The sequence below is a fragment of the Chrysemys picta genome, chromosome 4 (assembly GCF_011386835.1).
Source record: "Chrysemys picta bellii isolate R12L10 chromosome 4, ASM1138683v2, whole genome shotgun sequence".
Lineage (NCBI taxonomy): Eukaryota > Metazoa > Chordata > Testudines > Emydidae > Chrysemys > Chrysemys picta.
In genome coordinates, this window is record NC_088794.1 from 48,858,341 (window position 1) to 48,930,429 (window position 72,089).

Genomic DNA, 72,089 nt, shown 5'->3' on the forward strand with positions numbered 1-72,089 from the left:
TCTAGCTATCCAAAGGGCATACTTGGCAACTGCATGACCCAGATATCTTCCAAGCTTCATTTTCCAAGTGTAGCATCTGCATTTTGGCTGCTCGGTGAAAAATAGTAACATTTTCTGTTGCCTGAATTTTAATTGAACTGTTGTCTGGAGGCTTATAATTATCATCATCTGATGTTTTGCTTGTGGGGCATATACAGCCACAGATTGTTATGTTAAGAAGGGATAAAACTCTACATTATTTTGAACATTTTACAATGATAAAATGCATAATATCATCAATATAAAATGTAATATTCAGCAGAAGGATTTTCCTGTTTTGGGCAAAATGTATAAAGGGATAGCACAACTTGATGCCAACTATATATTTTAAATGGCCTTTGACAACAATGATGAAGATTCTACTGGTGTGCAATGTACTGAAACTGACTGGTATCCTGGCATGAGCACTGCTGATAGCCTGGATGGCATTTATGAGCCCCTAAACGCTGAGATTATAATACATGGATCCTTAGATTAATCTGATCCATTGCTTAAGTCCACATCCTGAAACTTTAATATCTTTCTTGCCAGGCTGTAGTAGCCAGACACAATTGGGAAAAATTTCTCCCTTGATATATATGTAAACAAATAACAGTGGTTACCATTGGCATGGATTACTTGCTCTGGCAAACCTAGCAATTTAAAGCTGTGTAGTGTGCTAGCTCTTTACGAGCAGGTCTCATGTGGCTATGCAAAAAAGTGCCTGGGTTTTGACTGTAGTTTGTTTTTGCTTTGTTTTTGTTTTTAAACAAACACATTGATTGTGTAAACAGTAATTTTCTAAAGTCTGACACGTCTTGTACCTTTGTAGTTCATCAGAATTTAATATGAATTACTGTGTGAATTGAAGCCACTGAAGTGTGCATTGCCTTTCATGTAGCCTGAGCAGGTAATTAAGGAAACATGCGAATCTTCCTGTATCTTGCAGAAAACTCCGTGTTTTTGTTCTTAAATAACAGTAGGTAGTTTCAGAAAAGCAAATTCTTCTAATTCTAGGAAATTTGAGATATTGTTATTCATCAACTCATTTGATCCGCTTTCAGCTCACATTACTCACTTTTACTAAATAAAAGACATTTTGAACATTCTTGTTAAGAAAAATACCATTATCATATATTCTTGATGTTACCGACATGTTAAAAATGCATACAACAGATATAAAAGCTCATTTACTATTGTTAACGCTGGCTAAACAAACCTGTTATGATGGTATGGAGGAATCCAATGGAACCACACAGTCTGCATGGTTTACTATGATCACAATAAACAGTGTCATGGAGCAAGTCTGAGCAAAGGCAACACAGAATTCAGAGCAGTGCAAAAGAAATGGTGATGCAACAGTTAACTATTTCACACTAAAGATGTAAAATCACCCCAATCTTATACTCTGAACCCATGTGATTTTTACATATACTGCATCACATAGGTTTAAATCTGGTAATAAAAATGAAATTGTGTTAATGCATATTTTGGTAAATTTAAATTTTAAAAAAGCTTGGAAGAAAAAATATCAGATCAAATGCTGGAAGAGTGAACTGAAAAATTTTCTTTTCAGTGTAGATTCATCATCTTGTTTAAAGCCAGATGTGACTTGCTACATGCCTGCACAGGAAAGTAAGGGTCTTCTTGATCTTAAAAATCAGAAAACTATTATTTACATGGAGCTATTAGAGCTATAACAACAATAATATCCGATCACATAGCGATATAAAACCATTTAGTCCTGGAACCGAGCATTCAAAAGCTAAAACCAGATAACTCTGTAGGAGAATTATTAGCTTGATAATCAGTAGAGGAGCACAGAGTTGTACAAAATATGGAGACCATCAGCTTCAGTTAACAGACTGAGCTGCCAAGGAACCTTGAAATTTTCAGAAATGGAGAGGGGAAATGGCTGGATAAGGATAGGGACAAAAGTGTATGGCTCACCTCCACCTCTGACAGAAAATCTCTGAGCCTGATAATGAACTTGACTGTTTCTAGGACACTGAGACAGAATGAAATTGTTGCAGAAGTTCTGAGCAGAGAAAAGACCAAAAGCTTTTTAACCAACTTCAAAAAACTGGATAGGCTATAATAACACCAGAATCCACTGTCTCTTATAACCCCCAAATGCAATACCCTTCTAACTGAGACTTTAAATCTGGAGATTTTAGAAAATTCCTCTGCAGTGACCCTTATAGAGAGAAAAGTCAGACCTATAGTACCTTTATAAAACAGAAATATTGAAGGAGGATTTACCCTGTGGCAGTTTGATTTAAAACTGCAATATCCAGTGAGAAAGAATATAGAAATTAGAGACAGAAAAGACCTACTGGGTCATCTGCTCTGTCCTCTAAATATAGATCAAATAATGGACGTTACTAGACAGCGCTGCAGAGCACCGTGTTTTCTGTCATACGCAGATCTTGTTGGTACCATGAGTTTAGTTTCCTAGGGTGCTCTGGTGGCACAAAGCAGCTTAATTGATTACTTCCTTGATCAAGAAATCCTATATAGGGGAATCCTTGAATGGCATAGAACTGCCATATCAGCTCCTACACCCTCCTCCAACCTTGTGAGTCCCCAATGCAAGGGGCAGGACCAGGAGAAAGGCGGCATGGTAGTGTTCAGGGAGCTCTAACTTGTACCTGAAAGTGGACTGGTGCCATGACTGGGGCAATGAAATCAATGGGAGTGACGTGCCTGGGTCTTCGTCTCCTATAGGCACCACTTTTGCACACACTTTCTCTCCCCACCACTCCCCCGAGCTGTACCTTCTGCATTTCATCTTTCAGGAGAAAGCGCATAATCTACCGATGGCCCACAAGAGAACCATTGACCTTTACTCTCTTGGAAATGTACAGCTATGATCAACTACAGAGAGTGAGTGACTTGCAAAGAAAAACTCTATTATATATTTTTGTATTGGTAGTAACATATCTCCTACTATCACATCCTTACTCTCCTACTTGTTAATAGTGGGGCATCTCTGGTGTTAGGCATGGGCAGTATGTAATTTCCTTCTTAGAAACATTATACTTTGCTTACTAAAGTTACAGAAAGAGAGAGAAATCCATATAGCAGTTCGCGATTTGGGCAAGTCTAAATTCCACTCACTTGCTAGTGTAAGTCCATGAAAGGGAGGTTTTTTCCCCCCTTTAAAAGGCTATGGAAAAACTTCCCTCTATTCCTGCATGGAAATGGTTGGTCCATCTACTAAGCAAATTTTATGAGCCAGGCCCTAATATTTCTTGTTAAACAAATTTGTATAATCAGGATTTTAGGCTTGATGAATGTTCAGATTTGTAGATTTACTATTATAAGGTATTTTTTTGATTTTGAGCATTTTTTAAATGTTCTTAATTTGTTTTTAAATAAAATGGAAATTACTAAAGTAATTTTGGACTGAAAAACACCACTTTGTTTCGAAAATATCAAAACGGAACCTGTTGACTACCTCAGAATTTTTTTGGGGGAGGGGGCAGCTTAACATCAACAACTCCGTATAACTAAGGGTACGTCTACGCTACCTGCCGGATCGGCGGGTAGTGATCGATCTATCGGGGATCAATTTATCATGTCTAGTGTAGACGCGGATAAATCGATCCCCGATCACTTTGCTGTTGACTCTGGAACTCCACCACGGTGAGAGGCGGGAGCAGAGTTGACGGGGGGTGGCGGCCATCAATCCCGTGCCGCGAGGACGCGAAGTAAGTGATTCTAGGTCGATCTAAGATATGTGGACTTCAGCTACGCTATTCTCATAACTGAAGTTGTGTATCTTAAATCAATCCCCCCCAGTGTAGACCAGGCCTGAGACAAATTCGTGAAATGCTTTGTTGTCACTGAATCTGCCTTTTTTGCACTTCAGCTGAAATATTTCACCCAGCTCTGCCAAGCACCAACCAATGTTCAGTTATCACAGGCACAAATCATTCTAAACTGTCTTGTGTGATTTAAGGTAGTATTAATAGTACATTTGTAGCTCTTGGATAATTGCTCAAATTGCTGTGCTCAAAGGATAATTTTACTTTGCTAATTCATTCGTTTATTTGTGCTCCTACAGGCATTATTTTATAGCACTCAAAAGTATGCTAGATACTTCATAGATTTATCTAAGATTAAATTATGATGATTCAATAATCCTAACTCCCATGGCACGTGAGAGATTAAACCATCAAGCTGTATAAGCATAAAGTTCAAACACTGTACATGACCAGTAGAGATTAGGGGAAAAACTGGAATGTTTTCTATGAGAAATCATGCACCATTTCATTCTGGACACCTTTGCACACCCCAAATGGTACTTTCCTGAAAAACTTGGTGAAATGGCTGCTTTTTGCTTCAAAAATATCACCCTTCATATTTCAAAGCTATCTTTTGCTCAGAATGTGCTTGATTTCACTCAGAAATAGATGTATTTAAGTGGGGAAATGGGCAGTTTTTGAGTAGAAATTGAACAGTGAATCCATTTTTGAGTTCACGATAACATGTAAGAACTAGACTGTCAATGTGAACATTACTCAGCTGTAATAGCCAGTCTGCGACACAATGGAAAGCCAAAGAGGTAAGTGGTAAAATTTCATCTTCTTTTGTACAGTTTATTACAGACCTTCTGTACAATTAGAATTTGAACTTGTGCACTGTTTTATAGGATCCTGTTCTGTGAGTACTGTAATGTACCTGAGCTCATTTCCATTGACAAGCACCTGCACAAAGACTACACGATAGTATAAAAATATCAATGTATGTATGGTTTGTGATGTAATATGGGTGTATACACTTACAAATATATAGAAGAAAAAGATGATTGGTTTATAATTCTGTTTGACCTTTCAGTACATAAAAAAGAACCAAAGCAAGACTGCTTGGTCTAATACCATCAAAATCATATGCTTGCCTTCACTTTTTGGTACCCACAAAAGGATTAATCAGATGTTAGAAAAAAGTTTCAATGTAACTGTATCACATTCTCAGGTTACATTCAGCCAGTTGGGGAGTTCTGCTTCCATCCTTGGCTGAGTGTGTTTTCACCAGTGGCGGAGCCAGCTTTTGCAACCAGTGGGGGCAATGGGTCATTGCCAGAGAACGAGCCCACCCACACTCACCCAAGAGCAGTTGGTCCTGCCCCTGAGGTTAGGCCCAGCTCCCCGCTCCGAGAGTTGCGACCTGGTGCATGGAGTTGCAGCACCATTCAGGCTTGGCTCAGCCCCCCACCCCTCCATCATGAGTCAATGGCTTTGCAACATGGCCCACATGATCCAGTGCCCAGAGCAGGAAGCTGGGCTGAGTTCTGCTCTGCAGGACAGGAGCTGCCACTGCCAGGTGAGTGTGGGGCGGGCTCATTCTCCAGCCCCGTGTGAAAAGTCACATTATACACCTCCTTTTGTCAATGGTATCATATGCTTGAAAAGGCACCACACATACACTTAAAGACCCGGAAGAGGGGGCCAGACCCCCTCCTTCCCATTAGCTCCACCATTGGTTGTCACTCAGTAGCCCTGGGACAATTGTGTGGGTGGAGATCTGGAGTTAACCAGAAGATTCCAGCTCCTTCATTTATGTTATTGAATTTATTGCCTGATAAACAGAGCTGTTTGTAATTTGCCTCTGGACTCTCTAGTTCCAAACACAATGACTGATTATACTGGTCTTCCAACATGTTAGACTAAATGAGCTAAATACACAGAGCATGGCTAGAAGATGACTGATTACAAAACCCCCAAAATGTGAAGGACTAATATCCAGGAATTAGTTTGTGTATGTGGGGGGAGGTATTCAGAAGAGAAATTATTGACCTTCAGAAGTAAAACCAAAATCTAATGGCAAGGTAGTTTGTCTTTCACTGGGGTATACAGTGAAACTCTGCGTGACAGGCACTCACAAACACAAACACACACACACACACACACACACTCCTGGTGCTCTGATGGAAGAGGAACACATTTTTGATAATCTGGTTAGAATGAGTGATTTGAAACTGTAAAATGTTAATTATATTTTACAGGATGTTGTAGTAATGTTGGAAGATTCAGAAAAATATCACAAATAAATCCATGTGATAGGGAATCAAACCTGAATGAAGGAACTGATTAAAATTTTCAGAATGATTACACAGAGAATTACAGCTATTTATTCTGGACATAAAGCCCTGAAAATGACAAGGGTCACTATGAGAGGGAATTCTGTTGCTAAGTAACTAACTTCAAGGTAGCCTATAGAGTTTAATATATCCTCTTTTATTAGAAATGAAAAAATGTTGATTAATGAATATACTTAATAGATAGCAAACAAAGATGTCAAGGCATCTATGTTATCTCAAAGGCTGGATGAAATATTTAATGTTTATCTTGAAATCCATTGTGAAATGAAAATCTTCACGATGAACCCAGCCATAAGGAACCAAATGCCTGCAGAGGCTTAGAAGTACACAGGCAAGTGTTCCCAGCTTATAAATGATGATGGAATCAAAGAATAATATACAGGTACTGACAGAGAGATTAAAGATTTCTATAGCTGTTGTATAAGACTGGTGGTGAAACCAGCTAAAACTGTCAGGAAACGGATGACTCGGGCAACCTCATATTGATTAAATAATCTGGTTAATAAAATAGGAATTATCATATTGAATCAGACTAGCAATCCATCTAGTCCAGTATCCTGTCTCTGAGAGTAGAGAGCAGCAGACACTTTTGAAGAAGGTGCAAGAAATCCTCCAGCAGGTGATTACAGAATAACCTGTCCCCAGGAAATGTTTTTTACCTAACCTCCGTTGGTTAGAGGATGTATTATTATTCTATCCCTTCCAAAACTGTTATCTTTTTTTTTAAACTTACTTTTATAACTCTGAGTATCTAATTTATAATGAGTTTGCATGAAGACCAGAAAACTTAAAAATGGCCTTTACAAAGAAGAGATATGGCAGTGTCAAAAGGAACTGTTTCTTTGAACAGCAGAAGACCGTTTCCTTGCTTGTTCCAAGTCTCTTTCATCTAGTACTCTACCCACCCCCATCCTTCTTCCAAAAAACCTCCCTGTAGGCTTTTTTCAAGGCCTCACTCCCAGTGCTTGTTCAGGCTATGTCCTTGACTTTCTCTTCCTTCTGTATCTGTATCTGTGGTGCTTCTTGCTGCCCTACTAAAACAATACTCAGTGAAACTCTTGTGCCCATATGTGCCTTTGTTTTGGGCCATGACATGTGACTGCCTTTTGGGTGGAGGCTCCTATTGTTTGAATGACCTTGTTCCATAAAGAAGCGTAGAGGCTTCTTACAACTATCTTAAATGAAGGGTGGCAGTTACATCCAAGTCATAACAAAACAGTTCCTTGTCAGCAACCGAGTTACCCCACCTGGAGCTGTGGTGGTCATGGAAGTGACCAGTGAATACTACAGGGAGCTGGAAATCGAAATAGGAGCATTAGAAAAAGAAACTTGCTGCTGCTTGTTGTGATGAGACATGTACTTGGGTGAAAGGGACAAAGTTTTGTTTTGTCTATTAATATTATGTAAAATGTATATTAAAATAAATTGGAGTAAAAAAAAAAGATTGCTTGAAATAGGGGAAAAAACTGTAATCAAGATTTTTGGACTTAATCCAAAGTCTACCAAAGTAAATGGAAAGACTCCCAACTGACTTTAAAGGGCTTTGGATGAGATGTGATGACTTTGGAATCTGTTGTACAATTTATGAATTCTGCGTGAGATTATGAGATCTAGGTAACTTTACCAGGCTGCAAACTCCATTCTGAATGTGCAACCTTTTTCCTTCTCTGTTGTCCGTTTGCCTCCACATAGAGCTGAAATTCCACAGGCTGTTGGCAAAAGAATAACAAAACAGGGCTGTTGAAGTGTTCTTCCATTGAAAGGGAGTAGCTCTAAACAATTGCCTTCCATGATGAGATAATTGGCTCTGTGGATGGGGAAAGCGGTGGATGTGATATACCTTGACTTTAGCAAAGCTTTTGATATGGTCTCCCACAGTATTCTTGCCAGCAAATTAAAGAAGTATGGATTGGATGAATGGACAATAAGGTGGATAGAAAGCTGGCTCAACAGGTAGTGATCAATGGCTCAATGTTGAGCTGGCAGCCGGTATCAAGTGGAGTACCCAGGGTTCAGTCCTGGGACTGGTTTTGTTCAACATCTTCATTAATGATCTGGAGGATGGGATGGATTGCACCCTCAGCAAATTCGCGGATGACACTAAACTGGGGGTGGGGAGGGGGGAGTAGATTCTCTGGATGGTAGGGATAGGGTCCAGAGTGACCTAGACAAATCGGAGGATTGGGCCAAAAGAAATCTGATGGATTCAACAAAGGCAAGTGCTTTTAGGACGGAAGAATCTCATGCACTGCTACAGGCTGAGGACCAACTGGCTAAGTGGCAGTTCTGCAGAAAAGGACCTGAGGATTACAGTTGATGAGAAGCTAGATATGAGTCAACAGTGTGCCTTTGTTGCCAAGAAGGCTAATGGCATATTGGGCTGCATTAGTAGGAGCATTGCCAGCAGATCGAGGAAAGTGATTATTCCCCTCTATTCGGCACTGGAAAGGCTACATCTGGAGTATTGCATCCAATTTTGCTCCATTCCTCCTCCCCCTTCCCCCCCCCCCACTACAGAAAGGATGTGGACAAATTGGAGAGAGTCCAGCGGAGGACAACAAAAATGATTAGTGGGCTGGGACACATATCTTATGAGAAGTTGAGGGAACTGGATTTATTTAATTTGCAGAAGAGAATAGCGAGGGGGGATTTGATAGCAGTCTTCAACTACCTGAAAGGGGATTCCAAAGAGGATGGAGCTAGGCTGTTCTCAGTGGTGGCAGATGACAGAACAAGGAGCAATGGTCTTAAGTTGCAGTGGGGGAGGTCTAGGTTGGTGTAACAGGGTGCTAGCCAGGAGAGCCTGGCCAGGTCCCTGTTAGCCCCTCTCCAATTAAGGGTCTGGCATGGGAGACCACGCCCTGATTACTTGAGCATCAGCACCTGCAGGCCTAATCAGCCGGCCGGCCATATAATAAAGCTGGCGGGAGGGGGACACAGGAAAGGTAGGAGCGTACGGCTCTAGGTCCTTGTTGGTAGGGAAAGCTAGCAGTCCCCCAGGGTGTTGGCCTGAAGAAAGTGTAAATAGTGGTGGTGGGAACTAGAAGAAAGGAATAAAAGAGCACTGGTACATACACTTGAGGTGGTCTCCGACTGAGTTTTGTGGAGGAGCCAGGAGGGCGCCATTACAGTTGGATATTAGGAAAAACTATTTCACAAGGAGGGTGGTGAAGCACTGGAATGGGTTACCTAGGGAGGTGGTGGAATCTCCATCCTTAGAGGTTTTTAAGGCCCAGTTTGACAAAGCCTGGCTGGGATGATTTAGTTGGGGTTGGTCCTGCTTTGAGCAGGGGGTTGTACTAGATGACCTGCTGAGGTCTCTTCCAACCCTAATCTTCTAAGATTGGCACCTAAGAGCAGGTGAGAAGAGGAAACAAAGTCACCTGGCTGGGTTTTTTGGGCACCTGGAGAGGCTGAGCAGGACGCCATCTGAGAAAGGGGGTTAGAAGTTATAATAAGGGAGGAGCTTATCTCTCCTTACCTGTCGCCATTTTTCTCCAATTGTGGAGGGAAGAGAGAATTAACTCAGTATGTAGAGGCTCCTGCTTGCCTTCTTCAGCTCAGAGTCCTGAAGGATTCCCAAGGAAAGGGTGAGATAGGAAGGGGCATTGCAGTTAGGATATTGGTTCTGTGTGATCTGTGCTCTGCTTCATATGATTTAAGCAAAAGAGCATTAGCAAAAGAATCTGTGCTGCTCTGTGTATGCTCACAGTTAACACACTGCAACCTGTGAGTTAAACTGTAACTCAGAAGGCTCATATCTTTGGGTGGGATTCTGGAAGACAAACAGATGATGGGTTTAAGTATGAGGATGAAAAGTCACCTGGACTGTGGATTCCAGAAGGGAGTGTTAGGCTTGCAGGTCTGTGCCCCAAGAGTGCATCCTGGGGACCCCAAGACTGGGGCAGTGGCGAGGCTCTGTTCTGGCTCTGGAGCCTTAAAACATCCAAGGACCCAGAGGCTTGGCTTCCCCTCACAGCAGTCCAGTGGGTGGCCAGCAACAGAGCACCTGACGGGAGCTATCACATGAGGTTACAGCATTGTTACCGCAACAGATCTGACACTATCAGAATGAGACAAGTGTCCATAAACAAAACCACCAGACTGCCAATGAAATGCATTCAAATTGAAAATGATCTTCCCATATTGGCACCAAAACCACCTCCCAGCATAGTATAGAATTAGATAGGCTTGTCATTGATTAATAAGACTTGATTAAGAAAACAATTTTTAACAAGTCTGAAGTCTATACTTTCGCTTAAGCATCCTGAAATGTAACAAATTAATGTGAAACCTGGTATAGATAACATATTGGTAATTTTGTTATGCTGTATCTACCTCGTGACTAAATATGTAAACATCTTAGGGGGAAAGCTCCAGTGAAGTATTATCTCTAGTAATAAGAAGTAGAAGTAAACAAACAATGGATTTTTCAGTTCACTGGCAATTCCAGAAAAGAAAAATACTTTGGGTTGAACTCTTTTTAATTTTTGGTGAATCAAAAAGGGGGGGATTATTTGGAGTCAAACTATTTTGTTTTGATTTAAAGCATTTTTAATGTATTCAGAAATTTCCTTTATTTTTTTTTAATTAAACAAGTTCATTTCTATGATGGAATATTTGGAGGATTTTTTTGACTAAAATAATTCAGCAAAATCTATATGAATTTGCAAAATGTTCCAGTGTCACAGAATCTTCATTTTTCATCACAAAATTTTTGCTCAAAAATATTTTGCCAGCTTTAAGGAGTTTTAATGAGGAATCATAGGATAAAATTAAAAAAGGAAAAAACTTAAATTTAAATATTAGGACTGATCACTGACATCTATTAAGCTGTAAAATAGTATCTTTAGGGAAGTAGTGGGGACTCCATTACTTTGGATTTTTAAAATTAGATGGAACAAAATACTAGGAAATAAACTGTAGAGAACAACTCTGCATTGGCAATGGGATGAACTAATGATGGACCTTTTCCATTCCTCACTTCTATGATTCCGTGATGAAAGCTTTAGTTTTCTGTGATATTGTAATGTAACATTAGTCTTCACCCCATTAAACTACTCTTCATAAGTATAAAATAAATGGTCACTGTGTTTCTAATAGCCTCTCATAAACGATCTCGCTGTAAAAAGCTGCCGGTTAGTGTCCAGCCTAAGAGAGGCATATGTGGCTAATAATGAATCTTGCCAATATTTTTTAAAAGAAAACATTGTTCCTTTTGAAAGTTGAAGGATACAAACCATAATCTTTTCAGAAGCTGTGAGTCTTTAGCAGAAGCTGAGATAATTTATCCTTATTACAGATGTAAAAACTACAGAACTACATTTATCTAGAGAGAACTCATTTTTTCCCTTCCTTTCTTGTGCGAGCCTGGAAACAACTATATTTCATACCTTTGTATGAGGTAGCAAGGTTACATGACATGGCTTTTCAGTCAAGGTAGGGTATTTTGCTTATGCTTAAGGTTATGATTCTGTCACGGAGGTCACAGATTCTTCTGGGGCAGGGCTGTAGCAGCTGTCAACCTTGGGACTGCTGGAGCAGCAACCACTGGAACAGCTGACTGGCGGCCAGCCATGGGGCTACTGGAACAGCTGACCGGCAGCCAGTCCCGGGGCCGCTGGTCCACCAGAGCAGTGGTCTCCAGCCTGCTGGAGTAGCAGCAGGGGTTGGATCAGTAGCAGTCAGCCCCTGCCATAGGAGCAGAGAGGAGGCTGGAGCAGCTGCAAGCTCCGGCAGCACTCTGTTTGTCTCTCCCACGATATTTTTAGTAAAAATCGCATGCTTCTGTGAATTTTTGTTAATTGCCCACGATCCGTCCGTGACTTTTACTAAAAATACCCACAACAAAATCTTAGCCTTACTTATGCTGTATTTGGAATATATGTGGGCCAGATTCATCCGTTGCATGGTGTAAATCCAGAGTAATTTGATTGAATTCAGTGACTGACAGAATAATTTGGCCTATGATGCAGAATGCTCCTTGTTTCTACACTGAAAGGAGCTATTTTTCTTTTCCTTTTTGAATACAGGCTAAGGTCATGGTATTAATAAGGTTACTGTGTTTGGTATCATTAATCCAGCTGCATCATTGCTGTTAACTAGATATCATTCACACACACACACACAAGATAATACATTATTAGTTGGGCCAATTCATTAAGCATGCCAATTTGTTTATAATTAACTCAAGAAATTTATGGATTTAGAAAAACAATTACAGTAGCTGAAATAAACACATTAGATAATGATCACAATGCCAAGTTTAATTGCTTCCAAGAAGAATTACTGATATTAATACCACAATCATCACTAGTCATGTTTGACAGCATTATGTAAATATACCAATTATTAGTTTTCTGCTCTAACATTGAAGTCTACTTTAAATATCAACTTACATACTTTTAATTTATTTTCAAAAATCTTGTCGCAAACCATTTCCTGGCTTCCACTCACAGGACTTTGCAGCATACAAAATACAAGTACAAAATAAAGACAATCTCTCTCATATTCCCACCACAGTCAAATTAAAGAGGAAATGCTTGAATTTATCTTGCTTAAGCACATTTTGACATTATGCATATAGAGATGGGGCGGGGAATTATTCTTATGAAATAATTCATCCTATTAAATGTAGAAAGCTAAGAGAGTAGATCTTGGTTTAAAAAGTATGAAAATATCTGTATGAATCTGAATCTATAGATTGGAATATCTTGTTGCAATTTGCTCATTAAACAAAAACGTTTTTTGGGGGTAGGGCTGTGTGTGATTTATGTGTGTGTTATCTCAAAGCTAGTATGTATGTGACCTTTTCTTGTTGCAATGTATGAAAATAGACATTTCAGAAAAGTGTGGTGGTTTTACTTATACCTTATTTTTACCAAATGAAAATACTTTCCCCATTAGTCTCAACTTACTAACTTGGCTCAGTTTTGTCATTTTCCCTACTTAGACAATTTAAAGCCACTCTTTGTCATCATTATTTTGATTCACCTTTTCCAAAGGCCACTACCTAGATGATACTCAAGAATCTGGCACCATTTTAGATCTCAAGATACTAAGAACTTTTAAACATTAGAGAGAAAGCAGCATTAATAAACAAAATGGCTACTGATGGCAAAATTATCCTGAATAGTAAAAGAGACAAATGAATAAATAAATAACCAGTATATAATTTATCAAGCATTCAGCTCCCTCCTTGGTCTATATAGACGTGAATTTCATGACACAGCAGTGTTGAGGTGTATGCTGATATGCAACCTAGCTTAAAACTTATTTGTCTACTCTCTGATTTATGGGCACATGCCAATACAGCTTATAAATTTTCATGTATTTAATTTCCCTTCATCTGATTTTTCTCAACGGTACTGTGTGCCTGCTGTTCCCATTGATTTCAATGGGATATGCGGGTGATCAGCACATTTGAAATCAGGCCAGAAGCATCAGAGAGTCAGGGGGCCATACCCACTAGGGTGACCAGATGTCCCGATTTTATAGGGACAGTCCCGATTTTTGGGTCTTTTTCTTATATAGGCTCCTATTACCCCCCACCCCCGTCCTGTTTTTTCACATTTGCTGACTGGTCACCCTAATGCCCATACACTTTTAAACAAAGGCATAGTTTGGGGGACAGGGGCCCTGTTGCCCCACCCCCCAAAACTGCAAGCCTCAAGCAGGCACAAAGTGGCACAGACAAGGGCTGTGCTTGGCGGTGGGGGAGCTGATAAGGTGATCAACTCCCCCACTACGAAGCACTGCCCTTGCTGGCAGTGCCAGCCTCTTTCCAGTAGGGGGGCTGAGGTGGGCCTTTGCTCCCTCTCATCATCAGGCCTGGTTCCTCTTAGTGGCCCCCACCCCTGCACCTCTTCCCTCCCCCAGGCCCCGCCCCCTGGCCAGGCCAGAAGTCAAGCTGGGCCATTGTAAGAGCCACCCAGGGAGCCTGGGCTACTGGTGATCCCCGAACCCTCCACCTGCCCTGGCCGGGGGGCTTGGGTGCCCAAGAGCAGCTCTCGGCCTGTGTCCCTGCCCCTGGGGCACACCACCCAGAGCAGATGGAGGGTCTGGGGCTCCCCACAGCAGCCTGAGATCCCTGGGTGGCTCTTACCATGGCCCAGCTCCGGCTTCCATCCTGGCTAGGGGACGGGGCTGTTGGGAGAGGAGGAGGAGGAGCAGGCGGCAAGCCCACAAAGGGGGAAGGGGCAGGGCATTGTGTCCCCTTCCCCCCCCCCCCTCGAGGTTCTGGCACTCCTGAATCTGGCTACTTGAATATAAGACAAATATGATTAATTAGGACTGGAGGAAAGGTTTGTGCTATCTTAATGCACTAATAACAATTTACATACCACTTATACTGAACAAATGACAGAACTTGCAAAAAAGCATCTGGTTAACCATTTTCAAACATGAGTGCCTAAAGTCAGGCACCTAAATCCATACTGGGCACCTAACTTAGTGGCTTGATTTTTTTCAGGGTTGCTGAGCACCTGCAGCTCCCATTGAAGGAAATGGCACTCAGAACTTTTGAAAATCAAGCCACTTACTTGAGTGATTAAATATGAATTTAGGCCCAGATCCACAAAGGGACTTAGGTGTCACAATACTGAGGGTCATGGCACCTAAATTTTAGGTGCCTAGAAAATCCAGGAATACTGTGATCCACAGGGTTAGGCTGTGAGTTAGGCTCCTTGGCTCCCTATAAAATCCATGGGGAGAGAGAGGCACCGTAGAAGGTTGTCCACAAAGCTACTGGGCAGGGTGGCTTACCCCCTTAGCTTGCCACCAGGAGCTGTTGAGAGTGGAGTGTCTTAAGCCCCACCCTCTCCCAGAGATAGGTGCCTCCTGCAGCCTGGATTTAAACACCTCTCTTTGCTAGCAATCTGTGAACCAGAGGATGATAGGCAGTCCTCTGCCTAACTCATGTTCAGGGCCCACTCAGCTAAATATGCTCAGAGTCTGCCTAGATCTACACAAAACAGCCCAGTGGAGAGAAGGAGGATTTCCCTTAAAACCTTTAGCCCTGTGATTAAGGTACTCACCGGGGCTGTGGAAAATCTTTTGGTTCAAGTCCCCCTAATCTTTCTAGGGTTGCCAACTTTCTAATTCCAGAAAACTAAACAGTCTTGCCTTGCCCCCTTCCCGGAGGCCCCACCTCCCTCTATCGGTCGCTCTTCCACCCCACCCCACCTTGCTCACTTGCTCATTTTCACTGCAAGGCCCAAGCAGGCACCAGGAGCTGCAACAGTTTGAACATGGGAGATGGAATGTGTGATTCAAATACCCTTCACCTCACCAGGGAGAGATTTTAAACACTATTGTAAAATGAATTGCCCCCTCCCCCCCAAAAAACGAGTCCTGCTCACTCATGATGAGCAAGACTAAAGACTCACAAGAACAATCAGACCTTTGCAGGGCTGGGGTGGCTGGTGATGCCAAAGGAGAACCTGCTATGCCACGCCCAATCAAGTGTGGGGTGCTGGCTGGGGAGTCACTCTCTTTGACAGGGCCTGATTCAGCAAAGTACTTAAACACCTACTGAGACTTAGGAGGTGCACAGGCAGATTACTGCACAGGGCCCATGCTCAGAGACCCTAGTCAATTTAGGGCCCCAGAAAAATCTCCCCGAGCTGTGCCCCCCGGGGCTGGAGGAGCTCTCGCTCCCTGTGGTGGCCCTGGGGGGCTGGGGAGAAGACACAGAGCTTTTCCAGTCTCAGAGCTGCAGAGGGAAAGGAGTGAATAGGGCTGTGGGGGAAGGGGCCAAACAGGATAGGGCTGTGAGCAGTGCTGCAGGTGAAAGGGGTGGAATAGGGGTGGGGCCTCGGTTCCCACTCCGAGAGCCTCCCACTTGCTCCAGCCCAGGGCCCCAGTAAACCTTAATCCACTTTTGAGAAGGTGAATAGTGCTGCTGAAGTGGCATGCTGAATTAAAGCCTAGCTGCCTAAGCTTAGGCACCCAGAATTGAAAATGTTGGACTGTACTTTTAATCAAATCATGTTACAAAAAGTCACATGCAAACACATATGCAGAATGGTAGGCGCTCCCTTTTCAGTCTAACAATATGGCATCGATGTTATGGGTCTGTAATGGGTTATATATCCACTGGCACTAAAAGGGTTAACCGGAGCTAGCTAGCTCAATTAAGTCATCTGAAGGGTGGGCTGAGCCTAGGTAAAGATGAAGCCCAGCTGGGGGGGAGAGAAGGAAACTGCATAGTGAGCATCAAAGGAGGAAGCCAATGCACAAAGGTGATTGTAGGACAATCCAGGAAGAGCTCTGTAGTCCCCCTCTGGCTACTAGCAAGTGAAGGAAGGGAAGGAGAGCCTAGAGAGAGACAGATGTATAGTAAGCCCAGGGAGGGACTGAGGGAAAGGGCCTGGAGGAAGGCAGGCTATGATAGGAAGAAATCCAGAGAGATAGTGAAGAGTTCAAGGGAGCAGCCCTTAGCAGCTTGCCCCAGAATCCTTGGACTGGAACCCAGAGTAGAGGGAGGGCCTGGTTTTACTTGTGGCCACTAGGAAAAGGTGATGCAGAATACCCTTATGCCAGGGGGAAGGACTGTTGAATCTGGAGCCAAACCTTCAGGGAAAAAGTCCTGAGAGGTGGTGGCCTGTACAAGAGCAGGAGGACAACACTGCAGAGTCCAGGAAGGTTCAGTAACTTAAAAAGCACATACAGCTATGTGGGAGACTAGCATTGGTAAGTAAATGTTGAAACACTTTCTTTAAATTCATTTCTTCTGTACTCACAGGCAATTATCACCAATTATCTGGTTGAAAAGATCAAAGGGAGTTTTGTGAGGTTAAAAGATGCTTTTATCATTCTCTTTAGCCCTTGGTGAGTTTGTATTCTCTCAGTTCAAGGAGGAGAAGCTGCTATACACTGAAAAACATGTCGCTCTTGTGACGTTGCACCCCATAATGCTTTATAGAAATATGCTTATGAGTGTAAATATGACATAACTAGAATCTGTTTTATGCTAGATATGCCCTGTAACATATCTTTGCAAAGGTTATGATCTACTGAATATATTAATCCTATTTGTATGCATGTATCATTTTTATATATGAAGTTATGAGATTGGGCTCTAAAGTGTTGGCTGTAGGAAGCACATAAGGCAGATTTGGTCAACACGAGGTTATTCAAGTAATTGGGAGGACTTAACTATAGCAATAGACTTTGGGAGATGTCAATCCACATCTGAGCTTTCCTGGGAACATTCAAACTAACATGTAAACAATGGCCTTGGCCTGCAAAAAGCTGAATCATCCATAGAGTTGTGACTTGCCCAGGTGGCTACAGACTCCCTCTTGTTGCTGTGATTTTCCACAGGAGAACAAAGGGATTTCCACCCACAAGACAGAATATAAAAGGCCCTGGAAACCCCTCCAGTTTATCTTCAGCTGTCTCAGAAGATAGCCTCTCCACCCCAAAGTGATGCCTGAAATAAACTGGAACAAAGGACAGTAACTAAGGAGGTATGAGTGATTGCTGGACCTAGACTAGGAAGGAGTCTAGTATGTGAAAGAAGCTTATTGGAACATCTCTGAGGGTGAGATTTACCTGCATTTAGTTTCATACTGTATTAGGCTTAGACTTTTGTATTTTTGTTTTATTTTGCTCGGTAATTTACTTTGTTTTTGTTTGTTACTACTTGGAACCACTTAAATCCTACTTGTTGTTATATTTAATAAAATCACTTTTTACTTATTAACCCAGAGCAAGTAATTAATACCTGGGGGAGCAAACAGCTGTGCTTACCACTCTATCAGTGTTATAGAGGGCGAATAATTTATGAGTTTGCCCTATATAACCTTTATAAAGAGTAAAACAGATTTATTAGGGGTTTGGATCCCATTGGGAACTGGGTGTCTGGGTGCTAGAGACAGGAGCACTTCTTCAGCTGTTTTCAGTTAAAGCCTACAGCTTTGGGGGATGTGGTTCAGATCTGGATCTGATGGTAAGAACTGGATGACACTGCTGCAGTGAATGCTCTCCTAGATTCCACTGTGAAGAAGTATTTGAGTTTGACTATGTGGTTTGCCAGGCTAATAAGCTGATGTGGCCTTAAATGGCCCTCCCCTGCCACACCTGTGAGATTCCTCCCTCCAGGTCTGACGCTTAAAATGGGGAAGCCTGGCACTTTTGGTGGCAGACCAGGGAGGAGACTTCTTGGACAAAGGGCTGACTGTTGGCAGGAACTCTTTGGATGGCTGATGCCTGGTAGCCCCTCCCTGCAAGAAGGAAGGGCCCGATGCTGACTCACCTTTTGAGGGGAATACTTCTCTATATTTGCCTGTGAACTTAGTTGAGGGCCACACTTGACAAGGGCTGTTTGAAGGAACAGAGCTTTACCGCAGTTGCGGGACAATTCTCTTGTATTAATTCTCCTGTTTCTGTTCATGGACAAGCCCAGGAGGGGCAGACTGTTTGGGGCTTAGCTTGAGGGATGAGCATCTTATGATGGGAAATAAATGGGGAAATCTAGATGTCACAGAACAGAGGCCCAACTGAGTGCTGGGGCCCAGCCCAGGACCTAGTGAGTACCCTGGGGCAGGAACCCTAGTGACAGCATGCAGATAAGTGGTCAAGAATCCCAATTTGAGAAAGCACTCAAGCCCATGCTTAATTTTATGTACCTGAGTCCTTTAAATTAATAGGACATAAGCACATGCTTAAGTGCTGCATTGCATAGGGATGCTGTCCTGCTTGTGCCCTGTTAACCTAAATATGCCTGTCATCGTGGAGTTATAAGATAATGCCCGCACAGAGTTGAGCATCTGTATTTTCAAAGAACTTCAAAATGCAGGGGGACTGACTGCATCAAAGGCTTTTGTTACACCACAAAAATCTGTGAAATGGTATTTATTCTGTTCCCTACAGCTGTTGAACAGAACAACAAGTTTGCTCATCATCAGGCCAACTAGGAAAGATTCCAGAAATTAGCAGAGCTACCACAAAGTTCTCATAGGTGTCCTTTCTTTGGGGAAAGTCCCTTTCTGTACACCAAATGCTGAATGTGTTTATGGGCAGCATGGAGCTGTTCAGCACTTATGTGATGGCACTGCATGGATTTGTACAATGTCACTCATGTTTTCCTAGGCAAATAAGTTTCCTGGGCCCTTGTCTCTTGCATATGCAGTAATCCTTCTCTGTCCACACAATGGTTTTCCTTTATTGGGGCTGACTCAATCAACATATAAATAGCTCCTAGTGTCTCAGCCTAAACTAGCATTTTCCCCTTCCCTAGTGTATGTGCGTTCCCTAGTTTAGTTCATTCAGTAAGTGAGTCCGTTTCAATTAGTTTTAAAATTAGAGAGAATATTTTGTTAATTTCATATTCTTCAACCTATGGCTAATATGAATGCTAATATGGCTAATAAGTCTGTCCAAGTAGGAGATTTTGTTTTATCTCAAGGGAAATGTTGCCAGGTCAGTCCTCAGAGGAGTCGTATGAAGGCTGTAACAGATGTGCTTTCCATTGCAGACTGAAAGTGGTAAGGGAATTCCCCAGCTGTGGGCCTACTGAGAATGTTCACTCTTTTACCCTACAGTCCCACTCGGGTTATCCTCTCCATAGATCCTGGACATAGAGGGGGGAGGGATAGCTCAGTGGTTTGAGCATTGGCCTGCTAAACCCAGGGTTGTGAGTTCAATCCTTGAGGGGGCCAATTAGGGATCTGGGGCAAAATCAGTACTTGGTCCTGCTAGTGAAGGCAGGGTGCTGGACTCAATGACCTTTCAAGGTCCCTTCCAGTTCTAGGAGATAGGATATCTCCATTAATTAATTAATTTAAAAAATTAATTAATTGAGGCCATTGAGGTCTCCAATTGTTCTTAAGCCCTATCAGTCTATTATTTTGCATGCATACCACATCTTCCCCAACAAGATGGATTATAGTCAGACTTTGATTTAGATCAGTACATCAAATATGAGCATCTCTATAATATATCATAATATTCATGGCTTATTTACAAATAACTTATAAAGCAGTGCATGGAAATAACTCACTAAATAGGTTATTCCAAGTCTGGAAGCTCTAGTAATTTCTCAGTCTTGCAGTTGATTGTCATTGTTGCTATGTTCAAGAAAAATCTAACCTCAGACATCATTTATCATACCAAAGTAAACGAATCATGAAAGCAAAACCAAACAGCAAAATAGCATTAGTCACACAACAGTTGAATATGTACTGGGAGAACTAGGGTTAGATCGACAAAGGGAACTTAGGCTCACTTGCAACACCTAACTCTAGGGTGCCCTGCTGCCCAGTGGAGTACAGTCCTGAATTAGTCACCCACACTCACTATACAATGTATGAGGAGAGTTAGGTGCCTAAGATTCATAGAAGTCAGCATGCTAAGTGGGAAGCCACCTAAGCTAGCCAGTAGGAAATGCCAAGGAAAGGGGTGGGACCTAAGCCCCTCCTCTCAAATGGACTTAATTGCCAAACTCTGGGCTGGAGACATGCATCTAGCTCCACTCAGAGGTGAAGCCTCTCCTGGAGTGAAGTGCCAAAGCCAGGTCAGCCCTTCCTTACTCCCCCACAAGAAAAGAGGAGGCATCTTCCTTTTACCCAATATCCCAGCACTCACCTGGGATGTGGGACACCCAGGTTCAACTCCCCACTCTGCCTGATCTAGAGCAGGGACTTGAACGCCACTCTCTCTCACCTTCTTAAATACTCATTGGGCCAGAGAGAGTGAGAATAAATAGCTCAGTGATTAGCACACTTTCCTGGGAGACTGAGGTTCCAGTCCCTGCTCTAAAACCAGGACACTTTTCTTGAGGGGCTTGATCCAAAGTCCACTGAAAGCAACACAAATCTGTGCACTAGGCCTAAGGGTTTGATCCTGCAAAGATTTTACCAACTGTCCAGTAGTTCTGCTGATTTAAATGTGAAACTTTCTATAAGGGGGTTTGGGTGTCTAATGTTAGGCTCCCGAATTTGAATATTTTGGCCTATGCTTTCAAAATTTGTCATAAACAGGCTGTGTGGATTGCTTTCAATAACATTTTTTAAAGGAATTTTAAAAACAATAAGTTAAATTTATAATGGCATCATCTAGACATGCATTTTCTAAATTGACTTAAATAAAAACAAAGGTTATGCAAGAATCTATCCGCCATAAAACTGAAGTAATGGAGTATTTTTAAAATTAATCTTAATTGATGGAACATGAACATAGGAATAGCCATACTGGGTCAGACCAAAGCCCATCTAGCCCAGTATCCTGTCTTCTGACAGTGGCCAATGCCAGGTGCCTCAGAAGGAATGAATAGAAGAGGTAATCATCAAGTGATCCATCCCATCGCCCATTCCCAGCTTGTGGAAGACAGAGGCTAGGGCAGAAGTGGGCAAAATACAGCCCGCGGGCCAGATCTGGCCCATCTAACACTTCTGTCTGGCCCGCCAGGCTCTTTGGCTGCCCCCTCGCAATCTCTGAGCTGCTAAAAGTCCTGGAGGTGGCTGGCTGCTGCTGGCATATCTCTGTGCACCCCTGGTGGGCTGGGAGGGGGGGGTGCAGTGGGTCTCTGTGCGCTGACCCCAGCACCGTCCTCACAGCTCCCATTGGCTGGAAACTGGTGCTTACGGGCGTGGGCAGTGCACAGAGACCCGCTGCACCCCTCACCCCAAGGGGCGCACAGAGACATGCCAGCAGCAGCCGGCCGTTTCCGGGAGCGGCGTGGGCCACGGCATGCAGGCAGCCTGCTTGAGCACCCCACTGTGCTGCTGGCTGGGAACTGCCCATGATAAGCGCCTCCCGGCCAGACCCTACACCTCACACCTCCTCCTACACCCCTGCCCCAGCCAGAAGCCCCCACCTGCACCCAACTCCCATTTGAGAGGAGGGGCTTAGGTCCCACCCCTTTCCTTGGCATTTCTTACTGGCTAGCTTAGGTGGCTTCTATGAATCTTAGGCCAACACCCCTCACCCTCTGCTGCACCCCCAACACTCTGCACCAGCCCAGAGCTGCCTCCTGCACCCAAACTCCCTCCCAGACCCCACACCCCCTCCATTAATATAGTAGAAATGTGCGGCCTGTAGCAACTTTCCAAAATTTGTGGAGTGGCCCCTCTGCAGAAATTATTGCCCACCCCTGGGTTATGGACAAATTAAATTGTTTCCAATCTTGTATCTTAATTAGAGGGATAAAAACTGTTACACTCTTTCTGATTAAAATGTGAATCTTTGAGAGAGCAGGGTACTGTAGATGATCACAAGGACTGAAAGAATCATATAATTAAAATTGTGTTCATATAGCTAAAAATAAGATACTCCTATCTGAATATAAATGTATTGTCCCCAAAACTGTTCTACAGTGATAAAGGAAAAATAACACATCTTCCGTGTAATAAATAGGAGATATATCACTGTACTAAAATAAAACCTCTTTTGTTATGTTTTCTCTGTGCTAACAGTAACTCATACTTTCTGTATAAATTTGTTTTTAGACAACTATATCTCTGATACAGAATTCTATAGAATGGTTGAAATCACTGTGGAAAGAAAATTCTCAACTTCATTGTATAGATTTTCGTGTTCCATAGAAGTTACTTGATATTACATTTTTACAGAACCCTATTGGTTTTATCCAACTGTATTCTACAGCACACTTCTAAAAAGGCAACAGCAAACCAAGAAAGAACATTAATGTCTCCAGGAGAGAGCCCTCTGAGTACCTCCCCCTAGAACGTGCCACTTCAACTCTGTTTTATGACATGGCTGGTGCCTCTGCAGACAGCTGAGTCCAAAATATTATAAAAGTGCAGTACAATGAAACAAAATTTCTGTACTGCCTTGGCATTCAAAAAGTATGGGTCAGGCCTAAAAATATCATTAGATTCTGAAACCTAATAAAATTGGATTTCTTTTTATTTGCCCTCTGGTTTCTGAGCCTTTAGGATGTACTCAAATCACATTTTTCAAGCTTTTCTCTACAACCCACGTGGGTTAGTCAGTATTTCTTTTAAATAAAAGTTGAAATTCCCACACATCAGGATTCTAGAAACTGGGGCATTAAGTAAAATACAAGATATCATGAGGCTCAAGATAAACTTGCATGAAAATTAAAATTACAACAGCTACATAGATATGTACACCATACTCTCTTTCCCTCTGCCCTTCTAAAAGCTCCATGATGGGTCAGAAAAATCTTCAGGGAGGTGAAAGAGAGAAGGCAAGGAATTATTCTTTATAAGCATTTGCTCCTTTTCTGATCTGAAACAAGATAACTGGGAAACATAGTTTCTCTTGTAAAAATAAATGGCCATGATTATTCTGCTTTATATCTACCATACAGTTTCTATCATACAGGACTGGAGTTCTAGACTAGCATACAGACATAAAGGTAGGGAAGAGACTTGAAATGATCCCCACAATCCACCCATGCTCAGGCAAAAGCCAGAGTAATAGAGGAGTTTACATTATGTGTCTGGCTTTGCAGCTTCCTTCAATTTTACTCTGTTTTGTATTTTAATTGCATTAAATTTGTTAGTGAGAGGAGCTGTAGCCAATGTGTGCCACCTAAAAATAAAAATGCCATCCAGCCAAAATCTTGATCCTTAATCCACTTCTATTCAGTCCTTACTCAAGCACAATTCCCATTGAGTAAGGATCATAAGATCTGGTCCACTGTTGACAGTAAATGGTAAGGTTGCTCTTACAATTTGCAACCTAGTGAAATAAAATTTCTCATCAGCCAATAGAAATACTATATTCTAGGAGTGAAATCCTGGCTCACTGGAGTCTATGGAAGGCTATCCTAGCCTCAAGTGAGGCCAGGAATTGGATTTCACCTTCTGTGCTCACTCACAGATGGGCTTATCTGCCTTCCATCCATCACTTTTATCCAAGTTCACTCCATGGAATGTTTTCTTACTCCAAATTAATGTGGACTATGATTATGGTGAACACATTAGACCATAAAAAATAGTCAGAGCTCAAATTATGGGCTAGCCTGACCTTAAAGATGCATCCTCTTTGAAGAGGACTGGTACTGTTAGAAATAATATTAATTGAATTTTAGTCTGAATGCTTTTCCTACATCTGAAACTTATTTACTACAGCCATTTATAGCAAGCCACTATATAGTCCTCACTCACCAATGTTGTAGATTATTTTGAAAACCCACATAAATGTTGCAAAAGACTTCATTTGTCAGAATGTATAATACAGGGATGATGTGGCCACAAAATGTGAAAATATTGTAAAAACATTTAGAAAATTTTAAGTCTTTAAGCAGTTTCTTAGAAATGCTAATGGTACATCATTTAAATGAAGTTATGGCAGATTCATATTTTTTTGCAAATTGTTTGCTACTTTCAAGAGTACATGTGGTACGTTTTATCTTGAAAAGCAAAAATAAAAGGCAATGCTGGCTGGATGATACTTCATAGACAGTAAAGCTTTACTTATTTAAACAATCTACTAAAGTCACAATACAATCATGGTTCCTTTTGGTTTTTATGGGCAATTGTGTGGCATGACACTGAGGCAAAGGATTCTTCATTGAAGTGTCTTTTTAATTACAGAAGAAAAAAGAACTATGTACTTTTAAAAATTCTAAATATAGCTTATAAGACAATGCTGGTTTTTAAGGCAGAATGTGCAGCAAGTCTATACGATGTATTATATATTTGTCCAGTTTGGAAAACACTTACTACCTTGAAAGAATCTGAGACACTTGCACAGGGGTGACTCTTGAATACAGCAGTGCAGAGATTCTTCACAGGCGAAGTGTAAAGTAAGTCAAAAACTAATCTCCTGGTAAAAATGGCAGTGCAGGCAGCTATCTAGCTCCAGGCTACATAGTACAGCCAAGAACATCAGGTACCAAATTTTAGCTCTGATACAACTCAGCTGTAACCAATGGACTCTTGTCTGCTTACTCCAAGGCTTAATTTCTACGTAACATGCACAATTGTTGACACTTTAATAAATAATAATCAACTTAGTGCTATACAAAAGACACAAAAGCAGTCCTGTCACAAGGAGTTTATAATCAAGAAAGAAATTTTCAAGGAAAATGAGAAGCTCTCCAACAACTGCATTGGCTGGGTCAGTAGGCTGAAAGGGAGTTAGGCTAAACCAAGGCACCCACAAATATGCAACCTAGAACGACCAGGTGACAAAGGACAGTATGATGGGAATCTTGCATATAAAGCAGTAATATTAGCCAAACAAAAAGCTAATTAGCATAAGAATGGCCATACTGGGTCAGACCAAAGTATCCTGTCTACCTGTTGGGTTCACTCCCTAACAGGTAATGCTCAAGTGATCTCTCTCCTGCCATCCATCACCACCCTCTGACAATCAGAGGCTAGAGACGCCATTCCTTATCCATCCTGGCTAATAGCCGTTAATGGACTTAACCTCTATGAATTTATCTAGTTCTCTTTTAAACCCTGTTATAGTCCTAGCCTTCACAACCTTCTCAGGCAAGGAGTTCCACAAGTTGACTGTGTGCTGTGTGAAGAACTACTTCCTTTTATTTGTTTTAAACCTGCTGCCCATTAATTTCATTTGGCGGCCCCTAGCAGATGATTGGCACTGCAGACTGGTATTATAATAAGTGCTCTCATTGTGGCTTTTAACAAACAGGCATGGTCTTAAATAGCTGTCAAAGATCCACAAATGTGGAACAGTCAGAAAAGCTGAATAGAGCTGCAGAAATCAACACATTACCTGTGACTTGACTCTGCAATGCTATCCACCCCATGTATTCAGGGAGCCACCTAGTGATGCCTGGCTGCATGCCAGTTTAGTAGTTACTCTCACAATGGACACTTTTCATTGCTACTACTTTTGTAGAATGGTATATGTATGGCATGCAACCTGCAATATAAATGCAAATCTCCTTCCTGGGCCACTGCCTTGCCTGCCTTTCTTTCAGGGCCTGATACAATGCAAAAACCTGAGATGTGATGCAGGCCCTTCATTCAGGAATTGAGTTACTGATACACAAAACTGGTCACCATCTCAGATTATTGCTGTTGAGGGCAACCTTTATTGCAAAGTATTATTTTTTTCTATTTCATATTCTTGGTTTTGTGTTTTGGTTTTGAGGGGGATCCTTTGCATGTCTTTCCTGCCACCCTGCCATGTTACTCCTCTGCATTAGTATGAGTCTTTGTGTGCTCTGCTGCTTTGAAAAGTTTGAAATTGTTTGGGCATTGTGCAATTTAGGGATTATTGTCAAGACCAGAGGCATCTGAAGTGTGTTTTGTGCATTGCCGCATGCTGCTTTGCTTTGGTGACAATGGATTTGAATGATCAAAATTAGCTAGGTCAGTGAACAGGAAATAAAATCCACATTAAAATGGGGTGAATGACTAGGTTACTATATTTTAAAAAATTACTTTTCAATCAATTAGAACGGATGCCATTCTGACACACAAGGAGATTGTTCTAAGGGCCACGTGCTGCTTAGGGAAAACAAGGGACCAATATATGTGAGTGTACGTACCAAAGGGAAGAGTTTGGCTTAGCGTCATTTCAAAAGGAGAATCCACATGGAAGAGTAACATGCTGTGCCATTCTTGGAACATTTTCTGCAAATTACAGGAAAAACTTTGGCCAAGCCTTTCAAAGCACGGGGGCCTAAAGTCAGGCTTCTATGCCATCATAATAAGTGGCCTGATTTTCAAGTGCTGTGTATCCATCAGCTTCCATGGGCCAAGATTTTCAAAGCTGACTGGTGATTTTGAGTGCCTCTGAGTTGGTGTGACTCCTTAAAGGGGGCTGGTTGTCAGAAGGTGGGAGCTCAGCACTCAGAAATCATTAGTGACATCTGAAAATCCTGGCCACTGACTTCATGTGGATTTAGGAGCCTAACTACAGGGACCTATTTTTGAAAAGCTTGGTCCCCGAGTCTCTCTCATACTGTTATAGGTTAGAATCTGCAAATGTTAAAGAAAATTATTCTGAAAGGGTGCAATTCCCTCCTGTGCAGAAAACCAACACAAGATCTGGGCACCACTTAAGTATTAGTTCAGCTCTGTCCCCTAGGTGAAAATGAATAACTTTATTATAAAAATATAGTAGAATTTGTCCTGTCATCACTTGTTGACTATTAGTCATCCAGTAGGTATGTTTCAGAGAGCTATATTGTTGGTTCTGATTGCACTTTCCCAAATCAATTGGGTTGGTAGATTTCTAACAGTTCTCTTCATTCATTTTTTTTTCTCTTTTCCTCAAAGTTCCTGTTTCACTAGGATTCAAAATAGTCACTAGAAGCTTGCTCTATAACCCTTTCAAGCCTACATTTAATTGCTTTTTATCTTTGTCTCTCACCTGGATCTGATATATTGCTTGAGATTCTGATAAAAATCATGAAAGAGAGAGACTGTTTCATTTTTTTAAAATCATTGATCTGTCTTACAGTGACAAACAGCATATGTCTATCTAAATAATGTTACACATTAATCTTGCCTTTGCCTTACATCCCACGAAATCTAGATCATCCATGCATACTACATCCACCCCAGTGGATCATAATTTGGTCATTTTGTCAGCCAAGAGGTGCTTTGTCTCTTTTCAGGCTGGTAGTTAATTACAGTGTCATAGTCCAATGTTGTCTTTTGAATTTGTGCCACACAGAAAATTAGGCCATATTGGAACAGTATAAATGTGGGGCCTGATCCTGCAAAAACACTTGCATACCTTAGTGACTTTACTCTCATTAGTCATTCAATTAAAGTTACTCATGTGCATAGGTGTTTGCTGAATTGGAGCCTAAGCAACATCTCTCACACATCACTGTTTCCATTTACAAGATATTTTTAATTTTACTCTTTAATTTTCATTCCAAATCACGCAAAGGTATTTGAAGTAAATTTCTGAAAAAAGACATTGTGACAGTAAAGATATATAGAAAGTGAGAGGGTTGTTTTTCTTAAAAAAAAAACATTGTTTAAAATAGTTCAGGATTATAATCAGTAACATAACATGGACATTTAAAAAAAAATTGTTTTGGATTATCATCAGTTTAGTATAGGACTAAAAAGCACAAAAAAGGAGGAGCTTACAAACCCTTATTGCAAAAGAAATTTCCTTTTTAAACTTAAAAACGTCAAAGCAATGCTATCCAAACTCATAGGCATCTTGCTAGTGTATGAGAGCCGGAAAGTGAAACTGATTAGCCTAGCTTCATTGTCCATATCGGTGGTTCTCAACCAGGAGTATGCGTACCTCTTGGGGTATACAGAAGTCTTCCGGGGGTACCAACTCATCTAAATATTTGCCTAGTTTTACAACAAGCTACATAAAAAGCACTAGCAAAGTCAGTACAAACTAAAAGTTCATATAATGACTTGTTTATACTGCTCTATATACTACACACTGAAATGTAAGTACAATATTTATATTCCAGTTGATTTATTTTATAATTAGTGTGCTGTCATTTCTGTATTTTTATGTCTGATTTTTGTAAGCAAATATTTTTAAGTGAGGTAAAACGTGGGGGTACTCGAGACAAATCAGATTCTTGAAAGGGGTACAGTAGTCTGGAAAGGTGGAGAGCCACTGGTCCAGATTAAGTAAACTGTAGGTTAATCAATAGCTTGTGAAAAGAATTACATTTTAAAACAGTTTGTTAGCTCTAGGAGGGTATTAGTAGCACAAGTAGAGAACGTTGTGTATTACATGATTTTATTTTGAGTGTCTATTTTAATAGGCCCCAAAATGTAAATTTACATTTATCTGTGTTGTATAAGATATGAGTAAGAACAGAATCTTGCATTATGTTCCCCATAGAGGTGCAGTGTCTGATGTTCTGCTCTGGCAAGAAGACCTTCCTATTATTTCCCCCCATTTGTCATAAAATCTGCTAAATGTGCATAAAATAATAATTTGCTGTACTAGTAAGTCATCTCCTAGCAATTGCTTCCAGAAACTGTTATCCAAACCAGAAGGGCATTTTTCTGCAGAATCAACAAAAGCGGGTGTGGGGAATGGGGAGGGGGAGAAGGGGAGGTGTAGTGCAGGTGCCCCAGCATCTCCAGCTCTGGAAACAAGAAAAAATCTGCCCCATACATCTGTAAGGATATGTCTTTACTGCAAAACGAGGTGTGTGAACTCAAGTTGGCCAGCCCACGTTAGCTACCTCGGGTTAAAATAGCTGTGAAAAAAACACAACAACTTGACTTTTAGCAGCTCAAGCTAAAGCCAGAGGTTAGCTAACCTAAGTTAAGAACACACTTCTGTTTTAAGTGAAGACATACCTCTACAATCTTGGGCTATCAGCCAAGACTACCAATGCAAATTGCAAACCCAGAGAACCTGCAGCTTGAAGGGAGGGAAGAGAGAGGTAACATGACATCAGGTGTAGAAAATTTAAAGATATAAGTAGTCATGAGTGGGATCTCAACTGGTGTTGAAGAACTAATAAATCATGTGGGGGAGGGAGATATAATACAGAGAGAGAGAATGGGTGGAATGGGCTGAATAACTAGTCTGTTCTAGTTTGCAAAAAGATCCTTTCAAAGGACCTTTCCTCATTCCATGCAGCTTACCCAAGATGAAAATTTTGGTTCAGGGGAAAACTCTGGGGGAGAGGGAAAGGAGTCTTCTGCAGTGACCAGTGCAGACTTGAGGCTGCCCCAGCTGCTGCCGCTTTCCTTTTCTGCAGAGGTCAACAGCCAGTGGCTCCACGCAGCAGCAGATAACTCCAGCCCTGCTCCCTCTACCTTCCAACTCTGCTGGGATGTACATGGAGCTGGACCCTGCTGTGCACAGTCTGCAGATCCTGTGTGGGCTCCAGGAATCTAGTGAAGCAACAGTGCAACGCTACATCGATTCACTGTATGTGGGTCTTCCGTAGTCACAAACAAGTGTGTGTTGAAATCATATAGTCAAGAGATACCTAGAAGTAGAAAACAGAAAAAGAAAATAAGTAAACAAGAGGGGGGGAAAACAAGAGGACAAAGGAAAACATAGAAACAGAAGATGATGTAATGATACACACTCCCAGAGCCCCAACTCAAGATGCACCTTGCATGTCCCTATATACTTGCCGTAGTGCAGGGTCATTTGTTTATAAAAACTTTCTCCCAGCATGCCTGCCTTGGTTTGACCCTTAAATGCGGTATTGCCAAGCAGCCAGCAACAGCCCTAGAGTAGCCATTACGCAACTGGTAGCTGCTGGCTGTGTGTTTCTGCCTTCCCCCGGGTAAAACCCTATTATGTTATTACTGAGAAGACGGAACATTCTCACACAGGAAGTGGAAGGAGACAATGATATGGCAAGAGCAGAGGCAACATTTAGATTAATGACTTTGATAAATATTCATTTTCTCCTGTATTTAACTGGGTGTTTAGGGGTTGTTGTTGTTTTGGGGGGTGGTTTTTTTCCCCCCGCTGACAGATCCTTTGTAGTTCTGAGTTTTAGGGCAGTAGATGACAGAATGTTGTTGCTCAAACTCAGTCATTACCACCATTATTCATGATATCTAGAAAATAAAATTATGCTGAAACAACACACAAACCTGTAAATATTGGGCAAATTGGCCATCATATAAAAAATTTGAAATCCTGGCCATCTGTGGCACACACACAAAAACAACTCTGACAGAATATTATCACAAGCAGATGACTTCCATGTTATTTCTTTACTTTTTTTTTTTTTTTTTTTTTTTTTTTTTACAAATTGGTAAGCTCCTGAAGGTCTATTCCAGTATTTCTGGCCAAGTGCATGTGCCTTAGAGTTCTACTGCAGAGCATTAAAGCACTGGGCCATCTCATGAGAGGTCAGTTGCATCACCTCAGTAGGGAGCTCCAGGAGACATGTCTCAAGCAGGTAGAATATCTCCTGAAGTTCCTTGATGCATATAGAAGCCCAGCTGATCATATTCCCTTTAAGGGAGTGCAGCATGTACTCTCCTCTGTAAACATTCTGTTAGTGAGTCATGTCTTTGCTACCTTCTTTTGGGCAGCTCGGGTTTCTAGCATTGCTAGCTCTGTTCAGTACTTGTGCCTAGCTCTTTAAGGACTGTGGTTATGACCAGTTCCTAGAGAGGTGGGGTTCAAGTAGGGGAAAGATCCTGGAACCCTTTCCATTGCCCAGCTACTGGTCACAATATGCCCCTTAACATTGGCACTCTGATGCAGTATTTTTATTCAGGTTTAATTTAAGAGTACCACTTCTTGGTTGAACAATTAATTTAAAAGGAAGAAATACTACTGCAGTAATTATGGCAGAGATGTAGAGTTTAAGCCATGTAAAATTTGATATATGGATAAAACCATGTCACGTTCTATATTGCTGCTTCTGCATTGGTGCCTTTATGGTGCAATAAATTTGAAAGTAGGGAAGTGTGAGATAAACAAGGGAGGAACCTTTTCTGGAGATTTTTTTGGGGGGTTAATTTTGCTGCTTTTCACTCTCACGCATTGGTTTCAGTGAGAACCAGTGACTTGTTTATGGGTCAAATCTGCCCATAGCCAAGGTGACTTTAAAAGAGAGGGAAAGAGGTTTTTCTCCATTTTAGATTTGACTTGTCGGGGGTTTTCTCATGACCACCTGCATGGTTTGTTAACCACTTGGGTCAAAATGCAAGGGAGTAGAGTCAAATATGTTCCTACTAGAGCTTTAGTGGGGTGAGCCAAGGTATGGTGGTCAATCTCACTTTTAATCTCACTCCAAAAAAACACAAGAGGGGTTGATTTTTCACAAAGTGGAACCACAACCAAAGTGTGAAAATTTCACATTCGAGGCTATGGTCATGGTCTTTACATCCTGGTGAAAGCCAGGACATATTAGAAATGTTGAAAAAGTGCCCATTCATTGAAATATCGAGCCCCATCTTGAGACCAAATAGGTTCAAATAAGCATCCAAACTTCTAAACTGTTGAGGCTTGCCCATCTCTAGTTGTCTGTTCAACAGGAGTGGGATCAGGTCCAAACTGAGTCTTGGGGGAGGGAAGGAAATATCTGTGTGAGGAAACGGGCTTAAAAACTCATGGGCTACCACATAGAAATGTTTAGGGACTTGTCTAGATAGCACAGTAAAGCACTTTAGAGGAGTGTGACTTGTTCAGCCTGTTATAGGACTATGGTACCTCTTAGATTACAACAACAGGGTCTACATGGGGCAGTTAAAGTGCAGCAAGTTAGAGCTCTCTGCAAAGCATACCACCATGTAGACAAGCCCTACGAGTGTACCACTATCATTCTAGGTGGTTTAGCCCTTTAGCTCAAACAGGAGAGTCTAAAAGCTATGCTTTTAGAGCCTCGGTCCTTGGTTCAGTCCCCACAGATGACCTGTCCAGCACTTGCAACTCCCATTAACTTCAGTAAGAGCTGTAGGTTTTAGGCATCTGTGAAAACCCAGCCATTACTCTTTTTAAATATGAAAACTTAAATGTCCTTTAAGTTTCTAATTACTATGAACGAAAATGGCTAAAGTCCAAGCTTTGCAGAGCCCGAAGGCTGGCTCTGAAAGCATCACAAGAGCCCTGCGGAAGGTGGCGTGCAGGGCCGGCTCCAGGCACCAGCTTAACAAGCAGGTGCTCGGGGCGGACAAGGGAGAGGGGCGGCACCTGCAGCAATTCGGGGGTGGTAGGTCCCTCACTCCCTCTAGGAGCGAAGGACCTGCCTCTGAACTGCCGCCGCAATCGCGGCTTTTTTTGTTTTTGTTTGGGGCGGCAGAAATGCTGGAGCCGGCCCTGGAGGCGTGGGGGTCCTTTGAAGGAAGTGTTACAGCTTGTTAAGATTCTCATATAGAACAGTGTTGGGCTCTTATGAATGTGGCAAATAGGGGTGGAGGAAAAGGAAGTTGAGTCCCTGAAACACTAATATAATTAACCTGTAGAATTGCTCTTGGGAGAGATTTCAGCTGTACGATTATTCAATGGAGCCATAATTCTTGATCCAAGGGCTCTGTTAAGAGGAAGTATAACTTGAATGTAATGGCAATGACACAATTCTCGTTAATAAGCAATTAAATAAATAGTTGCCAGAGAGTAGTCTGGATTGTACTTTGTGTGAATAGAAATCTCTTTTTAAGTTTCATAAGGGACCAAGGCTTAGAAAGTTGTGCCAAATGAAATGTTGTCAGAGGTCTCTGCCTCCTCCAGTGGGAGCTATCCAAATGTTTTCATTGTAATTCATATTCTCAGCATTCCCCTTCTCAAATGCCACAATGGAGAATTGCTTCTGTGAGATGAATAAAGTGGAAACTGGTATGGAACAAAGATCCTCAACATGTTTGCCCATACTAAAAAGGTTAGGCCCTCCAACCTCACATTTTTTGAGTGGTGAGTGTTGGGGTGATATGTTAGATTAGATACCTGAAAGTGTTTATTTTGTTCAGTGCCAAAAGGACTTCAAAGATCTATCAGTTTTTATCTGCTCAACCAATACGTTCAATTGAGTGGTAAAGCTAAGCAGTTCTGGTGTGGTGAAATGGGTTTGACATTCAGGATATGTCAATCAAATCCATAGCATATAATGTGCGGCCAAGGAATGAGCATTTGTGAGCTCACTGACCCTGGATTTATGCAAAGGCACAGGATTCTGTGGTACCCCTAGCTCACCAGATGTGGGTTTTTTTCATCAGGCCCCTGCCCTGTGGACCCAACCGGCCCCCTCCCCATCCATTCGCCATGAGCCGGCTGCACGATCTGCAGCCGGTTCTGTTCCGGACCACGCCAAGGAAACATCTATACACGCTTGTGCTCCATGTTCTTCATGTCCTCACCCTCGCGTCCCACCCCGATACGAAGTGGCGGGACCTTCTGCCACCTCTGGAGGGTGAGGAGCCCCGGTGGGCCAGCCTTTACTCTGATCTGATCCCGAAGCCCACCGGGGACATCAGTTGGCGGCTCCTTCACGGAGCCGTGAGCACGGGCGTGTACTTGGCGCGGTTTTACCCCTATCCCAGACACCTGCCCCTTTTGCGGCGTGAGGGAGACCCTGGCGCATGTTTACCTGGAGTGCGCCAGGCTGCAGCCCCTATTCCAGCTCCTCACGGATATTTTGTTAAGATTTTGGTTGCACTTTTCTCCTCACCTTTTTATTTATGCACTCCCTATCCATCGCCCCACAAAGTCATAGACTCATAGACTTTAAGGTCAGAAGGGACCATTATGATCATCTAGTCTGACCTCCCGCATGATGCAGGCCACAAAGCCGTCCCTACCCTTTCCCTTGACTCTGCTGTTGAAGTCCCCAAATCCTGTGGTTTAGAGACTTCAATTAGCAGAGAATCCTCCAGCTAGCGATCCCTGCCCCATGCTGCGGAGGAAGGCGAACAACCTCCAGGGCCTCTGCCAATCTACCCTGGAGGAAAATTCCTTCCCGACCCCAAATATGGCGATCAGTAGAACCCGGAGCACGTAGGCAAGATTCTCCAGCCAGACCCTCATTGGCCATTCTACTATTTACCAGCGATGGCACGCTGTTCCTTTGACTAAAATCATGTTATCCCATTAAACCATTCCCTCCATAAACTTATCTAGCTTAATCTTAAAACCAGACAGGTCCTTCGCCCCCACCGTTTCCCTCGGAAGGCTGTTCCAATATTTCACCCCTCTGACGGTCAGAAACCTTCATCTAATTTCAAGCCTAAACTTCCCCACGGCCAATTTATATCCATTCGTTCTCGTGTCCACATTAGTACTGAGCTGGAATAATTCCTCTCCCTCCCTGGTATTTATTGACCTCCTGGTCAACCTCCTCCTGGCCCTAGCAAAACTGGCTATCTATAAAACCAGAGTGAGGTGGTTGGCCAGTGGAGTCTCCTGTGACTGTGGGGCCTATTTTCGGTCCTCCGTTCGTTCACGTATCCGAGCAGAGTTCCTCTGGGCGGCGTCCACTGGCTCCCTTGACTCCTTCGAGGAGCAGTGGGCGCTGTCCGGGGTTCTCTGCTCAGTGTCCCCGTCTGGTTCCCTTCATTTGACCCTTTGACCTCACTCCTGTCCCTGTTCTTTTATTAGTTGTCCCCAGTAATTTTTTGGTCTCCAGGTCCTGTGGACCCCCTCTTAGGCTGGGGACGGGGGGAATCCAGGAAGTGGGAAGCCCGCCCACTTCCTGGATCCCAGTAGGACCAGATGTGGTTTGCAAGACTGGCTCCAACACTCCTTTGCTCAGATGCTGCTAAGGCACAGGCTTCTGTCAGGTCTTTTGACTGGCACCTTCTTGTTGATCTGAAACAAAGTCCACAAAGTCCATTAGTGAAATTACCATCGTAGCCTGTCTAGTTATCCTGGACTATGTTAAAATATATGCCTCTGAAGTCATTTACTCAATACCTTTCGGCTTACTGGCCTTATGTGAAAGCCTAAACTTCTGTGAATCCCCAGGCCTGGTACTTCTAGCTTGCTAGTTTGCCGACAAAGGACAAGGACTCTCTGACATCATAGGTTCACTGGCTTTATCTTGCTGCTCTGATGTTAAACTGCAGGTTTCTGTGAGGTCATTAGCCTGTAAACTATGGCGACTGAGCTCATGTCAAAACACAGGCTTCTGAGATTACTGGCTCAGCAGTTCTAGTTGGCTGAGTTCATGTCAAGGGACTGGCCTTTGTCACATTGACTCAACATTTCTGGGTTTGTGAATAGGCCCAGACCTTTTTTCTCTGGTTTGGCACCTCTAGTTTGCTGGGACAGTGCCAAAACAAAGGCTTTGTGAATATATGGGCTCAGCAGCCCTGATTGGATGGGGCTGATACAAAAGCATTGGGCTATCTAAGATTAATGGGACAGAGGAGCCTTCTCCTCCCTTCCACCTGCCCTCACTGTCTCTTTTTGAACCTCACTTGTGTCAGGCTGAATCTAGATTTTATGTTTTCCTGGGCAGGGGGATGTCTAGCGTGTTTTGTGGTGGTCAAAATTAATTAATATTAAACCATCATAATTCTCCTTAGTGCTCTTGTGTTCCTTTTCTACACATTGTTTAATTTGTCTGGAGAAAGTAAACACAGGTGCGAGCTAGAACCTTAGTTGCAACAAACCATTGTGTCTTACTCTTCTCAGAGCAGCAACTCACATAGACTCTTGCTTAGCCCTTGTCTCTACCCATGTAGGATAATAAATGAACCTCTAGTTACTCAGCTACATTCTATAGCTCTCTGTGTATCACACAACTAACCTTTAGTTTTCTGAAAAAATGCTTTATTTGTAAAACTTGACTGACACATGGAAATCAAGTAAAGTATCAAATTATCTCTATGTGGCAATGTGATAAAATGCACCTTCCTTCAATAATAAAGGAAATATAACCTATCAACCCAGATTATGTCTGTCTTACTGTTGCTGGATAAGGTTACATCCAAAGGGCAAATGGATCAGTGTAGGTGGACCATACAGAGCCCCACTGACTTCAGGGCAACGGGCAGGGTTGAGTGCTAAAATATGAGTCAGAGTAGATTGTTTCACTATTTTCCCCTTACTGAATTTATATTGGACCATTCACTCTTGCTACAAGCTTTCTCACAAATGAGGCACCTGAAGGTTAATGGTCCTCTATTACATGGAGGGTAATAGTATCCTGTACTACCCTGACCTTTCCCCATGTTCTGTAATTTCATTTGTTGGCCATTTACAGCTTCAGGTAAGCGTAATTATCAGCGAATCCAAATGAACAGCATCTGAAAGGGCAAAGATGCGCAGCATAATGTGTTTTCCATTGACTGTACTGGACATTATAATTTGTTTGTCTTGTTCTTTTAATGAAGACTGTGGATTTAAATCAGAGCCCACAGGAGGAGAGCAGTGAAAGGAGGAGTTGTCGTTGGGTAGCAGTGGGAGCCCGTCCGTGAATTCTGGTTAGCAGTGAGGGAGCATGGGCTGGAGTGAGAGTTGCAGCATGTACTTCCTCCTGCATCAGTTCATCGCCATTAATTGGTGTGGTGTGTGACCGAGCCAACTCTCCCTTTTGGAAAGCTTGTGACGAGTGACACTAACCTAGAGCAGAATTTGTGCAGCTCAGCCCAGTGTTGGCTGGCCCTTGTGTGAGGCAAAATATGGAAAAGGCCACTTGTCTTCTCTACCCACCTTGCACATCCTCTCAGGGACAGCCAGAATCTGTCGGGGTGTGTGTGTGTGTGTGTGTGTATTCACAAATGTTAAGTGGGTGTGTGTGTGTGTGTCTCTCTCTCTTATATTTATATAATATTTATAATAAATTTTCCAAGCAAAAGATCTAAATTGAAAGAATACTAACGTTACAGAGTAAAGCATTCAAAAATCAGGAAATTACACAGTTAAGTTGCGCAGGTAACCTTAACTCAGCCCCCTTATAATGTACATTTCAATACAGCCTTTAATTGTCATCACATGCTATTTTCTTCTGCAGGACCCTTGCCTCATTTGGTGCAGAAGATAGTCAAATGCTCGCTGAATGAGGCAACTGTTCAATAATTTTTTTCACATAATTTAGTATATAGCCCCATGTCTCACTTACCACACACCATCTAAGCCCTGCACTGAATAATGAATTGTTTTCTTTATAGCTGTCTTTGTGGCACTCAGCACAGTATCTGAGTGCCCCACAAACACTAGTAAATTTAGCTGTACAACACACCTTTAATACCGAGGAGCATTATCACCCTCATTTTACAGATGCAGAACTGAGACACAGAGAGATTAAGTGAACCCCTGGCCAATGCGTTACATAACTTTGCCTCACTCTTTGTCCAGTATGTGAATTGAATGAGGTGGGGAACCTCTAGGGAAAAATCAGCACGTTCTCCTATAATAAAAGGCTGTATCTTGATGCATACTCACAATGAGGCAGGGTTAAGGTTGTACAAGGAGTCTTAACTTTGTCATTTCCTGACTTCTGAGTGGTTCACTTTGCAGCCTAAAAGATCAGCTAAAGTAGCTTTTGTTGTATGAAACTTCCCATCTTTTTTTTTTTTTCATATAAAGGAAAAAGTAAGCAACTAAAATTCCATCATGTTAAGATTTGTGAGACAGCAGCACTATTCCCTGCTGGGTAATGTGAAACAGACGCCCTTGCATCATTTAATGCACAGCTATACAATTGAATATTCATACGATGCACCTGCTTTGGTACTTTTGCTCAGGCTAAATTCCCAAGAAGTCATTGGAAGCTTTCTGAACAAATAGCACAAGAATGGGCCTAATGTCACTGACAAAATGGACCAGAAAAAAAGTAGTAGGGCTAATATTACAATCACAGTCTGTAAGCTGTCCTTTCAAGGTTTGTAACCTGTAGTGGAGCCTAATGTCACTGACAAAATGGACCATAAAAAAAGTAGTAGGGCTAATATTACAATCACAGTCTGTAAGCTGTCCTTTCAAGGTTTGTAACCTGTAGTGGGGCGGCTGCCCCACTCCCTGAATTTGGGCTGTAGCAGGCCAGTGAGCCTGCACAGACAGGGAGCCAATCAGGGAAGGCCTTATAGGGAGCCAATCAGGGCCCAGATTGGAGGGAACCAATCAGGGCCAGGCTCAGCCCTATAAGAAGGCTGCTCAGGACAGGAGCAGGCGGTCTGTCCCTGGCCTTTGACAAGGGAAGATCTGTCTCCAGCCCGGGAGACTAGCACCCGGGACAGCGCAGTGCTGGGCAGGCCCGGGGAGCAGAGAGTAACTCCAGCTTGGAGTCTGTCAGGCTACAGGCCCTGAAGGGAAGGGCCTAGCCGGTGCGAGGGGCTGAAGGGGAAGTGGCCCAGGGACGTGGACAGATGGAAGGAGAGAAGGAGGGCAGGATGGCTGCCACTAGAGGGTCCCTGGGTTGGGACCCAGAGTAGTGGGCGGGCCTGGCCCCCCCCTCCCCTTTCCCCCTTGCCTTGCACCCGGCCGACGGAGCAGCCATCTAGAGCTGCACCAATCCCCTGCCCAGAGGGGAGTGACTTTGAGGGTGCAGTTGGCCACATCGGCCAGGATGCAGAGAGGCAGCTGATTGATCCCCCCCGGAAGGGGGCAAGGATGGACCGGAGGGCAGTGGCTTGAAGCGGACGCCGCGAGTGGCTTGAAACGGACGCTTGGGAGCAACGCAGGTCCAGACACGCCAACCAAGGGCGAGACGACAGACGGGACACCACCAGGAGGGGGCGCTCCACTGGACTGAGCTAATTCCCGGAGCAACCAGTAGGAGGCGCCAGGTGGTGAGTCCCAACCCCGTCACATAACCATACAGCAAAACTCTTTAATAAGCATACAGCTACATATTGATTTTTTTCTCCTAAGCTTTTTTGGCTGAGATTCCATTTTAGAACAGAGCTGAAATTCTTGCTTGTGAAGCTGTTAGATGCAGGTGCATATAACTTTAATAATTCAATAACAAAGGAGGTATCCTGTGCCTTTGCTTGGAAAATTACAATTAAGTGTTTAATGGCTTCCTCCTCCTAGATGAGAAACTAGACTCTCATTTTTATAGGAAATGTGAAAAGAACTGGCTTTAAATCATTTTAATATATAACATTTATTAATCTTTGATGGAGCCCACACAGAAAATATCTGTTCCTCCAGATTCACAGATTTTTTTTTTTTATTAAAATTCTCAAATGTCAGATTCACTTCGGGAATCCTTTCTAATTCACCACAATCTCAGTATATCCATTCAAAGTTTTTTTGCAGAAAAATCTTGTGGGATCATACTTTAAGTTTGAAAATTTGAGATTAACGCCTGTGCTGAAATCTTTGCCATTCTCCTTGTGAATATGAAACATTTCTACTAAACTGGGCATTTGTTTTCTAAAACAAAGAACATGACTAATCACTTGGGGCCTCCTTGTTGAATTGTTACAGTTTATGTATTACTTACAAGGCAATTCCAGATAACATGATGTTACTGAATAGAAATGAAAGTTTTCTCCGAGAAGGAAAGCAAGCTCTGATGATAACATCTCATGTGACTTTGTTTGTTTCCCCTTGATAAGAACATGTGGGATTTATTTTTTTTCTGAGGGGATTTCCCTATTCATTCTCATTATCACAGGATCTGGAAGCAGGTAGAGTGAACAGTTATATTAATCTCTGATTCCTTGGAAAATATGCCAACATGTTTTGTTTTAAATTCTCAATTACTTTATTTGCACTTTATGGTCCAGTGAGGACCTGCTTAGTACCGAGTCCTCTGGTTCAACTGACTGAACTTAAAAGGAGACAGAGTGACTTGCCCAAGGCCATTTGAGTCAGTAACTCACTCCAGATTAAGTATCATCATGACCTTCTTGATCTTTCTTCATTCCTTTGCTCTCAGTGGTTAGAAAAACATATCTTCTTAAAAGAAATGCTCCAGTTCAGCTCATAACTGCTGGTTGGATGCAAGAATCACTGGGTGAAATTCTGTAGTCTGTTATGTAGGAGGCCAGACTAGATGATCACAATAGTCATTTTTGGTGTTAAAATTTATAAATCAATATCAATTAATATAATATAAATATAAATCAATTAAAATCCACGTTAACTGAGAAGCACCAGCATTTTCTACAACCAGTTCATCCTAAAAGGAAATATTAATTCCTCAAATGATTTTGAATGGACTTCCTAGCTGGTTTGTCAGCAGGCATAATATATCAGAGCATAATAAATGAATTTAGCATTATGTGGTATATAGTTGGGAATGAAAATGGTACCAAGATAATGATACAGACATAGGCATATGATGGGTATTAAATATGGAGAGATTGGAAATATTAGGATTACTTAGCCTGGATGAGTAAGGAAAGGGAGTTTGAGGTATTGAAAATTTAGAAAGGCATAGTGAAAAATGATCAGCGCCTCATTTTACCTTGTCCCATAATCTGAAAACAAGGGGTAACTTCATTGCTGCACTAATTTGTGATGTGGTAATTTTTTGTGAAGTGAAAGCCCTATCTCAAAATGGCTTTTTGTCACTGGATGTACCTCCTGGCCTCATTACCCACTTCCCTGAGAGGCAGCATGCTTCCACATGTCACAAAATGGTATACAATGTGAGAGGCGAGAACAACAAATCTCCATTCAGTTCTGATTTGCTCCCTGGCAGAAATGGGCCAAATACCCTCTTGAACTTTGACAAAGTTTGGATTCTTTGCATCTTACATTTTTCGCTATATTGTGCTTTTATTGTTACTTATTCATGGGATTTTATAAATGAACACGTCACTTACAAAGCCTATAAGGAGCTGGGCAACAGTTCCAGTGCAAATTTGAGCAGAGAAATGACTGGTGACAAATTTTTGTAAGAAATGGGTTTAAAGAATTATTAACAAGAGGATGCTTAGGCTCAAATCCTTCAATCCCATGCCTGGCCCAAATAACAAGCTATGCACTGGATATCTCCTTATGTCTGGAAGAACACCTCTCTCCCCAATGCTGTGTATGGCTGCGGTTTTGTGTTGTAGATGCTATTGCAGTCCTGAGGCTGTAGCAATCCTCTCAGCTTTAACACTTCCCTGTGAGGAGGGGTGGAAAAACGTGTAGCAGCAGATCCTTCAGCCATTTGCACATACACTGTAGTCCGCACCCACACATATGACCTCCATACTAGCCTGGGTGAGCAACTGCAGACCTAATATCTGTCTGGTGATGGTGAGGCTATAAAACATCCTTCCACCCTAAAACTTAACCTCCAACACTAACCTTTACACTAGGAAGAAAAAATCTCTCAGTGCAGCAGCCCTCTGCTGGGTGGGTCCTTCATGGTGCTTCATGGGGAGTGGAGAGGGAAGACTAGCTTTTCTGGAGACTGGTGGAAGAGGAGAGAGATCTAGGAATTCCCTTACCACTGTTTCCAGGGTAGTGAAGGAAATATCTCTAGTGGCATCAGGTTGCTGACTTCCAAGTATTGGGGACCAAATATCCTTTAGGTAGGCCTCTTTCCCTTGGCCTCCAAAACAGGGAGTTCAACATTTCATCCTCCACACCTTTCCTTGTGATCTTGTGGGAAGAAAATAAACACGGTGGCCAAATACCCTATATCCAAAGACCAGGGGAGGTGCCAGAAGTCTCTGGGAGGAAAAATATTCAATGGCCCAGTAGCAGAGGTACAGCTGGCACAGGAAAGAGAGGTGTCTGGGGGACACACAGACTAATATTTGTATTTGCAGTGGGTGCACAAGGAATATGAATGTTTGTTTCCTGAATTGCCTTGCATGAAGTACCATCTGGATACAAATATCCGTTTTGTTCCCTCATTTTGTCTGCAAATACTTATTTTCCCAACACTAGCATCAATTTTAGAGCTTCTCCCTTATTTTTATATTTTTACTGTGAACCCTAATTTACGGTGGACTACTATCCAGGGAGTTGATCTTTGAAAGAGACTTTTTAATGCCAAAAATCACAAAATGAGTGAGCTTTAGCAGAATATTATTTGTTAAAATATTGGCTAAATGATCTGCTATTTTTGAAACTGAGCGTAAGGATATGCATTAGTAAACATTGTAGGAAGGCATAAGATGGGCAAGGCAGATGTAATAAAAATCCTTTTATTGAAACTGAACAGGCAGATTGATTGCTGTCTTGTGCTGCTTTGATATAGTGCTGATGATGCATCTTTAAATCAGACACTGCTACAAATTAAGTGATACACAATTTTCTGAAATACATATGAACCAAATTTAAGACCAAAAATGACAGTCAAAGCTATAATTCCTGCCAGTGTTTCTATCTAGAATCTGCAGAATAAATAAAATGTTTGACACGGAGAAGTACTGGCAAGGTTGCTTGATCTGTGTTTAAAGATCTTTTGATGCCTCATGGAAACCTTTTGAAAAGCCTTCTATTTCTAGACCCATTCTGCTTATACAGCCTGTCATCTGGTTTGATTTTTGTGTTTTTCTTTTTGCTTTTTCTATTGCTAGGGAGATCTGCATAAACAGGATGTGTTTCTGAATTCATGTGCTCTTTTTACTTATCCTTCACCTGCAGCCCGTATCCTCTGTCTGTGACCTCACAGATGACTGGTAATAGACATTATCAGAGGTTTATTATTTCAGAGGGGGGCATAAGAACTTAGGGGCTTGATCCTGCTACCAGTGACTCAATAGCAAAACTTCCTCTCAATTCAGTGGACCAGATTCTGACACCCTTACTCATGGGGAGTAATATCACTGACTTCAGTAGGACTGTTTGCGGAATAAGGTATCACTCATGTTTTCCGGCATATGAGTTAACACAGGCTAGCTAACACATTTCAAGCCTTGTGCAGAAAGGGCACACTGCCTTTTAATCTATACAAAGATGGTAAAGTTAAAGCCTATGGAGGCACCTGCTTTGGTGTGGTTTATTATTATTTTAGTGCTGGATTGACAGCTCTGGGGGAGTGAAGTCCTTCACTTATTCTTAATATAGGAACAGCAGGATTGCAAGCCTTCCCCTCACTGCCTCACCAATACCCCAGTGTCAGAAGGCATATCTTTAGCAGCAATCAGGCAGTTCTGTCTCTGTTAATTCAGTCCTTGATGTGTCTCCATTGAATCTGTCAACAATAACATTAGTAATTTTGGGAGTTTTTACTATGATGTGACTAGATATTACCGGCTAGGATGCATTAAAAATGCAGAAGATAGATACAAGTATAGTCAAAATACTGCTCTCCACAATTTTTAAGACCGATAATGTCCCTAATTCAATGACAAAAATACTCTCAGTCCCTTGAACATTCCAATGTCATTTTTCATGGAGGACTGGGTTTTGAAAAGCCGAACATGCTGTCATATTTTAAATGAACTATCTTTTAAAATGTTCTTTTAAAAAATAAAAACCACTTGATGTCAGAGCTATTTCAGTGCCTTTATTAGCCCCAGTTTCAGAGAGATTTGCCTGATTTGAATCCTTTGTCCTTGATTTTTTTTCCCCCAAGAGTTGTTCTTGACTTTCATGTCAAAGAGCTGAGTGCAGTGAATTACCATTAATAGAAGCCTATGCTCCTCTTAACCCCTTGTGGGAATGTCTGATGAGTAATTAAGCCAAAGAGCAACAAAGAGGGAAGTGAAGGGTCTTTCTCTTTAGTTTGATTGACAGTGCAGGTGCTGGAAGCTGACTTTACTGTACGTTTCCCATTGAGAGTCTATCAGAAAGCTGTGAAAAAGCAACATCTGAGATTTTGCTCCAAGCAGCTAGGGGATTGGTGCTGTCTGATGTAAAAGCATAAAAAGAGAATAAAACTTTTTCTTTTTTTGCCCCCCTCCCCTTCCTCTTTTTTTAGTTTTTAGATAATGTTCATGTTGCAGTGTCTTGGTCACTTGTAAAGATTTGCGGGGTGAGTTTTGCTATAAGCACACTAGTCAACAGTCCCGATTTATCTCACTAATTTTTAAATGACATCTAGATTTAACTGTCTCAGTTCTTCTTAGATATTAGTACCGCCTGCCACCGGGTCATTTTTGTATTGGCTACAGCCAGCTCTACCGTCCCACTGTTTTTCTAATTTGATAACACATGCAGGGGGAGCAAATCAGGCTTTCACTATCAGCAGCCGCAGGTCTTAGAGGCAAGTAGTCAGGGCAAAGATGGTGGGGGGGGGGGTAGGGGAGACAGGGGGAAATGCTGAAGACAGTATTAAACTTCTGCCTTTTCCATCAAGAATATTTAGGGGAGTAATGAATAGATCTAAGCTGCTAAGCAAGGCTCCAAATAAGGCTGGTTGGAAACAGCAATTCATTTTTTTGTAAAACTTTTCAAGGTTTCAGAATTTTTTATTCTGCATTGGAACAAAAATTAGACCTCTGGAAATCTACAACGTGAGAGAGAGAGAGACCGTATAGTCCAGTAGTTGGGGATTCTCTCTTATTTTGACCAGCAATCTCTACTGGACCCGAGAAGCCTTTTTGATGAAAATTTCATCAAAACCGATGTTTCTGAAAACACTTTTATTTTGACATAGCAGTGTTTTTTGTATTTTTTTCAACATGAAAATCATCTTCAATCTCTCCCACCCCCCTCATTGGTTCTAGCTCTAACCCTACAAACTTTATTCACGCAGGTAGCGCTTAGTTACAAGACTAGTCCCCACTGAAGTCAATGAGTCCAGTTACACAAGAGCTACTCCTGAGACTGAGTCTACAAGACTGGATTTTGAATTTCTGGTGTAGAACAGTGTGGCAAGAACCATGACATGAGCATAACAGCACAGCAGAGTCATGCCTGGCCAGTTCTGCTGTCAGTGGCCCTAGACACCTGCTTACTCCTAAGAGAGACACATTGCCCGACTGATATGTGCTCTGAGAAGTAATCCCATGGCCATCTTGATTCTTGGATAAAGGGAGGGAAGTGAAAAAAATGGGAGGTGAGGAAGGACATGAAGAGAGTTGTGTCAGGGAGAAGAAATAGAGAATGAGTAGTTAAGAAAGGGTGGGAGAAGTAAGGCTTTCCCTAATAAAGATGGCTGCTATTTGTCATAATTTTTTAGTATGACTGAAGCCAAGCTGCCTTCAGTTAAAATGGCCACTCCCTGCTCTCCGTGCGTGGCCCGAAGAGAACACAGTGAGGGGCATAAAGGGCTTATGAGGGAGATGTAGAAAGTTGAAATCTCACAAAAGTGACTTTGTGGGGGTTTTCCACCTTTTTGGGCTTGAAAAAGAGGCTCCTTTGAGGTTTGGAGCTGACCCTGAAATCCTAGAGCTCCAGCTCCCCAAATCTGGAGAGCCCTCTCCCTCCACCTTTCTGAAATCCAGGGAGAAGGGACGTGTGTGATTGGAACCACAAATTTCTAAACTTAAAAATGTAAGTGACACACACAAACCTTCCCCATCCTGTAAAATAGTCTGTGGCTTTTTGAAAACAATTGCTGCCTATTATGTCTTTGTGGTGGTTCCAACTTTCAAAGACCTGTCAATGTCCATTTTCATAAACTTCAGCTGAGCCAAACAAGCAGCCATTATGTCTAGCCTTGTGGTGTTAACTATGCTCTGAGACTGCTGGAGGGTGGAAAAAGCTGGATAATATGAAAAGTATCTCCTTAATACTCAAGTATCAAAGGGGTAGCTGTGTTAGTCTGGATCTGTAAAAGCAGCAAAGAGTCCTGTGGTACCTTATAGACTAACAGACATATAGGAGCATGAGCTTTCATGCATCCGAAGAAGTGGGTATTCACCCATGAAAGCTCATGCTCCAATACCTCTGTTAGTCTACAAGGTGCCACAAGACTCTGCTCCTTAATACTGATACAATTGCTATTCAAATACAGTAAAAGCTTTATCTGGCATATTGGAGGAATGGGTGGTGCCGGTAAGTCAAAAATTCTGGTTAACTATGGGGGCGGGAGTTTGGGTGTGGGAGGGGGCTCAGGGCTGGGGTTTGGGATGCGGCAGGAGGTGTGGGGCTCACCTCGGGCAGCTCCCTGCAAGCGGCGGCATGTCTCTGCTACTTCTAGACAGAGGCGCGGCTAGGTGTCTCTGCATGCTGCCTCCACCCACAGGCTCCACCCCAGGAATCACGGCCAGTGGGAGCTGCGGAGCCAACACTTGGGCAGAGGCAGCGTGCAGAGCCGCTTAGCTGTGCCTCTGCCTAGGAGCAGCAGAGACATATTGCTGCTTCTGGGAAGCCACGTGGAGCTAGGTGGGGAGCTTGCTGGCCCCACGCCAACCGGACTATAAACTGGACTTTCAATGAAGATCAGAAATGCTGATTTATAGAGCTCTCTGGTTGGTAAAGTGCCGGACAACACAGCTTTTACTGTAGCCAGATAAATGATTATTCTTCAGTTATCCACAAGATAATTGGAAGGTTTTATATTTGATAGTTTAAAGAGGGTGTAATGGGGCTCGGCCGAGGTTCATCCCTCAGCGGAGCTGTGGGATATCCCACCACCTTGCCTAGTTCGCTGTCAGTCCTGGCCCTGCGGTAGTGTGGGACAGCAAACACACTGTTCGGGGCTCAGGCCCTTTAGGCCGGGGCTGAGCCAACAGTTCTATACAGACGTCCAGGCCCTCGGTTAGGGCGGGGCAGCAACCAAACAGTCCGGGACTCAGGTCTTAAGCAGGAGCTGAGTCAATAGTCCAATAGCAGCCCAGGCCCTCGGTTAGGGCGGGGCAGCAACCTACCGGTAACAGTCAGGGACTCAGGCCCTTAAGCAGGGGCTGAGTCAATAAGCAAGAGGTCCTAGCCTCTCCAGGCCAGGAAAAAGGGGGAGTCTGCCACCCAAGGAATGGGTGGCTGGGTGGGACACAGGCCCTCCCACTCCACTGCGTCCCAGCCTGGGGCCCTAGCAGCGGCAGAAAGTCGCTGCTGTCAGTGGGGATCCTGGCCGCAACACACTGACATAGGCTCTGGCAGTGCTGCAGACAGACTGGGGTCGGCTGCCCCCGGGCTACTTCCACACTCCCCGTCGTAGGGTACCTGGGTCGTGCTAGTGTCCACAGTGGTCTCTAACAGCACTGGTTCCTCCGGGTAGGTACCTGGAAAGGGGCAGGCTCAGCTCCTCCCCGGGGTACCTGGAAAGGGGCAGGCTTGGCTGGCCCGGTGTGACCTCAGGTCGGCCGCGGCCTGCTGCCGTCTCCCAACGGGAGCTCAGTCACAGACGTCTGGTCTCTCCGGCGGCTGGTTCTCAACTGAGCTCTGCAGGCGGGCTTTTATTCTTCCGGGTCTGCGCCGTGACTTCTGAGGAGCGGACGCAGGACCCAGTGGCTCCCTCGCTCACATTGGTGTTAGGGGAGGTTCGTCCCTCAGCGGGGCTGTGGGGTATCCCACCGGCTTGCTACAGAGGGATATAGAAACTAGACCAATTTTAAAAAACATAGTTGGGATGTTACGATAAATTCACTCAGATGTTAATGTGCTGGGCATCCAATAAGAACTGAGATACATAGATTTAAATAAAGGTATGTGATACCTGTGAAAGTGAAAAACATTTATATTCCAAGTGTGTTTTGAAGCACACTCTCAGCATGAATGTACTACTTTTTAATAATTATATGTTCAGAAAAACTTCAGCTTTTCCTGTTCCATGACGACTCCTTTCTCTACTTTGGACTGGGTATTAATATTCCCTGCATTACACAACATGTCCTCCACTGGTATTTCCATACGTTAGTGAAGACTGTGCTCTCACTAGATTACATATCACGTTGAATTGTTTGTTACATTTGTTTGAATTCCCACTTCATTTGATTTTAAGTGCATGCTACTTACTGTGAAGCTACCAAATGTGGTTATACAATATTCCTAGTTCTATACACTTGGACTTCATTTCCATTTGACTTTACCCTTCAGTAAAGTCATTTCAGAACCTTTTGGTTGCAATTATAATGTGTGTTGTCCTGTGGGATGGTCAGATGAAGGATATCTGAGGAGGTTGGGGAACACTAGCCAACCTGCAGTGTACTAAAATGGAACAGAAAGAGTAAATTAATACTTAGCTCTTACTTAGGGCTCTTCCAGAGGTCTCAAGGGGCATAACTATTACTATCCTTATTTTACAGATCATAGAATCATAGATTATTAGGGTTGGAAGGGACCTCTGGAGATCATCTAGTCCAACCCCCTGCTCAAAGCAGGATCAATCCCCAACTGGCCCCCTCAAGGATTGAACTCACAACCCTGGGTTTAGCAGGCCAATGCTCAAACCACTGAGCTATCCCTCCCCCCCCCCTCCGGATTAGTTTAGATGGAGAAACTAAAATACAGAACTGTTAAGTAATACACTGACAGAATGGGATACTGAACCTGTAATAGTGTCTTTCTACATCCTTCGTATTTTTGTAACTTGAGCACTGCTGATAGTCTGTTGCATGAGCTGTTAGTTTCTGCAGCTCTGCTAATTGGAGTTTTGTACCAAATCAGAGGTCACGGTCCTCTCCTGGAAGAAAGTGGGTGAGGGGAGAGCAGCTGCCCTTAGTGGAAGAGTTCAAGTATCTAGGAATCTTGTTCATGAGTAATGGTACGCGTGAGCAGGAGACTGACTGGCGGATTAGTGCGGCGGTGGCGGTGATGCAGGCACTGTACCGATCCATGGTGGTGAAGCGGGAGCTGAATTCTTGGACAAAGGTCTTGGTTTACAGGTCAATTTATGTCCCTATCCTCACCTATGATCATGAACTTTGGGTAATGACCAAAAGGACGAGATTGTGCAGGTACAAGTGGCGGAAATGAGGTTTCTCTGCAGAGTGGCTGGGCTTAATCTCTGAGACAGGGCGAGGGGCTCTGCTATTTGGGAGAGCCTTGGAGTAGAGCCACTACTCCTCCGGATCAAGAGGAGCCAGCTGAAGTGGTTCGGGTACCTGATAAGGATGCCCCTGGTAGGCTTCCTTGGAACTACCGAGCACGTCCCACTGGGCGGAGGCCCAGAGGCCGACCCAGGACACACTGGAGGGATTATATCTCCCAGCTGGCATGGGAACACTGAGGAATATCCCAGGAGGAGCTGGAAACTGTGAAGTTATCTGATTAGAGTATAATCATGCAAATCATGGCTGCTATCACTGTTATATAATTGCAACGAATCTTATACAAAATGTGATGCATGGCCAGAAAGGGTTAAGCAGCTTGCAGGCTAATTAGCCCAGATTCAACCTTTAGGGACATATTGGCAAATAATGTTTGTGTTTTTGTGTGTTTCCATATATATTGTTAGAGGTTAACAATGTAATCAAGCAGCCTCTGTCTATGCTGTATTCTGTTAATTCAGAGATCAAAAGGAAATATTAACATTTAAATGAACTGTAAATAGTGATATCACTGTATGCATCTCTCTTTGAAATGTATAGCAAATCACCTGCGAATGATGAATGGAAAATAGGAAATTGCTTTATGTTAATCCGTGTAGCTAATTACCAGGAAATAGGTCTACTTCAAAGTCTCTATGATTGCCTATTGTTCGCCTAAGGACTCCGACCTGTCCAGAGAAGGCCTGAAACTGTATAAAAACCCCTTGGGTCCTGATACTTTTTATCTCGGATCTGCTTGATGCTTCATGCAGAGGAAGCTTAAGTCTTAAGGCTGAGCTCTCCAGTCCTACCTGGATCACCCTGAATATGGACATTGGACTATAACCTATGGACTAATTCTGAAAGAACTCTTTGCAACTACAAAGATCACCATTTCTACTATGAATCTGAACTCAGAACTGTACTCATGACTGTCTGTATATTGATCTTTTAACCAATACTCACTCTCTTTTTAAATAAATTTTAGTTCATAAGAATAGGCTGCAAGTGTGTATTTGGGTAAGATCTGAAATATTCATTAACCTGGGAGGTAATGTGTCTGATATTTTGGGATTGGTAGAACTTTTTTATATGATGAATAAGATTTTCAGTAATCCACATCATATTTGACTTGGGTGTCAGGGTGGAGGCCAAAGGCTGGGTTAGTTTAAGGGAACTGTGTTGTTGGCTTCTGGGTAATCAATAAAGTGTTATAGAAGCTGTTTTGTGCTGGCTTGGTAAATCTAAGTATTGGAATATCCACCAGCTTTGGGGTTTGTCTGCCCCCTTCTTTGCAGTTTACCCTAATTGAGTGACCTCAGTGAGGTTCCCTGGGACTCCGGTCACACTCTACCAGGAACGTCCCACTGGGCGGATGCCCTGAGGCCAACCCAGGACACGCTGGAGGGATTATATCTCCCAGCTGGCCTGGGACCACTGAGGAATATCCCAGAAGGAGCTAGAACCTGTTGTGGAGGAAAGGGAGGCCTGGTCCTCCTTACTCTCCATGTGGCCGCCAGGACCCTCAACAGGAAAAGCAGCATAAAGGAAAAAAGATGTTGTACCTATATGTGTGCGCCTGTATTTACCATCCTTTAGTCAGTACAGAAGCCAAGTCTTCTGACTCATTCCTGCATCATGTCCACTGCCCCTCACCAATTCAGTGACTCAAGCAGCAGTATGAAGCTTTTATAGATAAATGGAAAGACTCAGAACACTCCTAAACATTTACATTTCATTTTCACTCTCAGCCTCTGTCGTGTTACGTATTTAATTACACTTTACTGCTCGGCCTCCAAAACATCAGGTACAAATTAAGCAAAAAGGAATCAAATTATATCTATACTCACAACAGTGCCCCTAGCAACTAGCTGCCTATGTATGGTTATAAATCATGAGTAGTCACTTATGTCATTACAGCAGCACAACTGAGAAGGATTAACTATTTCTCATGTTTGGAGGGGATGGGGAACTAGCACAAATAGATTATCAGTTTGTTTAACTCTTAAATTAAGAAATACACTCCCCTCCTTATTCTAAGTTTATATCGCTTATTCTCGGATCTGTGTCCCCCCCCCCCCCTTTTTCTACATATATAGTATTGTTCTTTTTTTTTTCTTCTCTGACCTGCACTAATCTCTTGCTACTGTGGTAACAGGTGCTTAATCCTGCATATTGTGAGGTTAGATACCACTATACTGAGATGACCCAAGCTGTGACAAATTTTAAAAAATGTAATGGATTTTTAGATTAAAATTTGTATCAAGTTAGGGAAGATATTTTAAGAGTCTAATTAATCCAAAATTCAGTGAAGTCAATGGGAGTCTTTCCACTCATTTAAGTGAGCTTTAGGTCAGTCCCTAAGGCAATAGTTCTTACATTGCTGTGAGTGGAGTTCTTAGGTGAAATACTGTATCTATCCAATTTCATGCAGAGATGTTTCCTGCTAGTTCAAGCCCAGATCTGGGCTTTCGTAGAATTTCCATTCATAATTTTAATCTGCCAATTGAAACAACCAATAAAAACCTAACATGTCCCTGCATACTGTGCAATGTAAATTCAGCTGTGATAAAATTTGGAGACTGCTCCACAACTGGAGGGTATAGTAAACAAAAATGAAGACCAAACCAAACTGCAAAGGGATTTGGTGCTGCATATTGCAGGCTACAAAGTGAGATTTAGTTTTAAGTAATTAATAAAAGTCAAGCCCTACACTTAAGAAGAAGAAATAAACAAGCAAGCAGCCGCACCTGTCTATGACGTTCCCCTGGTGTTATCTGAACCAGTGATCTGCTAGGTTACTCCAATCCTCAACTCTGGGAGCCAGCCTTACCCTGCTCTGCTCTGAGAACCCCCACTCCTGAGCTGTTCACACACAGCCTCTAGCATGTAAGCTGCTCCCAGCTATGTGAGTGAGCACTTTTGGCCAGCCACTACTTGGATTGTGCAAACGAATGACACTACCCAATATCTCTGGTCCCAGACTCAATCCTAGGAACCTCCATCTTGCAGTGTCCAGTTATGTCCACTGGATGCTGAAAGCTTATATGAGTTCATCAATTTAACAAAGAAATTGATATGTACCAGGCTTGTTATCCAAAGGAGAGTCTCAGATGTGCTTCAAACCAAACACACTGCTTCAGGTAGAATAAACAAACACATTTATTGACTACAAAAGATAGATTTTAAGTAATTATAAGTCAAAGCACAGTAAGTCAGATTTGGTCAAATGGAATAAAAGCAAAACGCATTCTAAGCTGATCTTAACACTTTCAGTGCCCTTACAAACATAGATACTTCTCACCCCAGGCTGGCTGGTTGCCTTTCAGCCAGGCTCTCCCCTTTGATCAGCGCTTCAGTCGCTTGGTGGTGGTGTCTGTAGATGTAGGTGGGAGAGAGAGAGCATGGAAAACATCTCTCCCTTTTATTATGTCCTTTTTTCCCCTCTTGGCTTTGCCCCCACCCTTCAGAGTCTGGTAAGCATTACCTCATCGTAGTCCCGGACTGACTCACTCGAGAGTCCAACAGATCCTTTGTTGCTGCCTAGGCCAGTGTCCTTTGTTCCTGTGAGGCTGGGCTGGATTTGTCCCATACATGCCCTGATGAGGTGTGAACTGCACCTCTGCTCCTGGAGAGATTACCTGGGCCTCTGCTCCTGGAGAGTTTTTGTCTGGGCTTGTTTTAAGCCATGAGGGCACAGTTTCAGCCTCCTAACTATATACATGAAATTACTACCTATAACATTACTATAACAACAATGCTCAGTGTATCATGAGCCTTCCAAAGACACCCGACATGACAAACTTTGCATACCACACAATCATATTATATGGATGAACGTGAGGGTGCAGGGTGTTCCCCTGAGGTACTGAGTGTCACACTATCATATTAAGGAAGTTTATTTTCATCAGGTCTCCTTAATACTGTCTGGGATGGTGGCAACCTTCACGTGGCTTTCCCTGTTAAGTACTTTGTATATGAACTAATGCAACTGCTTTCGAGACTGAAGATCATTCATCAACCTCCTGGTCAAAATAGTAACTTTTCCAAGAAAGGCTCTTTTCAAAGCCACACTAATTGACTAAGAGGCCCGTTGATTTGTCTATGACAACTTAATGTTGAGGACTTTCCTCATTTGAAGCTGATATCATCATCAGGGCTGATGGATAGGCAACATCATCATATCCTGGTGCTGCAAGAAACCACCTTTCAGAAGAAGACTCAGCATGCCTCAATATGCCAGGATTCATCTTCTCTCTAACCAAAATATGGAATAGCCACTTACACCAGGCCAAAACTAAAAGACGTAGCCAAAGCACTGTCAGCAATGCACAATGGTTTTGTGATTGGTATCCTGGTTTGTGAGCTGATAGTAGATGTATATGAGCCACCCAACCACTAGTGGCCCTTACCAGCCCTAACAAAATCACAACACCCAGCTGGCAATTTTAACAGCCAGCATACCGCATGGGACTCATCAACAAACAATGTTGCAGGTGAACAGTTCGCTGAGTGGATATTGTCAAAGGATCGGTATTTGATGTTCACTGCAAAACAAAAGGGTATCTTCTGCTCAGCCCAATGGAAGAAAGAATACATACCTGACTTCTGTTGGCGTCTGTAGAGACAAAACCATATATCACACTCGTATCTCAAACTGTCCTGGGCCCTCTTCCTGCACAACCCAGTGTTGTTACACATTGGCCTCAAACTTGTGGTCATTATCAGCATACTGTTTCTATGCTGGAACTGGAGATTGGTGGATTAGCTGGGTTTCTCTGATGCTGTTAAAAAACCAAACCATGAATAACATACTACAAAAGCCTCAAAATGCTGACAGCTTCACAAAGCTTATTATTAAAGCTGCAAAGAAGAATGTCTCCCATGATTTATAGGAGCTTCTTTATGCCATGCTGGATAAAGTGATTTTAGTCAATAGGTCAATAACGTGCCATCGCTGGTAATTAGCAACAGTGGTTAATGATGGGATATTAAAAGTTACACAGAGAACTTTTTCCAGAGGGTCTGGCTAGAGAATCTTGCCCGCATGCGCAGGATTCAGCTGATCGCCATATTTGAGGTCGGGAAGGAATTTTCTTCCAGGGTAGATTGGCAGAGGCCCTGGAGGTTTTTCGCCTTCCTCCGCAGCATGGGACAGGGGTCGCTTGCTGGAGGATTCTCAGTGATTTGAAGTCTTTAAATCATGATTTAGGGACTTCAACAGCTGACTCGAGGGAGAGAATTCTTCTGGGAGTGGGTGGGTCAGCTTTTGTGGCCTGCATCATGTGGGAGGTCAGACTAGATGATCATAAAGGTCCCTTCTGACCTTAGAGTCTATGAATCTGTGAGCCCAGAGAGCAAAATGCTCCTTAGGAAGCTACAGGTGACCCAGACTTAGCCACTGCTCTCCTGGAATCATTGGGCTCTACAAGATGACAATAGATAGCGACAGTGGAGGCTACAGACTTCACATAGTCAGACTGTAATGCATGAGCTGTTCTGTGGCATCTAGGTGGAGTGGCACCATCATACACACAAACACCACAAGTCACCGCTAACAGCACTTCCAGCCTCCTCCTAAGAAATTCAAATGAAAAGAGAGGTGAAAACTGTATTTAAGGAATCTTGTATATGAAGTGCCCCCTTGCCAAGTCTCTGTCAATCCTTCTCCAGAGTCATGATAGACTCTGTCCTCTGCTTCCAAAGCAGGAAAAGCAGCTGCCATTGATGGCATTCTTTCAGATTTCCTTAAATATAACCAGCTGAGAGGGTGTGGCTGGATGACAGCTCTATTCACAGAAGTCATCTGTACTAGCAAATTCCCAACAGCTTGGAGACTCTCAAAAGTCTGCCATTTTAAAACCTGGAAGGCTACCCAATGGCGCAAAAGCCACCAGCGTATCTCACTCCTCTGTACAATTTACGAATTACTGGAGTGGGAGGTCCTGATGAGGCTGACCCCTATCCTGGAGACTGCAGTCCCCTTGGAACAGGCAGTTTTCAGGACAGGGTGAAGCTCCTGTGACTAAGTGCTTGCACTGACTACACATATATTGAGGCTGGCTTCCAGCAGAAGCTTAAAACAGCTGCAGCTTTTATCAACTTGTCACCATCCTATGACACTGTCTGGCAAAAAGGGCTACAGCTAAAACTATCCAACCCACTTCAATACGACCAGACTTTTAGACTCATTAGGCCAATTCTTTCAGAAAGAACATTGTGTCCATCTCAGAAGTCAGGTTAGCAAAAAGTGGAGTCCACACAATGGCCTCCCCTGGGGATCAGTACTAGCATCATTCCTTTTTAACGTGTATACAAGTGATGTGTCTGAAATGACATGCTGCAAGTTCATTGTGCAGATGACCTGGCACTAACAATTCAGGCTGCAACACTCCAGGAAGTGGAAGACACCCTTAATGCTGATTTGTCAGTGGCTCAAACCCAATCTATCAAAAATGGTGGTGAAGGATGCTGAATGTAAACATCTGTGTGGCAAGGCAATTACCCATGATTCTAACTCCCACTACCCAGGAGTCACTCTTGATTGCAGCCTTACCTGTCATCAACAACTCCCAAAGCAGGTGAGCTACAAAATGAAGTCCCATCCATTTCATCCAAAAGCTTGCCGGTTCTAGCTGGGGTTGTGATGCTCAAGTGCTCTGAATGCAACACTGGCTTTAGTTCATTCCACATCCAAGTACTGCACACCTCTTTGGGGAAGAATTTTGTATGTGGACCTTGTCGATATCTAACTAAATGTGGCTATGAGACTTGTAACTGGCACCCTGAAGTCCACACTGCTGCCTTGACTTCCAGTCCTCTCAAAAATCCCTCTGGCAAGAGATTGCGCCAGTACAAGGAAACTCTCATTAACCAAAAGCTCCTGCTCCATGACAACGTTGTTCACCCCCAAACCCAGGTGCAGGCACATGTAGGCTGGCATTACATCTCCCAGCAGCTACTATTGCAACCTATGGGCTGGGACGATGTTCCCAGCACCTCCATACTGCTTGTGGTGGGATAGCAGGGTGTAGAGGAACAAGATAACACTCACAACAAACTCAAGTTCAGATGAAATTTATTTTGAAAACACAATACAGCCCTTAGCAGCTGAGAAGCCAGGTAGCCATTGCATTGAGCAGACGCTGACTGGCACTCACTAAGTTCTTGTTTAGCTGCATGGGTGGCTTCTGGTGGGCAATGACCTATAGGGGGTAAACTATACTAATTCAATTACAAATCCTACATGGGCAGCATGATTTCCTTGCATTTACCCTCTCCTCAAGGGAGCCTTCCAGGCACCTGAGGTCTGGGCTTGGCAGGGTAGACTTGGTGAAAATACCTAATCTAATTAAGTGCGTGGATGTGACTGGCAGGCTTTCACAACTGGTCAGTTGGCCCATTAACCTCCCAGTTCACAAGGTACCTCCATTTGCTGCAGACTAGTTTAGAGTCAAGGATCCATCGTACAAGAAATCTTTGTTACCCCTGGATGATAATTGGCAGAGGTGGAGTCTTCACTTATCCAGGGAAGAGATTCTCCATATATAGCTTTAACAGCAAAGTGTGGAAGACCAGATGCACTCTCATGGAACTGAGCAGGAGCAGTTTGACCGTGACTGGGTTCATTTGCTGGTTAATTTTAAATAGACCCAGCTACCGATCTAGTTTGTGAAGGCGAGGTTCTGTGATAACTATAGATCGCCGACAACAAAACAAGGGGAATCCTATCGGTGTTGATCCATACAATATTGTAGACACTTTTGGCTGAGGGGAGGTGTTTGCACAGGTCCTTTTGGACATGGTACACATGCTGGCCTGAGTTGGTGGCTGTAGTGACATGAGACACCTTCAGTAAGGACTGATGGAACTGCAGATGGAATCCATAGTTGGCCTAAAAGTGTCTGTGATGGGTTGAGACCTGGTCAGAGGCGTAGGCAAATTCAGTGAAAGGAAAGACTGAGACCTAGTTGTCCTGATGAAACAACTAAGGTATTGTTCAAGGATTTGGTTTAACCCATTTGGTCGGCTCATCACTCTGAGGAATGGTAGACAGAGGGAGAGTGTAGCTCAATGTTCAACAACTAATGTTCTTGCCACAAATAAGAAATGAATTATGGGCCCAGGTCAGTGATGAGGCTAGATGGTAGCTCATGGAGTTTGAAGACATGAGTGAAAAACAGCTAGGCTGTCTTCTTAGCTGTGGGGACTCTGGGACATGGGATAAAAGCAACATTTTTGTAAGGTGATTGATGATGACTAAGATGGTTGTATTGCCCTCCAAGCTGGGTAAGTCAACAATAAAAATCCAGGGTGACTAGGGCTGTGAGTTGATAGAGCCATGAGGCCCTGAAGGGTTTCAAATGCTGGGTCTTTGTTCAAGAGCAAACATCACAGGAGTCAACATATGACTTGATGTAGGGCTGTATCTTCAGCCACCAAAATTCTGGAGAAGCTAGTTTACTTGTTTTAAGGTGGCCAAAGTGTCCAGCCAGAGGAGACTCATGACAAAGCTTAAGTATTACAAGATCTTGTTTGACCTTGTGGAACATAAATATGTCCCTTAAAATAAAGGATCCCATCTCTGATCAGGAAGTCAGGGTTAGGAGGCTGGTCATGGATGGCATTCTGAGACAATATGACTTCCTCAGCAAATGGGTCACTAAATAACAAGGACTGGATGAGGAGCAGCAAATCCCTATGTACTATGGCAATGGCAAAATTACAAGGTTGGAGGACTGTAGAATTATTCTTAAGACTTTTTTTCCTACATATTTTCCCCCTTACGAGAGTGTGCATCAGGCTTGCTGCTCTGGATGCCTGGATGGTAATCAAAACAATATTAAAGCTGGAGAAGAATAAAGACCAGGGATTTGACATTGGTTTAGGGATTTTGCAGCACATATATTCTACATTTTTGTGATCTCTAAAACCTGGACTGGAAATCAGGCAGCTATGAGATGGTTGGGCCATTCTTCAAAGGCAGCTAGTGGCAAGTAGTTCTTTATTGCAGATCTTGTAACTCTGGTCTGTGGGTGTGAGTTTACGTGAGTAGAATACACATGGATGGGGAGTAGATTCTAGGATCCATGTCATTGTGATAGTACAGCTCTGATTGCCACACTGGATGCATCTGCCTCATCTAGAAAAGGTATCACCAGATCTAGGTGCATCACAATAGGCGCTGACATAAATTCCTCCTTTAAGTGGTCAAAGATAGATTGAGCTTCCTGTGTTCAGGAAAATTGGGCATTCTTCCAGAGCAATGCAGTTATAGGGGACACCAGTTGTGAAAAATCCTTACTAAAGCATTGGTAAAAATTTGCAAATCCAAGGCAACTTTGAACTTCGCATGTATTTCTTTGGGTTGCTCAAGTTCCCAAATATTTTTCTAGGGTCCATGCAGATGCCACTAGGGAAGACTATATAACCTAGAAATTCCATGGATGACTGGTTAAATCTGCATTTTTATAATTTTGCATATAACTCATGCTCACGGAGATGTGCCAGTACTAGGCAAACATGCTAGTCATGGAGGAGTTGGTTTTCCCAAGAGAATAAGAATATCATCATTCCAGTAGATCACCATAAATTGATCTAAAGTGTCTGTAAAAATGCCATTAATGAAATGCTGAAAAGTGGCTGGGACATTTGAAAGGCAGTACCAGAAACTCAAAATGGCCTTACTGAGTCTGGAATACTGTCTTCCATTCATCACCTTCATGAATCTGAACCATATTATAAGCACTGTAAAGGTCAAGCTTGGTGAACATTCTCATGGAGTGCAGTTTGTCAAATACCCTTAATAAGCAAGTTGTCATTTCTAATGGTGGCTCTATTCAAGGCTCAATAATTGGCACACAGAGGTAGCAAGCCATCTTTCTTTCTGACAAATAGGATGGGGGCACTAGCTGGGGAGGTTGACTGACAGATGAGATTTTTTGTAAGATTTTCTTGGAGGTATTCATGAACAGCATTGACCTCTGGTTCCAATAAGGCAGAGATTCACCCAGATGGGATCTTGGCTCCTGGTTGGAGATCAATGTGACAATCAAGGTCAATGAGGGGGTAGAATGCGAGTGTTCTTTTTACTGAATATGTCCTCTAGAGCTCGTATTTTGCTGGGACCAGTAGGATTGGATTGGGATTTTCAGGCTTAACTATTCTCATGACACAGATTGAATGGGCATTGGTTTGGAGAACCTTAGTTGTTACCATAATTATGCACATCAGAGGTGTCTGAAGCATCAGATTTGTGTTGGCTAGCACAGGCTGGGAACAATGTGCAATAGACCTATCTGCATCACCTTCTGGGTTTTTGTACTCAGTCCCAAGAGGCATGACTGTTGACACTAAATTGACTTGGAATGTGCACCACTTGCACCCCTAACAAAATGTGGGGTTTATGCAGCATAAATGAGCAACACCAAGAACAATCGGAAAATGCAGCAATTTGACTAATGAGCAACTTGACTAACTTGAGAATTTCATGGTGATCTTGAATAATGATTTAAAGAAGGGCAGTCCCCTGGGTAACTGGGCCCAAGGAAAGCAGGGTGCCATCAATGGACTCAAACCTTCTCCTGGGTATGTTATGTTGAATTGGGACCCTAAGCATCTTCGCAAACTTTGAAATTACTGGAAGCACTGGAATCAACAAGTGTACCATCCAGAGGGCTAGCATCAGGCATAGTGGGGTGGGGAAGGCAGAGTGAAACTTGAAGGTGCAGATGGTTTTACCTCAAGGTAGGAAGAATACGTAGTGCCACTAGAGGGGTGCTAGGCGTTCGAATTTTGGTCAGTTGCTGCATCTAGCCCTGACTCCTTAATGGGACTGAACGTTCAAGTTTCTCAAGTTTATTTTAGGTTTGAATTCCAAAGAACAGGTAGGCACAATGTGGTCAGACCCACCACAATATAAACTAAGATCATTTACAACTGTTGTCATAAAATTTTATCTGGCAACAGGACGTGAGGGTCCTGGAGGTTGAGAAGTTTGGGCCTGACTGCCTGGAGAGCAGTATTCTGTACCTGTAGGTGTGCCACTTGGTCCTGGAAACTTTGTATCAGGTTCAACTTATCAGCCACACATAGACTATCGTTTCCCATTCCTTGGTAGAAATCCTGAAGGTGTATGATGCATTAGTCAGTGGTCTGGTCAAACGGTCATGGAAAAAGAACACGCATAACAGACTCAAGTTCAGCTGAAGAAGAGTTGTTCTGTTCCGAGTACACAACATAGCACTTATAGTGGGTGAGGATCCAGGCAGCTGTTGTGTTGAGCACATAGTGACTGGCACTCACTGAGGTTTTTATGTGGCCAGAATGGGCGGTCTCTGGTGGGCAATGACCAATGGGGGTAAGCTACACTAATTCAGTTAAAGCCTTGCACAGGCTGCGTGAGTGCCCTAGACCGGGCTACTGGAGCCACATAATTATGGGTCATCCTCATCCATTTGCACCACTGCCCTGGGCTGCACACCAGGGGGTGTAAATGTCTCCCTGGGCAGCCCGCACTCCGCAACTTCACATAAGTTGGAGCATAGTTGGTATGGCAGAAAGGGGCCCCACAGTGAGCAATGAAGATAAAACAAAACCTTGAATAGTTGCTCATTACATGAGCACTCTTCATCCCACGCACTGAATGAAGCAGGGGATCCTTTGGAAAAAATAGTATATGATCATGTAATTAAAGACTATCCTAATACATGCACTCATACAGGGGGGGGGGGTGAATTAATGTTGCACAGGTATTACTGGTGTTCTTAGGTGCTACAATAATACAAATAATAATAAGGTGGACACTATTATCTGGGACTGGAGATTGGCCATACTTCAGATGTATTGATTTGGGTTGCTCAGTTCCCTACAAACAAATATATCTAATGGGTTTTTTGTGTTTTGTTTTACTGTTTTTCTTCTTTTCCCCTTATTTAAAAAGTATATACTTGGCAATCATCTGGGAACATGGAACACAAGTACTTGCAAGACAGGAGGAACAACTGCCTGAAAAGGTGAGCAGGGATGTTTTATTTTAATTCCCTGGAGCCAGAAATAAAAGCACAGCGTTGGATAGGTACTTGGATCATAGGACCTTTAGACAGATTGACCCACTCCTTATTGCTACCATTGGAACCTGGCAGAAGAGTTACATATACATAATACAGTGAGACAGGATGTAACTTTGTGTATCAAAGGGAAAAGAAGATTATAACCTATATGCAATGAGTGACCTTAAAGTCACTATTTACAGTTACAACACAGAGATACCATTATCTCCCTCTTCAAAGGATGTAACTTTTCATCTTTGCCCTGAATTTCAGTATGTATTCGTATCTCACAATGAGCCTGGGCCAAAGTGAAATGATTGGCTTTGGTGGGGTTTGGATCAGTCCCTGGATGAGCAGCTATGCTAATGTCTCCGAATCCTCAAAGAAATACATTGATCATCTCCAACTGGAAAAGTCATCCTCCGTGTTGTTCACTTTGAGCACGTTCTCATTTACCCCAACATGCAGTACCATTTGACATTGTACAAACTGCTTGCGAAGTAGCCAAATTGGCATGGTAAAATATAAGAAGGGCCATTGTTCCCCTGGGAAGTAGCCAAGTGATGGCCTTGTTGGAGAATGAATCACCAGATTCTTTTCTGTGAATTCTTGAGGCATTTTTTGAGGCGTCATTTGCACATCTTTATCTTTCTAATTCCAGTTGAAACAACTAATAGCGCTTTAGCTCTCTTAAGCATGTGGTTTTTGTTATGACAGTAAGTACAAGCTGTTAGCTTGATAAACATAGCTGCTGCTAAGTGGGCAGGAACTCAGGAGCTACTGAGTGCATTGTGCTCTTCACTGAATTTGGGAGTAATATTTCCTGAGACTGAATCACATTTCTGGTTGAAGATGATGTAGTTTCTAAAGCACCTAAAGATGGATGAAATACTCTCCTCCTCTCTATCTGTGATCTCTTTTGTTATGCATCGTATCCAAATGACAATAGATCAGCAGGTCCCCCGCTGAAGTTTTTAGGTAGCTTTGGGATGTGGAACAGTGTTGAGTTGCTTAATCTTTGCTATCATTTGGGTCATTACTTTCTAGTAAAGCGTATCTCCAGCTATGCTGACTTTCAATTATTGCAATACTACGGTACACCATAATAGGGAAACTGCTTGGTGCCTAAGTTTCTCTGGCTCTGAAGTTCTGCCTTCGGTCACATGGCAGCATGCACTCAGCAAAAGCAGGTGTCACAGTGTAGAGAGATTCTTTAAGAATATAAACCTAGAAGTGTAACATGGTGGGGAGAGGAGAAAGAGTACACGTTCACATGATAAAATAACTCTGATTAAGTACTGTTTTAGATGTCATTTGCTGATGAGATTTTTAGAATCATGGTACTATGCAAACAGGTTAAAATGAGACTGGCAGAAGTACATACAGAGGATAGTATCAGAGAAGAAACATGAGCTAGCAACACCAATGCTGCATGTGTTTAGCTTACACAAAACTGCTTTTGCCTCACAGAATCAAATGCAATTATTAGACTAAACAGTTTTGCACCTTGTGCCAGACTGCTCTGATGCTTCCTATCCTAATGATGTCAGAAACTGGTTTGGTAAAACAATAGAGAAAATAATAAAAATTATGCAGAGACTCTTACAATAAGTGAGGGCAGATAAAGTGTTGCCCTACACTGACCATATATATATGAGCTAGTAACGCTTCATCTATTTTGGAAAAGGTTGCCCACTTTTGATAGGTATTGTTCAGTCTCTGTTTTAAAAGCAAGCTTAAATTCTGATCTCAGAAACGTTTATTCAAAATCCGTTGTTCAATGTCTTTGTAAGTACAGTATTGAGTAATAGTTCCTCCTATTAGATTTAGACTGGAAACCAGCTCAAGCCACAAAATGTGATCTAGATCCAGCTCAGATCACCCTAAAACACTGGATAAGTTGTCATGGGATAAAAGGGAAGGTCCTTTCATGGATTGAGAACTGGTTAAAAGACAGGAAATAAAGGGTAGGAATTAATGGTAAATTCTCAGACTGGAGAGGGGTAACTAGTGGTGTTCCCCAAGGGTCAGTCCTAGGACCAATCCTATTCAACTTATTCATAAATGATCTGGAGAAAGGGGTAAAAAGTGAGGCGGCAAAGTTTGCAGATGACACTAAACTGCTCAAGATAGTTAAGACCAAAGCAGACTGTGAAGAACTTCAAAAAGATCTCACAAAACTAAGCTTTTGGGCAACAAAATGGCAAATGAAATTTAATGTGGATAAATGTAAAGTAATGCACATTGGAAAAAATAACCCCAACTATACATACAATATGATGGGGGCTAATTTAGCTACAACGAATCAGGAAAAAGATCTTGGAGTCATCATGGATAGTTCTCTGAAGACGTCCGCGCAGTGTGCAGAGGCAGTCAAAAAAGCAAACAGGATTTTAGGAATCATTAAAAAGGGGATAGAGAATAAGATGGAGAATATATTATTGCCCTTATATAAATCGATGGCATGCCCAAATCCTGAATACTGCATACAGATGTGGTCTCCTCATCTCAGAAAAGATATACTGGCACTAGAAAAGGTTCAGAGAAGGGCAACTAAAATGATTAGGGGTTTGGAACGGGTCCCATATAAGGAAAGATTAACGAGGCTAGGACTTTTCAGCTTGGAAAAGAGGAGACTAAGGGGGGATATGATAGAGGTATATAAAATCATGAGTGATGTGGAGAAAGTAGATAAGGAAAAGTTATTTACTTATTCCCATAATACAAGAACTAGGGATCACCAAATGAAATTAATAGGCAGCAGGTTTAAAACAAACAAAAGGAAGTTGTTCTTCACACAGCGCACAGTCAACTTGTGGAACTCCTTACCTGAGGAGGTTGTGAAGGCTAGGACTATAACAGTATATAAAAGAGAACTGGATTAATTCATGGAGGTTAAGTCCATTAATGGTTATTAGCCAGGATGGGTAAGGAATGGTGTCCCTAGACTTTGTTTGTCAGAGGGTGGAGATGGATGGCAGGAGAGAGATCACTTGATCATTGCCTGTTAGGTTCACTCCCTCTGGGGCACCTGGCATTGGCCACTGTTGGTAGACAGGATACTGGGCTAGATGGACGTTTGGTCTGACCCAGTATGGCCGTTCTTATGTTCTTATGATAAATCCCAGATACAAAGTCTGCAGCTTGAACTCATCTCTAATCTCTGGTATGAAGAACAGCTGCCCCGCACAGCAGTTAAGTTTTACCATTGCTTAGATATACATTTTCTTGTAAATCAATGAATTTGCCATGTCCTGCAAACCAAAATCAATGCATCACTTTATACATTGCCCCTAATGACTACACATTTTTCCTGCTGGGTAAGGTTAGACAGCTGTAACTGTTCACTTGTCTCAGGAAAGTATCCATCTTTATTGTGCAAGTGAAGTGTCTTCCATTTCCTTTCTCTGGATCAGCAGCCTGTGCATTGTACAAATTGCTGTGAATGCTGCCCTCACAGCCAGGGAATTCTCATTTCTGAGGCTAATTTTCCCAAGGAGCTGGGATGCAGCCATTGATAAATGGAATAGAGAAGGCCAACTAGCCTTTCCTTTTCACTCTACCCGCCCCTCCCAATTCAAGGACAAGAGGACACTCAATCCAGTTAAAAGCTTGCAATGGATAAAAAGGAATACTTGTGGAAACAACTTATAATTAACCTGTGGAACTCACTGGCACAAGATTTTATTGAGGCAAATTGTTTAATAAAATTTAGAAAATGATTTGACACATGATAAGAATAGAATCTGCAAAGACATTAAGATAAAAATTACAGGGACTGTCACTCTTCATGCACCCATTGAGTTGGCTCAGGAAGAAATTCATCCCACTCCCACAGGATAGCATTGCACAATTGTTCAGGTGCCTTATGAAGGGGTTTTGCTTTCCTCTGAAGCATCTAGTATAGTCTGCTATTGGAGACAAAATATTGGTGTATGTGACCTACCGACTTGTTTCAATGTGTGACTTTTATGTTATGAATGTGACCTTATCACTTCCCGTCTCACAGTTGCAACAATTCCAGACTTCAGGAAGTTCAGCAACATTCTTCTGCAATCAGCACAAGAGAAGTGGCAGATTAATAGCTGAATAAGAGTCTCCTGGGGAAATGGAGGCATACACCCAAATATTTTCAAGACTGTAGGTCTGAAAGGGCTTGCTCAACCAACTTTGTCTCTCTGACTAACACCATAATGCTCCTGTAACTTTTATAGTGAATTAGGAGGGCCAGCTATTCCGGCAAGATTTAATGCTTTACAGCTAGCAAACTAACTAATACCTATTCTAAGCAAATATTTATAGTTTATAAACCAAGTAGATTGTTTAGCAGAAAAATAGCAGTGATTCTTTCTGTCATAGTATTGGAGTCACCAGCACTGTAGTCAAATGTAGGTCAGAAGTAACTTTTTTGATTTATTACTCTCCCAAGTAATTACTTTCTATATCAAAATGCCTGTAGGCTACAGTCAAAATGTTGTCTTAAATAAACATAGGTATTTCATGTCAGGTCTTGGAAAGCTTTCATTAAAGACTGTGCATTTTTGGGCTAACAGCAGCTCAGTGAAAGCAAGCTCAGAAAAGGGTTGAGAGGGCAGCCTAGAAGGTAGCATTATGATCCACTGTGATACGTGGGAGGACGGACATTCAGAGATCAGAGTTTGTCTATCGCTGTGAGGTGGCTCACATAGGTTTGAAGCCCATAGCAGTGGCAGGCAAACTTCCTGGGAAGGGATGGCTCTACAATGGTTAGCTGACCAGTTGCGGCATTTATTGAACTCTGAAGAGGACTCAATCCAGGCACGACTGAAAGAGAGTCATAACAATATGGTTTACCATGGCCATCACATTTTACCTTTGCATGTAATTAACTTTATTTGTGCTATGACTGTTCTGTAGTGCTTCAGGGTAGAGGAAATCAAACCAAACAAAATAGTTTAAAGTGATTATCAATAATCTTCTCCTGGTTCCTGGTTCTGAAGCCCTCTTAGGATTATAAGTGCTACACTTTGATTAAAGATTCTGACTGGACTGTCATCTGTAAGAGGGAAATGCACACGTTTTAAATTCTGACAGTATCGCAAAGCTGCCAACTCCAGTAATGTAGGGGGTTACAACTTGTCAATATTGCAACATTGCTGGACAGCCCTTGTACTCGAAGGCAATGAAGTCCATGTCTGTGATGCTGTAGATCCTTTGTAATTACATAACTTGATAGCTTTTCTCCTTTATAATTTATACATTTTTAAAGGGGAGGGAGAGAAATCTTCCTTATAAAATGCGTGGAAATTAAGAGCCCGTCCCTGCTCACTGTTGACCTGTGCTGACTCTTCCAACAGCTGCATTCTGGTGGGGAGCAGAGTACACTTAGATGCTTCCTGTCCTAAGACCTGGCCAAGGCCTGGCACATTTTGTGTTTATCATAGGTCTTGTAACCTAGTTGGGTATGTTATAGGGTACCCCTCTGGGCTGATCCACAGAGGATATGAGTTGTTGCAGTCCTGAGCTTTAGTGCAAGGTATAGCAGCTCATACCTTTAGGTCTGGAAGTCCCCAGTTCCATCCCTAGAGTGTCAGCTATGGAGTGACCATCACATAAACACTGAAAGACAATTAGGGTAGGAATGACTTCCCTTACAAATTCCCTAGGAGGCTAACAGGATATTTCAATTCCAAGGCATCTGCCTGACACTCAGAACTTTGGTCTGTGTTATGCATGAGGTCACTACACATGATCACGGTGGTCCCTTTTAGCCTTAAAACTTAGCTTCTATAAGATTGTGCCATTTCCTCAATACATTTGATGTATTTGGACCAAAGCTCAAGACTCTAGGTGCCCTAACTCAGTGGTTCTCAACCAGGAGTATATGTACCTCTGGGGGTATTCAGAGGTCTTCCAGGGGGTACATCAACTCAGCTAGATATTTGCCTAGGCTTTACAACAGGCTACATGAAAAGCACTAGCAAAGTCAGTACAAACTAAAAGTTCATAAAATGACTTTTTTTATACTGCTCTATATACTACACTGAAATGTAAGTACAATATTTATATTCCAGTTAATTTATTTGATAATTATATGGTAAATGAGCAAATAAGCAATTTTCCAGTAATAGTGTGCTGTGACAATTTTTGTATTTTTATGTCTGATTTTGTAAGCAAAAGTGAGGTGAAACTTGGGGTATGCAAGACAAATCAGACTCCTGAAAGGGGTACAGTAGTCTGGAATGGTTGAGAGCCACTGCCCTAACATATCATTAACAATACAATTGCCATATGTGGTGTCAGGATGGAATTTTTCCTCAGGTCAGATTGGCAGTGACCTTTTGGTTTTTTTCACCTTCCTCCACAATATGGGTGCAGGTCACTCAATAAGACCATCTGAGTATATCTTGATCAATTCCCTACCACTGCACAGGCCTTGAGCATTTGTGCACCTGAGTCCCTCCTATTTTCTGCCTGTGGCACATAATAGTTTAGTCTTCTGTGGGCTGTAATGCTTTGGTGGTCTCATTTCAGTTGTTGGGTTCCGTGTGTGGGTGCTGTTTGGTATTGGTGGCCTGTGATATACAGGAGGTCAGGCTAGAGGATCTGGTGGTCCCGTCTGCCCTTAAACTCATTTCAGTAACATTAAAATAATTGAACAAATAGGATTCCAGCCAACCAGCCACCTACAAAGACTTTCTACCCCATCATTGTCCAGGAAGCACACATAAGTATGCAGCTTAACTTGTCTGCTTGGTGTGTATGGAAAATTGCCTGGCAAGTTAAGTCAGGTGGTCTGTGATAGCCATAGTCTGCCCAAATAGAGAAAATGCCCTGTCCCAAGTAAATGCGAAGCTTCCTTTGAATTCAAACTATCTTGTGTATAGTTGTGGGGTTTGAGGATTTTTTTTTTTTGGTTGGTTGGTTTTGGGGTTTTTGTTTTTAAACAAAGGTCTGACCGGAGAAATACCATAGTGGGTGGTGGTTGATTTTATCTGTATCTGAAATTTAGTTAGAAAAACAATCCTCTGTGTACTACCCAACTGGTTAGTCTTCACACTTGTTATGCTGCAAATTTGGCAAGGGAGGGATGAAAGATGAAAAGGGTGAGGAGGAAAAAAGTAACTGGCATGATGGATCAAAGTGCATCGATTTCAGAAAGCAAGCAAGCAGGAGATTTCTGAAGCGCTGAGCCTATAGCTGGAACCCTTGGGAAGTCCTAGCTGCCATGAATGTCCTTTAAAATATCGGATGATAATTCCAGATGGCAATGAGCCAGTCTCATAAGAAGGAAGAGATGAAATAATCATGCTAAAAGTTAGCTGAAATTAATTATGTATCTTAAAGGATAGGGCTTTTTTTTTTCTTTTTTCAAACAGCTGCACAAACATACCAGTTGTGGTCATAATCCAACTCTCTGTGTATGCCTTAGTTCCTGCTTTTCCCACTTGCGGAATAACAAGGCAGTGATTCAGTACAAGATCTTGTTCAGAACCCAAAAGGGTTTTTCCCTCCTTGGGGTGGGGTAGGGGAAATCTTTCAAATCTTTACAGTTACCAAGAAGCTGCCAATGTTTGGGGACCTTATGCACCAGTGCTCCTGTGTGCTGGAAACAGAAATTGATTTTCCTTCTTTTAATGTACATATCTAGTCCTCATTTCTTACTTCATCCTCTGAGAGGGAGCAGAGGCAACAGAGCAAGGCAAGGGTAGCAAGTGCAGGCAGCAGACTTGGTGGTGGTGGTGTACTGTACGTGAATGAGCTGCAGACACAGCCTGTCTTTGTCTCTATATATAGAGGCCTTTTCTTTAAAGGTGCTAAAATCAGCCTTGTGTAATCTGTGGTAAGCATTACATTGCATAGTTACCTTATTGAAAACATGGAATTTCCTCTTCCTACTCTGAAATAGTATAACAGAGCAGAACAGCCCTGTATTTGCTCAAAACAGAAGAAGGGAGGAATTTGAAGTTATGAAACTGACATCTTTTATTTATTCACACTATGCCTTTTAAATTTTTAGTTCCCTCCTTGTGTGCAGTGCACAGCAGCAGTTTATTCTCAAGCTTGCTTCTAATCTGATTTGCGTTCTCCCTCACACACTCCTCTTGTACTCATGGAGATTTTACCTCTTTCACGTTCTCTGTGTTTCACAATTCCATCCTTGTCACCAGGATGCTTACGTTTCTATATGCACAAAGAGTAACAGAGCCTTTCAGTATAAATGATGAAGCAATAAACAAGACAGAGCATGAGTAAAGACTCCACTGGAAAACTGTGTGTGTGTGTATGTGTGTGTGTGTGACTATTATAGCAAAAATCCTAAGAACAAAATGAGAGATAGCTAGAAATGTAAAGGGGCCAGATACAAAAAAAAAAAACTCACAGTTTTATAGTGAAGTTATATGTGCACCCTAGAATGCAGATTTTATCTTTCATGGGATGCCCATGGAAAGAAGAGAAGGGTTTCAAGTGTTAGCACTTTAAAATATTGTTACAGCTCCTAAAATGGCTCTGAATTTTTTTTCAAGATTATGGGTAAATTTTCAAAAGCACCAAGTTCCATTTTTAATGGCAATTTAAGTTTCGGAATAGATATAGACCCTCATGCTTCAGAGCAAGCCTGCTCCTTACTTAACAGGATGAGGAAGGACTTTGTCCTGTGGACAGGCTATTCCATCACTGCCAGCAGAGGGTGTCTTGCACCTTTCCCTGAAGCAAGTGCTGGTATCCATTTTCAGAGACAGGATGGTCTTTCACTTGTGGCATTTCTCTTGGCATTTCACTTTGAAAATGGGACTTGGGTGTCAGTCTCTTGGTGCCCAAATTTTCAAAGTCACTTTTGAAAATTTTACCCTGTATCAAGAAAGATCCGTTGTACCAGAAGCCTTGAGACATGCACTATTGGCCAATTCCAAAACTGAAAAAGACTAGGCAAATGGTACAAATTCCAAACCTATCAGCAGTTCATAGATTTTTAACCGGTGTTGGGACAAGTGGCAGGATTTCTCTTGCATTGACCTAAAACAATGTATTTTTCCCTTCAAGGTTACAATGTTCATTTTAGGCACAAGTAACACCCTAGACAATTCCAAATGAAGTTCAGAATGTTTTGTTTTCTTGCTTCCTTGAGCCAAAGCATAGGGTGGTTGGTTTGGGTGGAGTTGTATTTTTTTGTTAGCGTTTTTTATTTTTTATGTCAAGTTACAGATTTATATGAGGCTTCTGCAGTGTCTCAGGAAAAATAATAGATCTGCAGTACAACTGAAGATCAAATGTAAATTACACTTGTATCGTGCTAGTGGGTTTTTTCTTATGTGAACATTCTGTAGATCCTCTATTTCAAACACATCCAGATTTAAGAGTCTGAATGGCCCAGTGGTGATCCCTTCTGTATGTGGAATGGACGGTAAATTCCTAGCATTAATACACTCTTTGAGAGTCTTCCCTTGTGTCATTCCCTACCCAGATGGATATTTTTTCATCCTGAACTCTGATCTAGGAAGATGTTGTTACACCAGTGCACAAAGACATCAAAAGAAGAAAACTTGTTTAGCCTGTTAGCAATCAATGCTAAAAGCCAACTAAAACAAAATTCTCTAGTGAAGGTTCCTAAATGTCTGTAGGGAGACCTTACTTAAGGATTATATAGTCTTCACTAATAGATGGGAGTGCTAGCAGAGCCATCCTAGCACAGATAAATAAGACTCTTCCAGTAAGATGCAGGCTCTTTCAATAATATATTCTTCCAGGAATAGTGCATTAACCTCTTAAGGTTCAATCAAAAATGCAATTATCATCTAAAAGCTTTGTAATAGTTAATATTTTCCAGGCTCTGTGACCATCAGCCAGGAACAGATGCAAGCTTCCTTTCCCCATCTTCCTGAGTCTGTTTTAGGACAGATAGTGCAGGCAACCATACTCAATCAAAGGGCTGACTTAGAAATGGGCAGAATTGCAGAGGAGGGGAAGAGCACCAAGAAGATGTTCCGACTCTCTCTCCAGTGGCTGGGCTTCCTTGCATTTTAAAGCTGCCCTTTCCCAGTGGAACCCATGTAGAGTGGCGTTGTGACCACTGCTAGACCGCAGCAAGGGGTGAATAATCCCCGAAGAATAACTGTCCAAATTACACTTCAGCCTGCTTGAGCTGGTGGAAGTAAATCAGGCCCCTTGCTTGTAAATTACAATCCTTAGGTGGAAGGTGGATTATAAGCACCAAAAAGTTACTGATCCCATGTTGCAGAAGTGGAAACAGGCAGAGACAGGATACAGGACATAGTGAGTCAGTGGAAGTGCTTCTTCAACTATGATAAAAGTAGATATGGTCATGTTTGCATCTGAGGAAACATTATCCCAGAGAAGATCTAAAGGAGAAACAGCTAGGCACAGACAAGGCCTGGCTAATGTGCTTTGGACTCTAGACAACATTCTTCCTAAAAGCCCCTTGCTGAGAGCTCACCCTCTCCCAGAGAATTTCCTGTGCTCCCATATGCTCACTTCATTCTGGTTCTAGTGGACAGTGACCAACAGGCAACTGTGAATTGGGCCTATTTAATTTAATAACCTACTTCCATTATCTTCAAACCCATAGTTTAACATTACTTGAGAAGACCATGGAGAAGTGAATAGTGCTATGCAGTGCAAGGAGAAGAGGGGTGCAGGAACCTTTTATGTGGTTTGAAATCTGAAATAGCCTATCTTATTTCCTTTAGCAATTCCTTCTGAATTGATCATTGCTTCTACCAAAAAAAAAAAAAAAAAAAAAAAAAAGCGGGGATGGGAGGGTCATCGTTTATCATACTTTCTCTGGGGATATCAATTCTTAGTTTTCTTTTAGTGACAACAAACTTGTCTAAATTTGATCCAACAGCGAACATTGCTGTTACAGTGTCATGATCCTTTAAA